The sequence below is a fragment of the Mirounga angustirostris genome, unplaced genomic scaffold (genome assembly GCF_029215605.1).
Source record: "Mirounga angustirostris isolate CCGP_5_RB_7025 unplaced genomic scaffold, mMirAng1.0.hap1 SCAF_10, whole genome shotgun sequence".
In the NCBI taxonomy this organism is placed as follows: Eukaryota; Metazoa; Chordata; class Mammalia; order Carnivora; family Phocidae; genus Mirounga; species Mirounga angustirostris.
The window spans coordinates 21,024,133-21,094,504 of NW_026991718.1; the positions used below are offsets into that span (position 1 = coordinate 21,024,133).

General features: G+C 54.6%; 1 protein-coding gene across 1 annotated transcript; it reads left to right on the plus strand.

Moving 5' to 3' along the window:
• Positions 1–18,228: 18,228 nt before the first annotated feature.
• Positions 18,229–56,503, plus strand: KCNK3 (potassium two pore domain channel subfamily K member 3). The gene is made up of 2 exons (XM_045883723.2): positions 18,229–18,658; positions 53,301–56,503. Exons 1-2 carry the CDS (start codon positions 18,376–18,378, stop codon positions 54,224–54,226), a joined length of 1,209 nt encoding a protein of 402 aa, XP_045739679.1. The 5' UTR covers positions 18,229–18,375; the 3' UTR covers positions 54,227–56,503.
• Positions 56,504–70,372: the final 13,869 nt, after the last annotated feature.

The window sequence follows — 70,372 nt, forward strand, 5'->3', positions numbered from 1 at the left end:
ACTTTCCCCTGAATGGTGTTAAACAGACATTGCCCCTTGGGGCTCAGGGCTCCTCTTTGCCTCTCCCAAGTCCATCACCCCCACCTCCTCTGCCCCCAGGCTTGGAGTGGAGGGAGTCCATTTCAATGTACTCACCCCAAGCCTGCCTCCCAGCGATCATCCTCGTAAATCTCGGTGGGCGCTGAGAGTTGGCAAAGTCATTGTCCTATAGCTGCAGACGACCATTGGCCGCCTTCCTCAGAGGGTGAGCCTAAGTGTCAGGGCAGCTTCTGAGAGTTGCCCCAGGGCCTGCTGATGAGAGGGGCCTTGGCCTCTCCCAAGGCAGATGTGGAACCCCTGAGACTGTGGGCCTCCACGCACGGGATGTGAAGGCTGGTGAGGAGGACCTGCTAGACCTCCCCGCGCACCCCCAGCCCCCTACGACACAGATGAGGACCCTGAGAGCCACAACAGTGACACAGCTACTCCCCGGTCCCAGAGATGGGTTCTGGGCCGCCCTGGGGCTGAACCTGAGCCTCATCTTTCTCCTGCAGCTCACCCTCCCATTCCTGAGCCCCTGCTCCGTCATGGAAACAGGACGCTCTCCTGAACCTGGGGGGAGGACCCCACATCTCTACCCACTTTCCCAGGATGGGTGATGGTAAGGGCCAGGGAGAACTCTGGCCAGGGCAGGAAAGTGCTGTCTAAACATGCAGTGGGGCCTGCGTGTCCGGCTCGGCTGGCTGTCACCCGGGCCAGGTGGGCCTCTGACACACAGCAGGAATTTTCCATTCGTGCATCCTCTGGCTGGTTGGGCTCCAAGGCATTTTTTAGCTTTTTTTTTTTTTCCCCCAGTTGTCTCCCCTGCCCCCTGCAATGCATCCTGGGGGGCAGAGCATGGGTTCCTAAATTTTCAGGGAGGCTTCAGGGAGTCCCACCTTCTGCCACCCGGGAGCCACCTGTTAATACTAAAATACAGAATTCTAAAATGTAAGAGCCAGAAAAATGCTTTTTAAAAAATCTACATAGTGCAGTTGAAGTTCAGAGAGAAAGGTGGCATGCCCGAGTCCACGCCACAAGTGAGTGGCACAAGCAAGATCAAACACAGTTCTGTCTGTCCCTAACACTGCCATATCTTCCACTGTGCCGGCTGCCCAAGGTTAAGAGCCAAGGTCGCTGAGAAACACCATAAGCCACATGAGGGAGTTCCAAAGATGAAGCTGCAAGCAGGAGCTGAGCCACCCATGTGGGGAAACTGCCAGATCACACCTGCCCTCGCTCCTCTTCCTGGCCTAGCAACAGTTCCAGTAGCTCCTCTCAAAGGCAAGGCCAGTGGGTGGTGGTTGCACCCTTCAGGGGTCCACGACCCCCTCATCCTGCATCACAGAGGAGGGGATGTTTCCTGGGTTGGGGTGAGCTTGACCCTGTGTCCAGGGCAGTCATTGGGCAGTAATAAGGGCCCTGGCCTGGTAAACATGTGTGAGGTACAGAGAGCACCCACGTGTTGGAGCTTGAATCCTGTGGGATCTTTGTCAAACTGTGCAGGGGGCTGCCGTGGGCTGCCAGAGTCAGGACGTTTGTCCCCAAGGCAAGGTCCCTGGCGGTTAGAGTAATACTTATGCCTGCAGGCCAGGTTCATAGCCAAGGGGAAAAGACTGACTTACAAGTTGAATGGCATTCTGCAGGCTCTTCCCTTGGACCCTGGGAATGTTCCCCAGAGGCACAACTAGCACCCCAGAGTGGGGGTCTTCACAGGGCAGGAACTCCGGAGCCCCCAGCCTTGTTCAGGGAGGTGGAAGTTGGGGAGGTAATGGCAGGGAGACCTCTTTGCACATTAAACCATTTGGCCTAGGCAACCTCAACCTCCAAGATATTTCTAGAATGAGGTCCCCAGTGACCAGCCCAGCATTTCTCAGAGTAAGTTCTGTGAAATAAGAATCAAAGGGTGCTAGAGAAAAAAAATTTTCCATGGTCAATAAGGTTAAATCAATCCTGGTTCCTCAAACGTATTACAGATTTCCCACGGATCTCCTGGAGCAGTGGTTCTCAGCCAGGGGCAAAGCCACCCCCCAGGGGACATTTGGCAACGTATTCAGACATTTTTAGTTGTCACAACTGGAGGACTGCTATTGGCATCTGATCAGTAGAGTCCTGGATGCTGCTAACCATCCTGCTGTGCACAGGACAGCCCTGCCACGCGGAATCATCTGGTCCAAAATGTCAACAGTGCCGAGATGGAAAACTCGGACCTGGAGCACTGCAGACTCCCAAGGGAAGTGTCCAGGGTCTGCAGTGAAGAGAACAGTTGTCATTCTTTGGGGTGCTCAGGATCTGCTCTCCCTTCCTGTGTGTGAGGATTTCCTCCATGCTGGGAGGCAGCAGCTGCCTCCCAGGACAGAGGCTGAAAGTGGCCAGTTCACATTGTCCCACCTGTCCTGAGGCAGGGTGCAGGCACGGGACCTCACTCCAGCATCAGGCTGCACCTCCCCAGGCTTTGAACCCCAAGCTTGTGGCACAAAGCAGCAGGAATGCTGCGGAACCCACCGTGGAGGGAAAGATGACACCATGGCGGTGACCGTCCACTCTTTCCAGAAGCTATCCTGATGGCCGTTCTAGGGGCAGCGTTCAGTGTGGGTCGAGCCGGCGGCACAAGCCAACATGTCTGTGCCCGGTGGCGGCCGCAGTGAGGACTTCCTGGGGCCAGTCCTACACTATGCCTTTGGTCATTGTTCCTGGCTGCTTTGCCTCTGACCTTGGTTTTCTGGCCCTACAGGAGATTCTGTGAGTTACTCAAGATCCTTAGAATAAACTCCTTTTAAGCTTCCGTTAGCAGAATTAGCTCCTGATGCTTGCAAACAAGAACTGAGTGATGCTCGTTCCCCAAATATATTTGAGCACAAGATTCTTTCTTTTGTAGAACATCTCAAGGAACCTTTGTGCCATGAGCCTACCTTGAAGAATACGGACCAAAAATGAGAAAGAGGGGTTCCTCTAACCTCTGCTCCAGCCAGAACCAGACTGTGGCCCACCTGTACCCAAGGCCATTGGGGACTCTCAGCACCTCTCCCACAGTCCTCGCTGAGTCAGGGCTAGCCCACAGCTGCGCTCCTCCCCAGGGCCCGGAATCACCGCTGTTGGCTGAAGCTCCAAGAGCAGAACATAATCAAGGTGTGAAAATGATCGGGCTTGTCAGAAGGTGGAAGGAACTGAAAGGTGGATGTGAAGCTTGATCTGGCTGATGATGTTGGCAGGTCAGAGAGAAGTTTAAAAAGAAACTTGAGGAGGCGCGCCTGGCTGGCTCAGTCGGTTAAGCATCTGCGTTCGGCTGGGGTCATGGTCCCGGGGTCCTGGGATCAAGCCCCGCATTCTGCTCCCTGCTCCGCGGGAAGCCTGCTTCTCCCTCTCCCACTCCCCATGCTTGTGTTCCCTCTCTCTCTCTCAAATAAATAAATAAATAAATAAAATCTTTTAAAAAATAAAAGAAAAAGAAACTTGAGGGAAAAGAAGGAATCTGTAGGGACAGCCAGCTATTTACCCGGAGAAGACTGAAGCTATTTTAGGGAATTCTATGCCCCGATTTCATGGAAGGTGCAGAGCCCAGTTTCAGGTGTGTTTAAAGAGAGCAATTTTAGATGCCACTCATTCATGTACTCGAGAGTACATATTGAGCACCAGACATTGGGCAGGTGCTGGGGAGACAGTGTTGAACCAAACAGACACACCGGCCTGTCCCTGCCCTCCTGGAGCTTACGGTCCAGTGCGGGAGGGAGGCAGACATCCAATGCTGGAGGCACAACTGGTCTTGTTGTTGGGATGGTGCTTCACGATCAGGGAGGAGAGGGGAGCCAGAGGACCAGAGCAGGAGGACCTAACCTCTCTGGGGTCAAGGAGGACTTCCCTGGGGAAGCAGGTGTGTGCCAGCTAGAGACAGGGGAGAGCCCGGGCACGGGTAGGGTTCACGCGGGGGCAGAGACTGAAGGAACATGGTAGGTTTGGGGACCTGAAAGAAGGATCCCAAAGCCCTGAGGGCCAGGGCAAGTGGACCTCGCTCAAAGCCAGGCTGGAGAGGTGGGGCGGGGGTGGATCCACAAGAGCCCTCAGGCCACAGTGAGGTCCAGGTCTTCATCCTGAAAGCCCTGAGAACCACTGGGGGATTCAGATTGGATCCATGTGACACAGGCTGCAGAGAACCTGAAACTAGAAAAAACGATGTGGCTTCTTCTGTGGGTGAGGCAGATGAAGGGACCTTGGCCCCAGATGGGGCTGGGCATCCAGGTGAACTAAAAAGAGGGAGCAGAAGGGGGAAATGGGCTTTGAGAAGCACCGACCCCAGGCTGGGTGTTTTCCCATGTGACTTTGCATTTACAGCAGAGCTGAAAGAATCATAAAAGTAATCCTGGCCCCGCACAGATCCAGAATGCCTGCCTCCCCGTCCACTCCCTCCCAGTCCTTGCTGTCCAGGCCTGAAGGCAGTCAGAGAAGTTCTAGAAGACACCAGCAGGGCCCTTGAGAAGTGGGGGTAGGGGAGGGAGAAGGAAATAAGCAAGGGGGGCCAGCCCACAGCGCCTGAGCAAGCAGCTCCGGAGAGTGGGCTGGGAAGAAACCTTCCAAAACTGGCTGGTCCAACCACCGCCTTTACAGATGGGGAAATGGAGGTTCAAGGCTGGAGGGCAGAGCTGGAAATAAAACTCAGGTCTTAGGCTCCTCTTCCAATGTTCTTTCTCCTGCCCCAGGTGTGAGGGGTGTGTGTGTGTGTGTGTGTGTGTGTGTGTGGCCAGGACAAGGCCATCCCTCTCTCCATCCTGCCATAATCCAGGCTGGCCATGAGGTTGGCATGAATTAAGATGTTTATAGAAATGCAAAAAAAAAAAAAACGCTTAAGAAAGAAGTTAATCTCTATATGGGGGTGTCCAGTTTCAGAAGGTTAATATCTTGATTTTTTTCTAAATCCCCTTTCTGTTTTTTCAAAGAGGATTTGGTGTTCTCAGTCCCAGCTGGGAGCTTAAGAAAACAGAACAGTGTTTCTCTGCCTGCTCTCTTTCTTACAGCTCCAGACCTCTCTTGCTGGACCTGGGGACAGGGACGTTGGATCCTAGCTTTGGTGCAAGCCAGTTCTGTGCCTCAGTTTCCCTCTGTGTACAGAGGAACAGAGCCTTCCCTTTCTGCATCCCTCTCTCAATTCTTGGGGAGCAAGTTGGTCCAGCCAGAAAGCAAAAAGGCTCAGCTACAGGAGCTGAGAAGTGGCACGCACAGTTAACGGAGTTCAGGGGACCTGGCCTGGCAGCTGAAGGGAACCACAGGTCCCAAGGAAGGCTCTGGAAGTGTGTGCAGAGAGAGGAGGAAGTTACATAGACCGCAGCATGTTGTGGGGAATACCCAGGATCCTACCTCCACATTTACTGTCTGGTGGACCATGGAGCCATCCTTCCTCCTTGGAAAAATGGAGATGATAGTGGGACCATACAAACTGCATCTGTGCGCTTAAAACAGAGTTTGGGGGCAAACCAGAGAGCTATTTCTGGGGTCACCACTGGCGGGTGGACAGAGGCCTTGGTATGGCCATTTGTATCCCCCCAATCAAGCCCTTGGAGGTCAGCCACCTTTTGGAGTCCCAGCCCACCAGATACCCAAAGCTTCCTGGCCCAAAATTCCCAGAAGACCCTCTTCTGAAGAATGCTGGGCCCCACAGGGCAGTGGGAGGTGAGCTGGAGCCCCACCCAGGGCTAATTGGATTCTCAACAAATTTGACTACAATAAGAAAGCACGTCCCAGTTTCTCCAGATTCCAAAGGTCAACACAACTACCTCTGCTCAAGTCTGGTGCCCTGGCCACTGCCTGGGGCCCTATCATCTCGGTGCTAGGCAGAGATTTTTCTTATTAGAAAACTCAGCAATGGGAGTCCAACTCAATCAAGACCAAGCACTGTCATCAGATGGCATGCCCTTGACCCTTTCCCACTCTCGGCCCGTTTCCTCATCTCTTAAGTGACAGTTGAGACCAGATCACCTCCCTGTACCCACCACCCCACATACGCACACACATAAGAGCCCTGTGGTGCTTATTTCAAGAATCTACATTTCCACTGAGTCTCTGCTGAGTGTCTGCTTGCCTCTAACCAGCTCAGTCTTTCCATGGCCCCCGCCTGTCAGACCCAGCAAGCCCCCTTCCTCAGCCAGGTCGCCTGAGCCCCGCGGCTGGCTTCCTCCCTGGCCTATGCGTCAGGGATGGTTTTCCCCAGCCCTTACCCAGGCAAGAGGGTAAGAGGGAAGGGAAGAAAGTACTTTCCACATGCCAGTCCCGACTTCAGGACTGGCGATCCTGTAGCTCACCTAATCCTTGCAACCCATCTTCAAAAGGGAGGTTCACAGCTGGGCAGGGCTAAGACCCACCCAGGGATGCCAACCCTCGCTTTTTCCTCGGCCTCACAGCGGACCTCCTTAGATCTTCTTTGGAAATGGGGCAGGGTTCTCTGTTCTCTGTCCTGACTCAATTCATCAAGCCTTTATTAATAGACCAGAAGGTTTGCTTGGCAAGGTATTAGGGGACAGAAAGGGTCCATGGAGCCTATAGGATAATTCTATTCTGGCCTCCAGGCTGGGGCTCGGTCCCTCCCCCAGGACAGTGTCAGGCCATCATCAGACACCCCTGGGCCTCTGGCAGCCATTTTCCCATTTGTCCTTTTGGATCCAGCAAGTTACAGCTCATTCCTTGGGCCACATTGTTCTTTAACGACATCACTTTTTCCATCTCGCTGACGGCTCCGTGCCCTTCCGCCTGAGCGCTGCCTCCCAGCTGATCTCCATCTCCCGGAGGTGCTGCGGATTCCACGGATCGCTGGACTGCACCATCTCCGGGCCACCTGAGATCTGCACAGTGCAGAGACCAGGTACTCACCTGTGCCTCCCCAGGTTTAAGCACTAAGACAAACCCTCAACCAGGTGGTTGAATGGTCCCTTCCCCTTCGTATTGCTTGGTCCCCTGGACACACTGCCCTTCTCCTAGGCACCCAGCTCAAAGCCTCAAAGGCATCCTTCAATTTGTGCACTGCTTAGAGACCCGTCTGAGTTCCTGCCTAGGCTAGATGCCTGGGCACTGCGTGCGCTAGGGCCATGGGCAACTGGCCTCCTCCCTCACCTCCACCTTGGATGGGTCATGGAGTCCAGTTTGTTCCTGACAGCCCTGTCTCCCAGCCAGCCCCTCTGCAAGCCAGAGTCACGTGGCCTCCCCCACAGTTTTGCCCTGTGTCCTACTGAGAGTCAAGCATCTGTCCCTCCTGGGGCAAACCGAGGTCCTGGGTCCTGGACCCTTCTAAGGCCATCCTCTCTGAGATACCTATTCATTCACACAGCTAGTATTTTTTTTAGCTCTAACTATGTGCCAGGCCCAGTGTTGATAGCTCCTTCTGTTCTTTTCCCCTATTGCTGCCTAGCTCTGCCCTCAATCATTTTCTCGAGAGGAAATGTGGCAGAAAAGTGAAAGCATAGACTCTGGAGTCAAACTGACCTGGGCTTGAATGTTGTACCTGTCGTCTCTTTACCTATAAGAGCTTAGACAAACTGCTTCGCTATGAGCCTCAGTTTCCTCATCTGTAAAATGGGGATGCTGCCATTCCAAGGACTTTGGGGAGCACTAAAGTGCAATCATATATGTCCCTGGGAAAATGTGCCTTTCTGGCAGAAAGGCAAGAAAGAGCCGGGAGCATTTGGAGGAATTGTGAATAATATGGGATGGCTGGTGGCAAGAACCCTAAGTGAAGCAAAGGGGATGAGGCCAGAGAGGTTGGATGGGCAGATTGTGGCAGCCACATGGAGGAATACAGGCTTCGCTCAGAGGGCCAAGGCCTCCTGGGTGAACAGCCCCGCCTTCGCACCTGTCATGTCGCTAAACCTCCTCCATGCATCAGTGCCGGTTCTCAGGCTGGCGCTCCAGGCTTTCCAACAAGCTCTGGGTCCAGCCTCCCCTCCCACCACTCCTGGAATAACATGGGGAGGAAAGTAGCTTCTTCCTTTTGGCCTCTCTCCTGGAAAATGATTTGTGTGGGGTGCTGAGGAGCAGGGCGATCCAAGCTTTCTGGGTGCTCCTGCCCCCCTCCATAGCCTACCCCCGTCCCCTTCCCTGCCAGGCTAATCCAGGGGAATCAGCTCTCCTCAACCCGGGCATCTGAATCAAGGTTGCTTCTCCTCCCCCCAACAGATGCTCAAAGGCTGTGCATGGCCAAGCGAGGCCCCTGATTGCCAATCAGCACCGGGGGCTCCTCCTTGAGGACAGACCAAGGCTTTGGTCTAATTACCTGGGCACCAGCCATCGGAGATCACCAAGGCTGGGGAAAGCTGGGCGTCAGGTGGCCCTCACAGTCTGCTCGGGCAAGGCCATCCTGCTCTCAGAGCTACAATCATGAAAATCAAACCGAGAGAAGGGCTGGAGAGGGAGAGCTGGGTCCCTGCTATTCATAATAACATTCTCATCTTTTTTCTTTTTTTATTGAGATATAATTGACATATAACATCGTATTAGTTTAGGTGTACAATATAATGATTTAACATATGTACACATTATGAAATGACGACCACAATAAGTTTAGTTGACACCCATCCCCACACATAGTTACAGGTTTTTTTCCTGTTATGAGAACTTTGAAGATCTACTCTCTTGGCAACTTTCAAACATACAATTCAGCATTGTCAACTGTAGCCACCATGTTGTACAATACATCCAGGACTCATTTATCTTATAATTGGAAGTTGGTACATTTGACCACTTTCACGCATTTCACCCACGCGTCACCCTCTGGCAACCATCAATCTGTTCTCCGTACCTATGAGTTCAGTTTTTTTCAGATTTCACATATAAGTGAGATCACAGAGTATTTGTCTTTCTCTGACTCATTTCAGCTAGCATAATGCCCTCAAGTTCCATCCTTACTGTCACCAATGGCAGGATTTCTTTCTTTTTTATGTCTGAATAATATTGCATTATATATATTTTTTCTTTATCCATTTATCCATCAATGGACACATAGGTTGTTTCCATGTCTTGGATATTATAAATAATGCTGCAATGAACATGGGGGTGTAGATATCTTTTTGAGGTAGTGATTTTACTTCCTTCAGGTAAATACCCAGATGTGGACTTGCTGGATAATATGGTAGTTCTGTGTTTAATGTTTTGGGGGAAACTCCATACAGTTTTCCATATGGATGCCGGATTTACATTCCCACTACCAGTGCACAAGGGCTCCCTTTTCTCCTCATCCTCACCAACACTTGTTATCTCTTGTCTTTTTGAGAATAACCATTTGAACAGGTATGAGGTGCAATCTCATTGTGGTCTTGATTTGCATTTCCCAGGTGATGAGTGAAGTTGAGCATCTTTTTGTGTACCCATTGGCCATTTATGTCTTCTTTGGGAGAATGTCTATTCAGAATTCTGCCCCTTTTTTAATTGGATCGTTTGAGTTTTTTCTATCAAGTTGTAGGAGTTATTTACATGCTTCCCATACGAATCTCTTATCAGATACATGATTTGCAAATGTTTTCTCCCATTCCGTAACCTGCCTTTCATTTTGTGGATGGTTTCCTTTGCCGTGCAGAAGCTTTTTAGTTTACATTCTCACCTTTTAATTGAATTAATTAGTCTTAGTTTTGCATTCATCATCTCACTTGGAGTCCCCCAACCACCATGTGAGGGAGGCGATGTGGAGACTGCTCTCCTCATTTTCCCGTGGTGTAGGGAGGAAGCTGAGGTTCACAGAGAGGCCACAGCTCGCTCAGCCCCACAGCTGGTCACTGCCATGGTTTCCTGCCTTCCATGCCCTGCGTGAGACTGCCCTGCTGATGCATTTGGGTCCCACCAGTAGCTTGGTGCCAACCGAGAATCCCAGAATTTCAGCGCTGGAAGGGACTGATGTTTAAAAACTCTCCTCTAGGAGACAAATCATAAGAAACTCTTAATCTCAGGAAACAAACTGAGGGTTGCTGGTGTGGAGGGGGATGTGAGGGATGGGGTGGCTGGGTGATGGATTTGGGGGAGGGTATTGCTGTGGTGAGCACTGTGAATTGTGTAAGACTGATGAATCACAGACCTGTACCCCTGAAACAAATAATACATTATATGTTAATTAAAAAAAAAAAAGACATGCACTCAGGGTCGAGATATAAAAGAATTAATAATTTTTACTCTTTCATCAAGGATCTTCTTAAGTGAAATTGGCTTTTTTTTTTTACTGTGAGTAAAAAATATGGTTATGAGTCCAAAAAAAAAAATCTCTCCTCTGCATCCTGCCAGTGTCCAGAAATCTTTGACAAAGTTCTTCCTTTGGGAAGGGAGCCAGCACAGATAGAAGGGGGCACTGCCATGGCCCGGGGTCTCACCTGTCTCCCTCATGTCCAGAGATCTCCTCTCCCATTTTCTCCCTCTCTAGCATGACCTAACTTCCTCTAAGAATCTGGGACTCAGAAGCCACTAAATTGTGGTTAAAAAAAAATTAATAATAATAATCATGGCTGGGTTTTTGGAAACACACATTTCATTACATTTCTAGAAGAGGAAAGAATATCAAGAGGGCATCATCATTTTAAAAAACGTTATTTCAGTTACTTTTAAAAACATAGTCTGAGTAATTCGGCCCTGCAATATATATTTCCATTTTGGACTAGAAACCAAACCACATGGACTAGATAGACCGCATTTCTGTTTTGTTCTGTTATTTTTTTTTTTCATTAAACCACTTTATTGAGGGATGATTGACATAAAAACAGCTCTATCTATTTAATGTATACAACTTGACGATTCAGAGATCAGTACACATCTGTGAAGCTATCACCACAGTCTATGCCATAAACACATTCAGCACCTCCAAAAATCTCCTTCTGCTCTCTTTACTTATTATGATTCTTGTTATTTTTTATAAGAGCACTTAACATAAGATCTTCCCTCTTAGGAAATTTTTAAGTATACAGCACAATATTGAGATGGACTACCGTTTTAAACTCAGAATGAATCCTCTCTAATTTATCTTACTCACTTGACAGGCAGGGAAACTGAGGCTCAGGTCAGAGAAGCGCTCTCCCCAGTGAAATACGGCTCCTTAAGCAGAGCCAAGTCTCGGTCTAGGTCTTTGAGTCCCCGTTCTGGGTCACCTCCATAGTGCTGCAGCCCCTGTGGCCCAAGATCTGGCCCCCTGGGGAAGGGGCCAGGGCACCACTTTCTGAGCAGCCCCTGGCCTCAGACCAGCCGGCTGAGGCCTGAGCCTCAGGCTGCTTTGATGTTCCTACTCACGCATGTGTCTGGCTCAAACGGCTGTCCCTTTGGACTTCTGCAAGGGGCTGATTAGATGTAATTGCTTTGCCTAGAGCGAGCTATCTGCTTAATAGAATCAGCTCTCAGTAATTAGCCTGCCAAAGGCCCATTTCCCTTGCTGGAGTCCTAGGGCTTCTAGGCCCTTCCTCCAACCTGTGAGTGTTGGGCCTCTGCAGGCAGATGTGGGGTATCAGTCTGTGGGGCTTTGGTCAGGTTGGGGTGGCTGGGAGAAAGCAGGGCTGCGGAGGTTTAGCAAGGACTCCAGGTGCAGCCCTCCCTGGGGCCAGGGAACTGCAGCATTTCAAGGTTGGAGGGATAAAGCACCTGGCACAGAGGGACTGCTCCTTACATGCTGAACTGAGTCCAACTGAACTTCAAAAGGTGTCTAGTCCAGCCCCAAACTCAGTAGATTCAGCAACCAAGTCAAAAGGCATTTCTTGCAGACCTACGATGTAGCAGGCACTGTACTAGCCCCTTGGATCCTTCTAAAACAGCCTCAACCCAAAGGACCAATCAGGCTGTACTTGCATCTTCCACGGACCGGGAACTCATTACCTCATGGGCAGCCCATTCCTTCTTCCGAGGTGTAGAGAAAGTTCTACCTATTTTGAGCGGAAAGCTCTTCCACTGTAGTATCTCCCCACAGATCACTGGCCCCTCCTAGGCCACCCAGAGCAAAGCTAATCCTTCCTCCATGGGACAGCTCCCATGCCCCCTGCACCTTTTCTCCAAGGTGAACATCCCAAGTTCCTTGGGTTGTGCCAGGTCCATCGTGCTAATGAGGCCCCTCATTAATCTCAGGAATCATGGATGGGCCTGAAACCTGCTTTGGTTTGTCAATTCTTCTCTCCCAGCATGGTCGGGAGCCCAGCAACTGGGACCCCGGGGGTCAGCACTCCTCTCCCAGCAGAAAGAACTGCAGCCCTAACCAGAACAGGACACTACCCAAGGCGTGCCGTGGTGGTGGCGACCCAGCCCCTCCACTGACCGATAGACACCTAAAACCTGCTCGGTTTTAGGTCAAGTCAAGTCAAGTCACCTCTCTTGCCCCCTCCCCACCCCCAACACACACATGCGCACACACGCTGCTCTGGGTGCTTACAGGCGCCACTCAATACTCACTGGCTGATTAATCATTACAAGTGCTATTATAATTATTGCGTTGGGTCCTGAGAACAGGCTGCCTCTGCTTGTTTCTCAGAAGCTATAAACCTGCAAAGAAGGGTTTCAAGATTTGTGAGGATGTTGACTAGATCTCCAGACTCGCTTTTCCCCTCAGCAGCATTGTGTTTGCTGGGAAACAGGCCGTGGCTGCCCCAAGTCTCTGTAGAGGCGCGAAGACTTCATTCTTGCTGTGGGATGGAAGCAAGTTGAAGGAACTTCTCTTGCGGCCAAAGGCTCCAAGTAAGCAGAGCCGGGCTTGAGTCCCAGCTCCAGCCCAGCGAACTGTGCTGGCTCCCTGCGCCAGGCCTGCTTCCTCATCAGACTGCAGGCTCTAGGGTTTCCTCTAGCTTGAACTCTTCTGGAGCCTTGGCCAAACACAGAGGACAACGTGAGTGCAGGGAAAAGAGGGGCCAGGAGATGGAAGGGGAAGACCAGGACTGAAGCTAAGAGTCTTAGACTCACAGCCTCCCCTCACCCCACACACTTACACACGGACACATGGACACACACGTGCCCCAGGCTGAAGAACAGTGGCTGGTTTTCTTCCAGATCTCTCTCATCGCCTGCTGGCCTGGCTGAGACCCCAGTAGTGGGGGCTCTGCTCACTGCCCCTACCCCAAGTGTGGGAGAGGGGGAGGTGTTAAAGGGAGAAGGGAAAGGGAGAGAAAGGGGAAATTAGTAGAAAATTAAGACGCATACAAATGGCAAAAACAGAAACATGAATCACACCAGAGTCAGTAAGGGCCAAGCAGGCAATCCCGTGCATCGCTGGGGAGAGTGAAAACCAAGACAGCGGAACCGAGGACAGTCCAGCAGTGTTGAGGGACCCTTCTGAGTATGTGCCCCAGTGAAAGTGCCCGGCAGGTCCTCGAAGATGCTCATGTCAAGGTGATATTCGGACGCCGAGATGGAGGCCACCAAGGAGGTTGTCCCTAGGGGAAGGGATTCGTCAAATGTGGAGATGCAGACTTTGCAGCAGGCTCTCTGTGAACGAATGAAGCCAGCCTGACCCCCACAGCAAGTGCTTGGTTCTCACTCACACTAGTGAGAGACCCAAGTCTGTATCCAGAGCTGCTCACCCAGCTCCTCTGGGGCAGGACTAAGGACAGAGCCAGGTGTCCACCCCCTAGCGTGGCGCTTTCTCCCAACAGCTCCCAGAGCCTCTCCTTTGTGAACAGCTGCCTTTCGTGTTTGGTTTGGGCTTGAGATGTTAAACAAATAGTGTCTCTTGACAAATGCAAGCCGGCTGCACTGGGACTGGTTATGCTTTGTAAATCCAGGCTAATCCTCCATGTCTTTCCCTCAGGGATACACCAAGAAACACCTCAGTCATACCCAAAGCACCCCGAATCCACTCAACCAGCCATGGGCCATCAGAGGCCAGGATCCCTGGTGCCGATCTCCACCAACCAAAGCCTGCTGCAGCTTCTGGGCCTACCAGGCCCCCCATTCTCAGGCCTCCTCCTCGGTGGATATTAAGATGGTTCTGGGTACTCCTTCCTACAGCAAACCAAGGACCGTATTCCAAGATGAGTAAGGCCTTACCCCTGCCCTGCAGGAGCTTATGGTCTGGTCTAGACAAGATGAACCAGAATGTCATGTGAGGCTCCAGTCCAACCAGTAATGGGACTTTTTGAGATAGGCAACCCTTTCATCCTGTAGAAAAGGAAGCTGAGGCACAGAGAGGCAATGTGACACTCTCTCAAGTCCACCAACTAGTTGGTAGTTGGTGGCAGCTGGGACCAAGCTCTGGGTGTCTAGACTCCAACTTCAGTGCCCTCTCCACATGCTTCCTTGGGCCTTAGGACGCTCACATGTGTCTTTACCCTCTTTCCTCAGCCCGGCAGGGCTTGCTTCAGCTTTAGAAGTGTCTGTTGACAAAGAGTCACAGAAGCAAATTGCCTGGTGTTTCTTCCTACAGACACTGCTCTCTATACTCCTGTCCCCACTGACGCTGCTGGTCTCTAACCCAACACGTATAGGATGCTTTTAGGACTTCGCTGTGTACCAAATACACAACAAACATGTGGAATAACTCTGATGTGCAAAGCACTGAGCTCCCCACTGTGGGGAGGCGTAGCATAAGAAGGGTCTCCGCCCTGGAGGAGATAATGAGCCAGTGGGGAAGACAGATATTAAAAAACTGACCAACCTACTAGGTAGGAGGAATATCTACTGAATTGAAGCATAGGCAAGGTGCTATGGAAGCACAAAGGAGCTAGTGGTTCTGACTGGAGGTAATGGGGAATGGTTCATGGGGGGAGTGGCCCTTGAGTTGGGTCTTGAAGCCTGAACAGGAGTTCAATAGATAAACAATGGAAGAGTCAAGGAAGTACCAGCATCCCAGCTGATGGGAGCCACATGAGTCAGAAGTAACACAGGAAAGTACTTAGATGTATCCAGAGCTTAGAGAGGAATGACATGGAAAACAAAGCTGGAAAACATGTGTATAAAGTTTAGTACATAATAATATGCAGCAACTAATGGTACATTCTGTCCCATTTATCCTAACTCTGATTGTGCACTCTTCCTCACAAACTAAAGTCTTAGAAGTAGTGACTAAATCCTCTTTGCACCTGATTCTTGGAAGAACTAAAGAAGCAGAAGCAGGCCAAGAAGGTCATGGGATGTTATAAATGAAGGGAGCATAGACATGTCCTGGTCCAAACCACTCCATTTATGGATGTGCAAACCAAGGCCCAGAGAGAAGGAGTGACTGGCCCTGAGTCCCACAAGAAGCAAGTGGAAGAGACAGGACCCCAGCCCAGGCACCCCAACTCTCCATCCCATGTTCTCTATACTGGATCAGATTTCAGAAAATGATCACACAGGAGGCCGGCCAGTATCATGATTTGAGGAATGTAAAACAATTCTTTCGAACTGGCCCAAGGCATTCTCCACTGGAATCACCGATAGATCGAAAAAATAGAACACAGAGAAGTCATAACTGAGCGGATTTTAGCATTTATAAATACATGATTGATAGAGGTGCTTTCTGACATGTGGCCCTTGGCAGAGGATGAAGCAGCCCCACGAGGGGTGGGGCCATACAGGCAGGTCCCAGGAGTCCTGGACAGAAGGTGAGATAGGCTTCTAGATCTTTGGTGCTATCCCATGCAGGTCAAGGGTGAGCTGATGGGACTCCTGCCTGCAGGACCAGGGCCTACTCAGAAACCTAGACTGGCACTGGCCTGGCTCCCCCCAACCAGTTCCCCCTCCTGAAGAGAAGAAAGGGAGAAGGGACAGGAGGGTGCAACCTAAACTGACCTCCTGGGCTCCAAGGACACTGGGGATGTGCTGCCCCCCCCCTGCCAGCAGGTGTCCTGATCCCACACATATAGGGGCTACAGGAGAAACCCCAGCCATGGGATATAAGTTTTGGCCCCCCTTCGCTCCCTGTGTGACCTTGAGCAACCCCCTTCCTACTCTCTGGGCCTCAGTTTCCTCCTCTGCAACATGAGAGGATCAGGTTAGCTGGTCTTTAAAGGTCCTTCTAGTTCTGAAGTGCTGTGAGAACAAGCTTCATCATAATTAATAATAAATGCCCTGCCCCTAAAGAGAGCTTTTTCCCTTTTCCAAAGCTCTTTCACTCATAATATCACCTTTCATCTGCACAACAGTCTGGACTGGCAGCCAGAAGTGAGCAGACCCTGGACACACAGCCTTTCACACTGAAAACCAGGCCTCTTGAGCCTTGCTTATTTAGACGGGCTTTGGGGGAAGTGGCTTCTGGGGCAGTTGTGGCCAGGAGGACAGAACCTAACTTGTGCCCTCATCCCGAGGAAGCCAGGAAAGGCGGTGCTTGTCTTCCAGGGAGCCAGAAGATGCCAGGGGTGGGGGGGCTGCAGTAGGTTGAGTTCATGGCCAAGGGTGCAGAAAGTTTGTGTCGGATCAAAGACTCTAGTGTAATTAGCTATTCCATTTACAGGTGAAAAAAACTGAGGCTCCAGGGGTCAGTATGGAGAAGAGAATGGGTTGGGAAGGCAGACTGAAGGCTTCCAGATGAATGACCTTGGACAGTTCTCTGCACTGTCTTTTGCCTCAGTCTCTCCATCTCTAAAATGGACATAACCATACCTACCTTTCAGGGTTGTGGTAAGACTAGAGATAATAAATGTAACCTGCCTAGCCTGACACACAGCAGATGACTGATACATACTCTCTGAATGAATGGTTGAAAGAAGCAGTGGGTTGGTAACATTCCTCAGAGAGGCACTGAAATGCCCAGCAGTGACAGGTCAGGCCAGGCTGTGGGCAGATGATTCTCCTGCTTCTGGATGGCTGCCTTCTCAACCTACCCTTAGTCAGGGCCTTGGGGCCTCTTCCCTGTCTCTCCTCGTGGCCCATGTCAGGGTCCCATGAAAGACTTTCTGACCCTCCTTGGCAGTGGGATTTGCATTCCGATCATTCTGCTCACTCGGCCCATCCAAGTCTGGAGTTGTTTGAAGCTAAGCAAGGCCTGCGGGATCATCTGCCATGGCACCTCATCGAGGAGATAAGGAAGTGAGACTCTGAGAGGGGCAGTGACAACTCATCTGAGGTCCCACGGCCTGCCCCTCCTCACCGCCACTGCCACCATGTTGACAAAAGAAGACACTGAGCCACAGAGGGGCCTCCTGTTTCCCCCAGTCTGTCAGCAAGCCTCCTGGTCTGGGCCACACCTGCCCTTTTTCAGCTAGCTAGATCCCTGTTCTGTTGGGATGCCCCCTGTTGATGTCCGACACTATCTCTGACAGCCCACCCCAAGCCCAGCCTGGCCCACTGGTGCAGGACTGGGGCTATGGATGTCAAGACAACGCAACAGCCCCAGGGCAGCAGAGGAGAGCCTGGGATTCAACACTACTGGCTTAGGCTCAGCCTGTGCTTTCTCAGCCAGTTCCAGGAGCATCGCTGACCTGGGAAGGGTCACATTTCATGAGAGCAGGGCTTTCCCTTGGGTGTTGGTCTCAGGGTGCCCAGGTCCACAGCTGTGCCCTGCTGTTTCTAAGACAGCCAGCAAGCAGCCTGGTGTGCTGGTGTGCGGTGGGGGGTGGGGGGTGTGGCCTGGGTGGAGGGAAGCACGGCTGAATCCCAGTGCTGGCCCTAGTTCACCGTGTGCCCTTGCATGTCACTTGACCTCTCTGTGCCTCAGTTTCCCCATGGACGTAATAAAGGGCAGGACAGCAAGACCCAAGGTTCCTTCCAACTAAAGCATGCTGTAATTTCGGTGGAGATCGGGGGAGGCGGGGCGGGGGGGGGGGGAGGCGGGAGGCGGCTCGCTCTGCCTCTTCCTTTTCCCTCCCTTGCTTTTCTTTTTCCGTCCTCAGTTTATCTCCAGCTATCCAGGTCTCCCTGTCTCTGTCGCTCTTTCTGTTTCCATCTTTCGCTCTCTGCCTCTCTCGCTCTGTATTTTTCTGCCTGCCGCTTCTTTTTCTGTGCCTAGGAGTCTACCTCTGGCTTTATCTCCTTATCTGTCACACCCCCCTCTGCCTCTTTTTCTCTCTTTCTCTGTAGTTACAGGCGTTTCTCTGTCTAGTTATCTCTTTTCCTGGGTCTCTCTCCTTCGGTCCTGCCCGGTCTCTCCGCCGCTCTCCCGCTCGCTCCCCCTCCCCTCCCCCTCCGCCAGCCCCCCTCCTCCCTCCCTCGGCGCGTCTCCCCAGTCCTTATTTGGCTGGGCGGGAGGGCTGGCGGGAGGAGGAGGCCTGCGGGCGGGGGGCGGGGGGCGGGAGCGGGGCCGGGCGGAGGAGGGCGGTGGGTGGTGCTGAAGGGACAGCTCCGCGGCGGCGGCGGCGGCGGCGTTGGCGGCGGCGGCCCCGGGGCGCGGAGCGGGTGCCCGGCTTGGGGAGCCGCGAGCGCAGCCATGCCCCAGGCCGCCTCCGGGGCAGCAGCAGCGGCGGCCGGAGCAGGGGCGCGGGCCGGGGGCGCCGGGGGGCCGGCGGCGGCTCGGGTGGGACGATGAAGCGGCAGAACGTGCGCACGCTGGCGCTCATCGTGTGCACCTTCACCTACCTGCTGGTGGGCGCCGCGGTCTTCGACGCGCTCGAGTCGGAGCCCGAGATGATCGAGCGGCAGCGGCTGGAGCTGCGGCAGCAGGAGCTGCGGGCGCGCTACAACCTCAGCCAGGGCGGCTACGAGGAGCTCGAGCGCGTCGTGCTGCGCCTCAAGCCGCACAAGGCCGGCGTGCAGTGGCGCTTCGCCGGCTCCTTCTACTTCGCCATCACCGTCATCACCACCATCGGTAACTATTCGCCCGCGGGGGGCGGGGACCCGGGGGCTGGGCGCCGCGTCGCGGGGTAGTCCCGAGCCGGCCGGGGCTGGCGGGGCGGGGGGTAATCCCCCGCAGAGCGTCTAGGCGCCGAACCCCGCGCTGCCAGAAACCCGAGTTCAGCCTGGCTTGTCTGCTCCGCGGTGACAGGACTCGGGGGAGGCGTCGATTCCTGGCTCCGGACCTGACTCTCCGGCCGGGCCAGCCCTAACTTGTCCCTGCCAGGCTGCGCGAGGGCCTCAGGGGACTCTGAAGTGTGTGAGAGGGGCAGGAACGACCGGCGGAGGCTGGGGAGGAGGGGTGTGGCCGGGCCAGGCCCTGGAGCGGAGAGCTGAGTGTAGAGCGGCGGGGAGCGCGCAACTCCGGGTCCCTGGCAGATGGGCTTCCGCACCTTGGCGTGTCTACACCGGCTGGGGCTCCAGGGAGACGTGTGGATGCAGGTATTCTGGCACTCCGTGGCACTCCTGCCTACTCTGGGTGCCTAAAACACCCTCCAACTGCCTCTGTGAGTGCCGCTTGGAGTGTGTGTGTGTGTGCGTGTGCGTGCGTGTGTGTGTGTGCGCGCGCTCGCGTGCGTGCGTGTGTGTGTGTGTGTGTGTGTGTGTCCTGCTCCCAGAGTTTGGGCACAGCCAGCCAGTGCCTTTAATTTTCTTAGGGCAGCAGATTTGGTGCTGGAAGCCAGATGCAGCTCTGTCTTCCTTCTCTGTTGTCCCGGGGAAACAGTCAACCCGCAGGAATGGCCTCAGTTCCCTTCTCCACACAGCGGTGCGGCAGGCCACACACACACCCAGACTCTCTCACAACATAGGCACAGGCACACATACATACAGGTACATACACAAGCACACACAGGGCAGACACAGGCACGCACACACAAAGCACACAAATGGAGGTCCGGGAAAGGAATCTCCAGTGCTATTTGGAAGTGTCCAAATAGGAGTAAACACTTCACCGGCTCCCAAGACTCATTCCAGCCCTGCTCCATCACTTTTCCCACTACGTGACCTTGGGTAAGTCCCTTCCTCTGTCTGGGTCTCAGGCTCACCTCCAGACCATGAGGGGTTGGCTAAAATGATCTCAAGCCTTCCGCCCAGTGCTGGCACGCTCCTAGCCCACCTTCCCCCAAAGCCCATTGGGATGCCTCCAGGCTTCCATCTTTCCCATGCCTTCTCCTCTCTCTGGTCCCCCTCCTTGCCTTGGCTGAGCTCCCAGGGGCTTGTTGCCACTTGGCATAGCCCATGACAAGATGGCAGTGTTTTCCTAGGAGTCCACAGGAGTTGAGGGGGTAAAAAGCAGGACTGGACTCTGTTCCTGCAATCTATCCACTGCAGGACTTTGTCCCAAGGCTCCACTCCTCTCTGGGGTCCATGGGGATCTCTCTATGTAGTCTCTGGATTCCCCTCTTAGAAGAGGAAGAAAAGGGCCCCAGGAGTAGACGTGGCTCAAATGGGGGCACCTCTGGGTCCTGCTGACCCTGTGAGTTTAGGGCAGAATAGTCAGACTCAGACCTGCCCAGAAAGGAGCCTCCCTTCCCCCACTTCCCTGCCATGTGCCAGGGTTTCAGGAGCACTGAACAATGAGTTAGGCTTTCCCCCTTCCTCTTCCCACAAGTGGTGCCTTTGATTGTGTGTCCTCTTTCTCAGTCCCATGGTCCCTAGCTCCACAGTAACTTCCCAACTGACCTTGCCTCCAGCCTCATTCCCCCATGGAATGAGCTCCCCCTAGACAATGCTGCCAGAAAGAATCTCCCCAACGTGCAGCTCTGACCATACCACTACCCTCTCAGAAGCCTTCAGTGGCTTCCAGCTGCCCGTGGAATCTGGTCCATGCTCCTTATTCCAAATTCGAAGGACCTTCGTACCTGGCTCTAACTCTGGCTCCAACTTCATTTCTGTTCTTACAGACATGATCCCTCCACTGCAGTCAGACTGTCTCCTGAGAACACCTTCAGTGTGCCTATGGGGCACACCTTTTTCTCTGTCTTCTCTTTGTCTTGTCCAAGCTAACCTTCCAGGTCCAGCTCCAATCCCACTTCTTCCTTGAAGTCTCCCAGACCATCCCAGGCCCCCACTGTATTCAACTGCAGGACTCACTGTCAGGACAACCTGGATGACACAGTGTAGGCTCTCTTGCATGGTTATTTACATTTTAGGGGATATGTTTTGTCTCTTTAACTGCACTGCAGTTAACCTCCGTGTGGGCAGGGCCCTGTGGTTCCCATCTCTGTTCTCCCAGCGCTGGCACACGAGCACTCAGAGAATGCTACTGATGGGCTGAAGGTGTGCAGAAATGAAAGGGCATCATCCTTCCCCTCCATCCCTGCCGTTTCCCAAAGTGCTTATAGTTCTTACCCAGACAGATGCTAAAAGCTGGGGGTAGAGGCAGACCGAGTGCCGTTCTGGTGATATTTATTGATACAGCACTGGGCAAGAGGAAAGACAGCATCAATGCACCACCCTAGTTGTGTGGGGGCCCCAGAAAGGCACTGCCCACTTCCTGCCCCACCCAACCCTCCCTGGCTTTTTGTCACCTCTCTCTCTGGCTACACCATCTGGCTGGAAACGGTCCACAGGGGCTCTGCTCTAAGACAAGCCTGTCTGGGCTGTGATCAGATGGCCAGAAGGGGCCCTGTATGAAACTGATGGTGACCCAAAACCCAGGGGCAACAACCTCTGTCCACCTGACCCCTCTGGGGACCCAAACAAGTCTCCTGAGGCACCGGGACTCACATTGGGATAGAAAAATGACAGAGCCCCCCATTTAGTGATCCCAATGCACACTCATCTCATCACTTGAGTCTCAGCGTTCGCCGCTCAGGGAAGTTGCCAGGGCAGGAATTATTAGCTCCATTGCACAGATGGAGGCATGGAGGGAAAGGAGGGGAAGGGACTCCCCCAAAGTCATGCAGCTGGTGAGCAGCAGAGTTAGAGCCTGAAGTCTTCTGACTCCAAGCCCAGTGCTCTTTCCCTGCCGGTCTCTTGGCTGCTTCTTCTGCCTCCATACGCTGTGAAGCCCAGAGCCAGCTGAAATTGGCATGGCCAGGACGTGCTCAGTGATGCCAGCTCGCAGGGCACTCTCAGGCAGCCCCGATTGGTTGAGGGTCGGCAGGGTCTAAGTTAGTCATTCACCTGGTTAGTCACAGTCTCCATGGGCTGCAAGGATTCCTCCAGCTCCCTCATCCCTGGCCTCCCAGCCAGGAAACCCTTCCTTTATTGTGCCCTAAGTTCATCAAACGCAAACGGAAGCTCTTTTCTGGGAAAGCTTAACCTCTCTGGCTGTTGAGTCATTAAACTCCTCCGGGGCCCCAGCCCCATCTATTCATAGCCCGGAGGCTGTCAGGGCTGGAAAGAGACTCAAGATCAGCTAGTGGCACCCCCTCCTCTTACAGATAAGGAACCAGAGAGGTGACAGGAGTCACCCAGCCAGGGGTTAGCCGAACCTGACTCCCGGGCCTCCGCTCCTTCCACTCGTTCAGGATGCCTTGTATTTGTTATTATTATTGACAGCAGGAACAGCAACAATAATACTAGCAGCCACCGTTTATTGTCTACTCTTTGTCAGGCTCCATACGCTCTCATTCGATTCTCTCTCCAACCCCCCCAGAGGGGCATTATGACTCCCATTTTTCAGCGGAGGAACCTAAGGCTCTGCGTGTAGATGACTCATCCGTGGCCCTTGTGACTTGAAAGTATGGCACCTGCCCAGATTCAGCTGAGCCTCTTTGACTCCCATGCCCTGGCTTTCCTGCCAGTTCTTTCTCCACTTCAAGAACTCAGCCCAGACCCTTGTATCTTGAGGGCAATGAGGAGCCAAGGCTTGTCTTTTCCCCTGGAAGCCCTTCCCAGCAGAGCGCCTCTTCCTCCAGCACCCTGCAGCCGGCCTGCTGCTCCCCCCACTCCGGTCCCTGGTCAACCCAGGCCACATGGCAGAGCTGTGCCCAGCACCAGGCCCTCTCTGAGACCACCACGGACTCACAGGTGCTGTTCTCCCATGGGGGGCCCCCCGTAATCCTCGGGGCTCTAAGGCAACAAGAGGCCAGGTGATTGATTAGCTGAAGGAGTTGGGGCAGAAAACCTTCTGTTCTGCTCTCTCCTCAGCTTCCGGCCTGTTCTCAGCTGAGCACAGGCTCCCATCACCCACCACGTGGCCTGGGAGTCCTTAGATTGTGAAATCAAGCAGGCAGCTCATGAAGGAACTTGTACTTTCTGCACCTTTCCGAGAAGGAGGAAAGTACAGAAGTGACCTGCCACCCAATACATCCTAGAGTCCTCAAATAAGAGTGAAAGGAGACATCAGCAATCAGCCAAACAGCCAGAGAGGTGAGTGACTTGCCCAAAGTCACACAGCAAGTTGCAAGCACTTAGAACTGAGGCCTTTTGATCCCCCACTGGAGTTCTCTCCATCACCCTAGCCTGTTCCCCTCACCACCCACCATCTCTCTTAGCACTGAGACCTCCGGTTGCTTTTCACTCCACTGTTCCCTGTCCTCTGTTGACTTGCTGGGTTAGGGTGGAGGGGCAGCCCAGCCTGGAATAGTCCTACTGCCCACTCTCGGTCAGCATTTCCTTCCTCCCTGCCCACAGGCCACCCCTCTGCTTTGACGGCACAAGCCTTCTCTGTGGTGGTCTAGGAAGGTGGGCTCTGGCTTAGAAGCCAGAGTGCCTGGGTTCCTCTCTCAACCCGCCTCTCCACTTACCTCCCCCAGCCCCACACCACGAGTTATATGATCTTGGACAAGTTACTTAGTCTCTCTGAGCTTGTTTGGCCATTTGCAAAATGGGGAGGATAATATTTGCCACCCAGGATGAAATGGATAATATAAAGGAAGTACCTGGTACAGTTGGTGCTTAATAAGCAATATCTGCAATGATCAGTGGAATTAACATTATTGTTCATTACTATTACTCCCCCCCACAGAAGGGAACTGCTCGGTTTCCCAAGGATTACCAAGACCACAGCTACCTCTGCTCCCTCTTAACGGGTGGCGGACAGTGGGGTTGGGGGCCAGAGGCTGCCACACCCTTCCCTGTATTCTCTTAATCCCATTCCCCCAACCCTTTCCAGATCTTACCCATGCCTGGAGTCTGCCTGACATCCAGGCTCAGGGACAGTGCTCCCTCCCCTGAGCAGGCAGACCCTGCAGAAAACCAGTCAAGGACGGTGAAGTTCACAGTGGTAGGAGAACCTACCCTGGATTGGAGCAAGGAGGCAAGAGTTCCAGCTACACTTAGCTCAGTTGCTGGTCCTCTCTGACCCTCAGTTTCCTCATCTACAAAGAGGATGCTTTTGATCAGAGGTCCTTCTGACCATCATGCCTCCTACCTGCATGTCCAGTTCCCACACATCACGGTTGGGGGCTGGAGACATGGAGGGAGTGGGGGCGAGAACAGGACCAGAAATAGAAGACACACGCCTGGCCAGAGTGGGTACAGAACAAACACAATAAGTATTTTCGAAGAAAACATAAACAAGCACAGATGAGTGTAGTGCAAATCACCACTATAAACAGCTTTCAGCTGGCAGCACAAACGGTGAATCTGTGAGTTGATTTTGTAATAAAAAAAATAATGTAAAAGTGATTTCCCTGCAGTCAGCCAGCAGCAAGGGAAGAGACCCAGCTCTGACGGAGATCATTATCAGAGACCCAGATGGGCACGCCCTCACGCCCCATCCCTGCCTCGGACGCAGGGAGCTGACGTGTGTCTGTTACACGTCCGCCCCCAGGTGTGTGGGGTGCTCCTCGCAGCCTGCACTCTCACCGCTGCCCTGGGACGGAGAAGGCAGGCCTTCTCATTCTGTTCCGGTCAAGGAAAGGGAAGCTCAAAGAAGTTCAAGTCACAAGGGCCACCCAGGGCTGTAGGGAGTATCTTTTCACAGAGCCATGCAGCTCGTCCCCTTCCCCCCACCCCAAGGAGCCCCTGCCATCCCTTCTATATATGAATGTCACAAATGATGCTGGATGGGGTACCAGCGTCCACGCAGGACACTCAGCTGTGGCGTCAGCATCAGGATCTCGCGCCCTCAAGAGTATTTTGCCCAAAGAGAAATCAGAATTTTAGCTCCGACCCTCTCATTTTACAGGGTGGAAGGGAAAATTCAGATCGGAGAAAGGGCATGGTCAAGGCTACACTTCACAGTTCGTCTCAGAGCTGGCATTGAAGCCCTGTTTACTGACACCTCCCTTGGTGTTCTAGCCACCCCCCACCCCCCCAGCCCCCCCACCCCCCCCGCCGCAGGCTCTTAAAGAAGAGAGCAAGCTGCAAGCTGCAAGCTGCCAGCCACCTGCTCTGCTAGCCCTGGGTCTCCTCCTGACCCACCTGTTAGCCTCTGGTCGGCACAGAGCCACCTGACAAATGCCTTTCGAGGCCCTTGTTGCTGTGGGGAGAGCAGTCAAGGGTCCCAGTGATGCCTCTGCCTCCCGGCTTGTCCACACTTCCTCGTTGTCTAGAAACTGCCCCGACTAAGGCAGTTCCCAGGCAGCTCCTGGGGACCCACCCCTCTGCCTCCCCTGGAACCACCCCACCCCAGGCTACAGCCACAAGTCACACCTTCACCTTCCTGCTTTCCAGAGCTGGCCTCAGCTGCCACCTAGAGCAATCTGCTCCAGTCCTCCTGGTCCTGTGGCCTCCTGGGACCCCTGCCAGGCTGGGGCCCAGCTCCCGCCCTCCACCTCCACAAAAGCAGGCTCTCACTGCTCCCGCTCCCCGCTCCTGCCTCCAGTGACACACAGGACCCCTTTGTGAGGGGGCACGTGGCTGCCTGGAACTCAAAGCAGGAGCCTGGCCTAGGAGCTAGAAACAGAGTTCTTTCTCTCCCCTTTGACAAATCCTTCTAGCTGTCTCTCTCACTTCTGCTGCCCCTGAACTTGGGGGAGGAACAGACACTTCCCTGGCGTGCGTCAGTCTTCCCACCTGTACAGAGGAGATGTTCCGAAGGGGACCTGAAGAAGTCCTGCTCAGCAATGCAGATACATTAATGCTTTGCAAACACTGCTGTGCAGGGAAAGACCTGGTTGATCTGGTTTCAATGCAGATTCTGAATCAGGAGATCTGGGGCTGGGCCTGGGATTCTGCAGTTCTAGCAAGCCCCCAGGGGACACTGATGCTATTGACTCGTAGTCCACACTTTTGAGGAGTGAGGATCTAAACAGCCTGGAGACCTGATTTTGGGAAATAGACTTGAGGTGTGGACTGTGGTTTTAAGAACAAGAATGGGTAGAGCTGGAAAAATCCCTAGGAATCTGGTTGTGGAATATGAGAGCCAATGGCCTCAGAGCTGGTGGATCCCAACTTGGAGGCTGGAGAGGGGCTGTGGCTGGCCCCACAGGAACTGGCCCTGGAGGCTAGAGGAGGTCACAGGCTGTGCAATCACGGGGGGGGGGGGGGAGGGGGAGGGGAGGAGAGGAGTGAAGAAGGGCTTGCCCCATGGAGAAGTCTGCAAACGGGTATCTGCTGTCCTCAACGGCTCTCCATTCCTCCCACATCTGCCAGGGAAGCTCCTCAGATCCATGGAGAAGGGGTGCCCCAGAGATTAAATGTCCAAGTGGGAAACTGGCTCCTCCCTCATGGCAACTACCCAAAATCCCAAGGGGCAGTGCAGCCTCCAGTCACCATTAGAAGAGGTTGGGGCTCATTTCTTCTTTCAAGAAGAGCCCCCAGCTTCCCGTGGGCTGGGATCCAGACAGCAAAGGCCCAGGGAGGTCTCCAGGCCCGTGGTCCTATGACTACTAGATACATTCACCCTGTTGTCAGCAATGGTGTGGAATGCAGCTGACAGGTGGAAGGCCAGACTTTAAGAGGGACATCAACAACCTGGGGAACAGTCAGAGGAGGGGAGCAGCGTGTCAAATGAAGGACACTTGGCAAGGACAGGTGTGGAGAGCACGCATGGTGCCTTCAAGTATCTGCTGGGCTATTGCAAGATAAAAGAACCAACCTTGGGCTGATTGGGCCCAAGGGGTTAAACCAGCACCAGTGGGTGGAGTCCATAGAAAGACTCAATCAAGTCCAATATAAGGAGAACTTGTTAGAGTTGAAGCTGACCAAAGATGGACTGTGCTGCCTTTAGAGGTGGTGAGCTCCCCATCACAAGAAGCATACAAGAAGACACGGGATGGGCAAGATGCAGAAGATACCTGTATCCATTGGGGTTCAATCAGAGAAGCAGAACCTGTAGGAGATTTATATTAAGAGACGCATTACAAGGACTTGGCTTATGTGAAGTAGTGGCTGCTAGACAAGTCTAAGATCCATAGAGTAGACCATCAGGAAGCTGAAGTCTTTCTAGTATGGGCTGAAGCTGCTGTCCCCAGGCAGAATTTCTTCTTCAGGGAATCTTCAGTTTGGCTCTTAAGGCCTTTCAAATGATTGAATCAGGCCCACTCAGATTATCTAAGATAATGTGAAATAATCTCCCTTACTTAAAGTCAACTGATTATGGACTTTAATTACTTCTACAAAATGCTTCACAGCAACCCCTAGATAAGTGTTTGATCAATAACTAAGGGCTTTAACCTAGCCAAGCTGACACATCATAAAGATCATCACATTACCCATATATCAGACTGGGAGCTACATTAAAGGGCTTCTAAGATTCTTCCCAACCCTGAAATGCTTTGATTTCTTGATCTTGAAGGCGGCAGTCTCGAGAGTCCAAGGATCCAAAGAGGGACCCCAGCCCCTCAAAAATCATTGAGATCTCCTGAGTACTAGGCATTATACTTGGCACGGAAAGACTAGAAAATGAAGACCCAGCTTCTTCCCCACGGAGCCTCTGGTCCAGTGGAATCCTGGAACCACAAGCTGAATGTTATATATACTAAATCCTAGTAGACTGACTCAAAGTAGGGATCTGAGAAGGTTTCCTGGAGCAGGTAGCCCTTGAGGGAGCTTGAATGAGGAGTGAGGACTCTAGTAGGTGATGATGGGCAGTGAGAACTTTCTAGATGAGGGAACAGCATGGGGCAGGCTGAGGGGCATGAGTGCGCCCCCAGGAAAGAGGCAGGGGCAGGGGCGGACCATAGAGGGGCAGACTTCTGGACTCTGGTGGGTGGACCTGATTGCACAGCCTCTGCAAGAGGGAAGTGCCGCCCCCAACCTGCACTCTCCTGCCTGGATCCTGACCCATGGGTGCCCCCATGACCCCAGTTAAACCACTGGGTGCCCCTATGACCCTGATTGAACCAGTGGATCACCTCAGTTGAATAGCAGGTGCCTCCATGACCTTGGTTGAACCCTTGGGTGCCCTCATAACCCCAGCTGAACCAGTAGGTGCCCCCAGGATTCCATGATGAACCTGAATCCTTCCTTCACCCTTGCTCTGGTCACCCAGCAGACCTCAGCCCCCATGGGGTGCTTTCCCTCCCGCCCGCCCTCCCACACTTCCTTTTCTGGGCCAGAAGGCCACTCTGGAGCCCAGACTGAACCCAGGTTCATGGATGGTGTGCAGGAATCCCGGGGCAGTGCTGAGCTGAATGAGGCGATACTGCCACACGACACTGTGTGGATATTTTCTGCACGGACAACCCCAGACCCCAGCTCTCAGACCCCTTCATCTCTGCTGGAGCCTTCACAGCTGGGCATGGACTCAGTGTCCCTCTTCAGGAATGTGTAGGGCCTCCTGACCACAGCTCCAATGCAGAAATAACCATCTCAGAACCATCCAGAGAGGCAGGTTCCAGCCCGCCAGCCACAGGACTGTCTGGGGGGCTCTCTGCAGAGAGCAGTAGAGCAGGCCAGAAAGAACGACGCCAGGCTCTCAGACAGGAAGCGGCCCTCTCCTCCAGGACGGCCCCAGGCCTCCTGCTAGCACAGAGGAGCTCCCGGGGACCTTGGGGCCAGGCGGTTGCAGGCAGGAGCAAGCCCCAGATTGATGCACCAGAGGGGTCTGCCCTGGGCTGTTGGTCCAGATCTTAGACGTGAGGTGGAGCAGCTACTCCCCACAGGGCCGGCCTCAGTTTCCACGGTTGGAGCCGTAGCTGCCATTCGCTGGGAGGTTTCTCTGGGCGGAGCCTGTTACACACATCACCTCATTCAGTCCTCAAGGCCACGGGGGCGCTGTTGCAATCCCCACGTTAAAGACAAGGACCCGAGGCTCAGAGGGGTTAGGGAACGCACGCAAAGGCCAACTGCTGGCAAGCGGCAGAACAGGGAAGTGTAAAGCACGCACAGCCCTTGGCTTATAAAGCACTTGGGCACTTGGTCGTACGGTACCTCTTCTGAGGCTCCTGGCGACCCAGAGGGGTAGGTATCATTACTCCTACTTTGCCAATGAAGAAACCAGAGAGCATCAGGTCACTTCCCGCGATCCTGAGGCATGATGTGGGGGCAGGAGTCAACCCAGGACCCTCCAAACCTAAACCACTCCCTCCCCACCCCCACACCGAACACGGGTGCCCTCGCCTCCTAGACAGTTATTCCCATGGCATGGATGCGGGGGCGGTGCAGAAGTGCGAGTCAGCCTATGGAGGACAGAAGGGGCAGTATTGGGGGAAGGCAGTTGTCACGGGGTGGTCTTAGTTTCATGCATCTATCGATGCCATCTTCCTGAAAAGGAGGGGAACCCAAGCCTAAAAATGAGAACAGAGTGACGGTTCTTAGGAGTGGCCAGTGAGTGAGAGAGGGAGTTTTGTCAGGGGCGACTTGGCCAAGTTAACTGCTCCCCCCTGAGCACCAAGTAGGACTCTTGTCCCAGGACCAGCCATTGCTTGGAGCCAGAACGATGGGAGTCAGGGCCTGGCCGTCGGACTTCATTCATTAGGCCCGAACTAAGCCCAGAGCCTATAAGTTTTAAACAGCCCCTGGTGAAGGGGATCTGCAGCCAGGTTTGGGAAGCACAGGGGAGGAGAGCACTGGTTGGAATCGAATTCTGTACTTCAGAGGCTGGGCCGCTTGCCAGCCAGGGGCTAGCATTTTCTTTCTGGGTTTCCTTGGTACTTAGGAAACATTCAAGGGGCAGCTAAGGAAAAATCTTTGGAGTTCACAAGCCAAAGCTCCTGGGGTGAGCCAGGTGGCAGAAACAGCAGGAGTCAGTGGGTGGCCCCAGGAGAAAGGGCCAGTGCCACCATCCCCCAGGTAAAGGGGACTGAGAGTCTCAGTGGGGTCCTAGGGACAGGTTCCACCTTCAGAGCGTTAGCTCTCAGGCTGCTCTTGACCCCAGGGAAGGGGGTCAGCCCCAGCGAGACCCCTCAGCCATGTGAGCATCACTCACCTGGGAACAAACTGGGGGCCTTTGGTCCGGCTGAGCCAGGTGACCCCCTCTTCAGTATGACCCTGCATCATGGATTTTCCACGGGGAGGGTTAGACAGGATAAGACCCTCTGGGGCGGCTCCTGGTCTTTCATCCACCTCCAAGCGGGGCCAGAGAGAGAGAAACTTGGACCCAAATTCAGTGGCAGCCCTCCCCTTGGGTGTCATGCCCAGCTCAGCACTCCAGAGTTGGAAGCACTCATCTTCCCTGGCACCAAAGAGGCCCTGAGGTCCCCTGTCTGTCCCTCAGGGTCAACCACCCGATTCACGGAGGTGGGCTGTGTGTCCTTTCTCAGAGCCCTGACTAATGACTTAGCTTACTGCAGCTGAGCTAAGGAAAGTGGGACCCATGATCCCCTCCACTGTTTCTCAGCTCCTATCTGCCTGGGTGACCCACAGCCAGGTCCCAACCCCCACTCCCCGGCCTTATCTGCGAGGGATTGGGCTGGTGTGTCTGAGCCCCTTACAGCTCTGACGGTCTCTGTTGGACCTACTCTTGGCCTCTACTCCCAGCCCCTCCTAAGAAGCACACTACCCGGGATTATAGCCTTGTCCCCATTTCACCCCATGCTGGCTGAGCCCTGGAGGGACTTCCTCTGTGTCCAGTCCCAAGAATAGAGCTCTGTACCGGACCTCCAAGTCACCCCTTCTAGAAAGAGAGCATTTCTGACTGTGGCCAAGGCCCCGCTTATCAGCAAGCGCAAGTCCACTGCCCCAGCCCCTGGGACAGCTGGAATGCAGGAGCCTCCCACCAGAAAGGGCGGTACCCCCGGCTGGCAGCTACCGCAGTAGTCCTGGGTGGTGTGCGGGAGGCAGCCGTGGTCTGAGAGCAGGCTGAGCCCAGCCCGTGCTGTCTGACGGGGGGTGGCCTGGAGAGACGCTGCAGACACTCTTCTTCCCAGGATGCCTCTGGACCTGAGCCAGCCCAGGGTGAGTACACGGGTGGCCAGTCCTGCCATCCCGGCCCGAGGCTAGCTCAGAGGCCCCCAGGGCCCTGGGAGCTAAAGTCCTGCTCATGGACCAACTTTCAACATCCTGCCTAGACCAGTGACCTGTTCGATCTCTGAGGGACTGGGGTTAGCCCCTGGGTCCCCACCATGGCTTAGTATCTCAAAATGTATGTGGGACATCACATGACTACCTGTTGCAGAGCATACACAGACCAACCGAAGGTCGTGGCAAGCATCTTCCTCAGCCTTGGCCAGAAAATGGTGAGATCGGGGTGCTGACACTGGCCTGCTCGTGCAGAACCAGGGCTCAGCTTGGCACTGGATGGCATCGCAGGCATCCCCGGGGTCCTTTGGATTCTTTGAGAATCGCTGATTTGGGGCAACACTTCCTTCTTCCAGATGAGGAGACTGAGACCCAGAGCCAGGGGCAGGGGGAGATGGAGAGTGACCTGCCCCAGCCACCAGCAGTTCATTAATAGAACCAGTCCTCAGACCCAGCCTCCTGGCCCTTCCCACTCCCTCGATAACCACACGGTCATCCCTCCATTCCCTTCATTTTTCTGAGCATCTTCCGTGAGTCAGGCACCATTCCAGGTCCCAAAGCCTCAGCTCTGTCCTCACGGTGTCTACATTTCAGAGGAAGTAAGTAGTCAATAAACTGAGTTATATGATCACAAATAAACATCATCTCAGTGGTAAGGAGTACCAGGAGACCATAAAGCAAGAGGATGTGGTGGGGCGCCTGGGTGGCTCAGTCGGGTAAGCATCTGACTTTTGATTTCAGCTCAGGTCATGATCTCAGGGTGGTGGGAAGGAGCCCTGCTCATTGCTCGGCAGGGAGTCTGCTTGACATTCTCTCTCTCCCTCTGCCCTCCCCCCACTCATTCTCTCTCTTTAAAATAAAATAAATACATCTTTTTAAATAAAAAAAAAAACCCAAGAGGATGTAGTAGGGAGAGGGATGGGCAGTCCTTACAGGGAGGGGTCTATATGATGTAAAAATCACTGAAGAGCCTGGGAGAGGGGAGGGACAGCAAATGCAAAGCCCCCAGGTGGGCCAGAGTTTGGCATGTTTGAGGAACAGGAGCGGAAAGGGTGGTGAGCTGCAGGCGCACCAAGCCTAGAGGCAGAAGCTTGGAAGGGCTGGAGCTTGCAGGGCCATGGAGGCCATGGTCAAGAGCTTGGGTTTTACTCAAAGTGTAATGGAAGTCACTGGAAGGTTTTAAGCAGGGTCCTTACGTGATATGACTGAAGTTTTTACCAGATCACTGTGGCTGCTCTATGGAGGTCAGGCGGCTGTAGTTCAAGAGGAAAGCTGGGAGGCCTACCAAGGGTGGGTTGGACCCAGGTGGAGTGGATGTGGTGGGCAGGCGCGGATGGAAGGCGTGCGTCAGGGCCGAGGGGCCAGACCTGATGCTGGACAGGATGCGTGTGTTGGGGGGAGAGGAGGGAGGGAGAGGGCTGTGGGCATCGGGGCAAGAGGATAGTCAAGGACACTCTTTGACTTGAGCGACTGGATGGAGGGTAATTGTTGTCTGAGACAGAAAAGAAAACATGCAGAGAGTAACAGGTTTGGTAAAGACATGAGAGCTGAGACTTCTGTTTTAGACACACAGGTTAATTCTGAGGTGCTTAGTACAAGTCCCTGAGGTTCAGATAGACAGACAAGCCTGGAGCTCCAGGGAGAGGTCAAAGCTGGGATACACATTTGGGAGTTATCAGATGGAAAGAATATTTAAAGTCCTGTGGCTAAATGAGATCAGCTGGGAAGAGGGGAGAGCAGGGGAGAAGAGCAGGGGCCAGCACGCAGCACCCCCTCCACCTTCCACCAACACGGGGAGGGAGGGAGCAGGAACAGGGGCCTGCCAGACCCTGAAGAGGAGCCTGGAGAGTGTTTCAGGAGAGAGGGAGCCATCAGCTGCCAGTTACTGCTGGGAAATCAAGTCAGATGACCACAGGGAAACAACCAGTGCGTTTGGCAGCCTGGTGGCCCTGGGAGTCACTGACTATGGAAACCCAGGGCCGCGGGCCACGGCTTGTTCCAGGAGCGGGAGAAGGGGGTAAGAGCGATTTTTCTATCTGTGGAGCCAGAGGTGGAACGGAGGGACCAGAGTCCAAGAGAGACCGTGGAGAGAACACACAACATCGCACCTGCCCATCCCCAGGCCTCTTCGTAAATGCTTCACAAGGCCTCCTGCCGAGGCCCATGAGTGGTTATCATTATGTCCATCATGCAAATGAGGTCCGAGTTCCAGCACGGTTATGAGTTATCAGCTTAGGGCGCCCAGCTAGGGACCTGAGTCCAGGTCTGTCTGACCCCACAGCCCCCTGTTGTGCAGTAGCCCCCAGCCAACTCCCAGCTCGGCCCGTCTCCCCTTGCTGCTGCTTCCCCCCTCCCCATCCATCCTCATCCTTTGATCATTTCTGTCAGCTTCCAGGAGTCTTGGCCTCTGCCTCCCTCCTTGGGGTAAGCCTGCCTTTTCTCTTTGATCCTGCAAGTCTGTCCTCAGCTGGGCCCCATGTCCCCTCCCCACCCCAACCCCATCACAGCAGGATGTCCTCACACCCTCTGCCAAAGTAGGGGGGGGATGTGCAAGACTTTCTGAGGGCCTTGGGGGAGCCTCAGTCTGCGAGACGAGACGGGAGTGAGGTTCCTGCCTCCCCAGCTGCTTCTCTCCGGGGAAGAGCCCCCAGGCCGGGCCAGGCTGCAGTCCAGCCTCCACTTGGCACGGAGGGTCCAGAGGCAGGAACTCACGGGCCAGAGATGCTCGTGGAGGCAGCCAGGAGTGGGCAGTCTGAAGGGCCATGCATCTGTACCCCGCTGAGTCAGGGGGGCCCCAAAGTTCTTCTCAAGAGAATGGTCCACATGAGAAGTGGTGATCAGGAGTTCTAAATAGGGAGGCGTAACTGGCAAAACGAGCTACCTGGCCGCCACCACCACCCGTGGGCACTTCCGAGAAGAGCGGGGGCAGGACCCCAAAGTCCCTTTTGGAACAGGCTGATTTCCAGGGGAAAGTCATGAGGCAACCCCAGAGCTAAGCAGGGTCAAGAGAAGCCCTATCAGGACGTGGGGCACATGGCTCTTTCTGCCCAGCCTGGGTGCCTTCCTCCTTCCCCGGCCTCTGTCTCCCAATGGAGGTAAAGGGAGCCCTCCAGGGTGCCCAGAGCCAGCTCCAGCTTCTACCCTCAGATTCAGAGGCCCTGCCTGCCCCTGGCTGTGCTGTCACCTGACCCCGGACTGGAAGAGATGAGATGAGCAGAGGGGACCCAACACACGGGCAGCAGGGGGCCCACACTCCCCGAAGTCCTGACAGGGGGCTGCAGTAGTAATTAGCTCCTCACACATCCCCGGCGTTATTTTTAAGCCTCGTTCTTCCCTGGTTTATTTTTAAAGTAATACTGGCACGTGGCTGGCCAGCTGCCCTTCCCAGATGCCCATGCCAATTTGGGCCAGGAAAGGAGCAGGGCAAGATGCAGCCCTCCTCAAGGGCCCCCCACCAGGTGCCAGAGTTCGCCAGCTCCTCACTGGAGGGCAAGGAAGTTCTTGCTGCTCTGAAAGCCGGGGCCCAGCCTGGGGCGAGCAGGTGGGTGGGCAGCGGGCGACCCTGCCAGGAAGTCCCACATCTCCGTCTTGCCTCTGATGCACACGCTGCATGACTTTGATCAAGTCACCTCACCTGCCCAAGCCTCAGCTTCCTCAGGAGGGAGATCCCCATACCTGCCTTCCTGACTGTCGAACTGCAGATCGCACAAGCAGGAGGGAATCCTGGGCTTAACTCCCCATTCAAACATGCCTCCCCCCCGACTGTCCCGCTGAACTCTCTGGAAGCCCTGCCTTTCTCCGTGGGCGAGGGACTCCGGTCTGCCAGAGTCTCCTTAGTGGCCTTCATCTCTTACCCACGTGCCCTAAGACCAGCCTTCCACATTTACAGCCTGGCCGAGCTCTACTCCAGGCTGCCCGAGGCTGCCTGGGGTGCGGGGCAGCTGTGAGGCTGCTGGTGGCCATCGAAAGCTTCTGCTTGGGGCGCCTGGGTGGCTCAGTTGGTTAAGCGACTGCCTTCGGCTCAGGTCATGATCCTGGAGTCCCGGGATCGAGTCCCGCATCGGGCTCCCTGCTCGGCGGGGAGTCTGCTTCTCCCTCTGACCCTCCCCCCTCTCATGTGCTCTCTGTCTTTCTCATTCTGTCTCAGATAAATAAATAAAATCTTTAAAAAAAAAAAAAAAAGCTTCTGCTTGGCATGGCCGTGGGGAAGGCAGAGCCACCTCCCCCCCCAGCACCTACCCCCACCCACTTCCTCCCTGGCAGCCTTCCAGAGAGCTCAGCTATAGACAAGCACTGCCAAGGGTTAGCTCCAAAACGCTTTCCTCAGCTATAGAGTAGTAGTTAAGGCCGGAGAGGTATGACATATGGTAGAGGACATTGAAAGGCAGGTTGAAAGTTTGGGCTTCTTTCCCTGTAAGCAATGGGGGGTCATGGAAGCTTTTTTGAGCAAAAGAGTGACATTTTGAGCAGAGAGCAGAGTGGAGCATAATTGGGAAGTTGGTGTGGGGAAGGCTAGCGGAAGGGATTGGAAGCTGCCGGGGAGGTCAGGAACCACTGGCCAAGCCCGGAATGGAAAGGGTGAGGGCCTAGACCACAGCGGAACAGAAGGAAAGGACAGGGCTAAGAAGGAGGAATGGCTGGGGCCAGGTGTGGGGGAAAAGAGGAAGGAAAGGCAAGGTGTTCAGTCCGGCTGACTGAGGCATGAGGACATTGACAGGAATCAGGCAGTACACAGAGCGTCAACATGGGGGAGAACGGTGCCTTCCGGTGGCCACACCGGACCTGGGTGTCTTAGTTCAGCCAGGTGGAATGTGGGGTGGAGCCGGAGGCGAGTTCTTGGTGGCCTTCCCTGGGGGCCAGTATCAGAGCAGCTCAGGCAGAGTCCTGGCCCACTCTTAGAGTCAGGGTGCATCAGGTGCAACTGCAAAGGACCAGCAGAAGCAGGAGTGGGGAGTGTCCAGAAAGAAGTCAGAGGAAGAGTGGCCATCAGGGCTGAGTGTGGCCAGAATACGAAGAGCAAATAAGGATGCCAACATCCAAGACCACCATGTGTGGTTGTCCAGGTTGTGCACTGTCCCAAAGAATCCAGCTGATGGGTTGGGAAGCCGAAGTTCAGCCTCCTCACCAAGCTCTGCACTCCCAGAGGCTGCATCAACCCAGAGGGGCCCATTTTTTTCTAATCTGTCCTGGAGTTCCATAGCTAGCGCAGCCCTTCCTCACTGGCTCTGGTACTCAGGACGTTCCTGAGGTTTTCAGCCAGCGTAGTCTTGGTGAAGTGAGGGTAGCCTGAGGGGTGAGAGGGAAGCAATTCTCTGGGGGAGTGGAGAGTAAGACGGAGGAAAGAGCATGGTGGGCCTGTCTCCCTCCCTTCTCTTTTTGAAAAACCTTGAGGCCAATAGTGAGACACCAGCAGACGAGAGTTCGAAAATACCGCCAAATGGGGGCAGGGGAGGGGGGTGGGGGAAGCGTGTGCCTCCAGAAGCAGAGCCAGGAGGAAGAGCCCAGGGCTGGGGCAGAGTGCAGTTAGGGGGTCAGCCTTGGGAAGGGGGGTCTCTCCTCCTCTGAATGGGAGAAGCGGGAAGGGAGCAAGGCCCACAAAAAGAACAGGAGAAGCAGTATAAGGAGGGTCTCACTCAGCCATGTTCTAGCTGTATGACCTCGAGCAAGTCACTTCACCTCGCTGTGGCTCAGCTCCTGCATCTTTAAATGGGGATAATAATAGCACGTACCAAATAGGGTTGTCTGAGGATTAAAAGAGGAGCATGTATTTGCTCGCCTAGAACAATGTGGCACGTAGTAAGCACTATATAAAAGTCGGCTAGTATTGTTTTGAATCCGGGAGGAGGGAGCAGGGACAGAGGCATTTATCATTTGAATAAAGTCAAGTGCAGAGAAAGCTAGCTCACCCAGACTTCACATTGGGGTGGGGTGGGCTGGGGAGGGGAGGCACGGCGGAACTGTAAGCCGCAGCTAGGGAGACCGCCCGGGTGCTGGGGACACTGCCCAGCGTGGAGCTCTTGGCTCCATAAAAAGCACACTCAGGACACCAGTGCATAAATAGGCAGCCTCTTTAGGCCACAGGAGCCTTGAAGTCACTCTCCTATTATACCCGACTCTGCGCTGGGAACAGCAGTGAAGATGGAGGGCCTGGAAGGTGGCAGAGTGGCAGAGACCATTGAAAAGGCTGGGCAATCAGAGGGCAGAAGAGAGATGGCAAGCCCAGGGGGAGTCAGGCAGAGGGAGGCAGGCTGGGGGCTGAGCATCTGCCCCTGTGTCTCTGTGTGAAGGGCAGTGTCCCCAAGGATGGGGACAGCTACCTGCTGTCTCCAATGAGGACAACAGGCTGAAAGGGAAGGGCCTGAGCCTTGGTCATTTCATTCCGCCTAAGGAGTATTTCTGACAGGGCGTAGGGTTTGGTGAAATGTGTTTCCATGGAGAGTGATGGAATCTTAGCCTCCGAGAAGTCTGTCTCTGTGGGGGAGGGGCTGGATTTGGGGACTTCTTTAAATCCTAATGACTTGAAGGAACAGCAGGGCCCAGAGGCCAGGTCCTGTGAGGGGTTCCCTCTCCCTTTATTGAGGGGCAGACTCTCCTGCTTCCCTGTCCGCCCGGGACCCCATCTGGTTCTTGCATTCTCTGCCCCGGATGGTGGACGGAATGGTGCCAGCAGGCTACTGCGGGGACCTGCGGGGTGTTGGAGTGGGCGGGTATGCGCATATGTTTGTGGGTGCACACATGCACACATGCTTGTGTGCACACATGATTAGTGGGGGTGGGGACACCACATCTGCAGGCGGGCTCAGGCGAAGAGAAGGTCCCAGCAGCTGGCTCCAGGCTGAAGTCCGTGTTGCCTGGAGTCCTGCTCCTGGCACTATGCCAACCTGCACCATCTGAGCTCCTGAGCCCTGGGGAGAGTGTTGAGCCTAAGAAAAGCCTCCTCCACATCTCCTGGCATCTGTTCCCAAATTCCCTGCCAGCCCAGAGCTGTGTGGGCCACTATCCATGACCAGAAAGGAGAGTGTGCAAGCAGGTGGTAGAGACAGGGCCTACAGGGGCCACGCGCACTCCAAGACCTCCCCACCAAAACCGACTCAGTCACTGAGACCGGCTTCCTACATCTGCTGGGAATCCACTGGCAACACTGGGCAAGGTGGGCCAGCGGAGAGAGACCCAACTCCACGCAAAAACCTACCACCTGGCAGAGTGGCGAGGGCAGAAGAAGGTGCCATTCTTCCAGCTGGGGGACAGAGGGAGGTGGGCCCAAAGAGGCGGAGTCGTCCTTGGGGGGCAGGAGAGATGAGGGAGGGAATTCCAGGCAACATGAGGAAGCTTCGGAGGTGGGGTGAGGGAAAGATGTGGGAAACCCTGGCAAGAGAGGGGACCAGAAGTACTGGAGTGAGAAGAGAGCAGGCCAGGTAGAGGGTAAGGTTGTGGCCCGACAATCTGTGTGCTGGGCCAGGACACCCCAGACTGTGTTGTGTACATTTGGGGAACTAAGGAAGGCTTCTGGGTGGTGGGTGGCAGCTCAGAGCTGTGCTTTAAAAAGTAATAGCATTAATAACAGCTCCTACTTCCTGAGACTCTCCACGCACGAGGCCTTGTACTAGGCACTTTCCACACTGTATTTCTCAACCCCAGGCCCCCCAGCTACCTAGCAAGACAGGGGATCAGAGGGGCAGTGTGAGCTGTGGGAGAGGCAGCAGGCCTGGAATCAGGGGACCTGGCTCTCTGGGGCTATAACCTTGGGGGAGACACCCACTTGCCCAGGCTTCACTGTCCCCGGCTGTTGAATGCAGACCACCCCTGCCCAGTGGGCCACACAGGAATGTTCCTCAACACTGTAGAGCGCTGTGCCCAGGTGGGTCTCCTGAAACCCAGCCAGGGCCCTTCTGCTGTGCCGTCACCTCGCAAGGAGCAAACCCTGTTCAGGGCTTGGGAGCCTAGCCCCTCCATGAACAGGGGCTGGAGCTTAGCGAGGCACAGGGCCCCTTTGCACCAGTGCGAATAAAAGGGGACAGCGGCACTTAGCCAGTGGGAGGGCCAGTGATCAGAAGCCCAGGCCTCTCCCTCCCGCTCTCTCGGGCGACACCGCCTGTCTCTGCTGTGCCCAGTCACTCTGGCTTCTCTTCCCCTGCAACTCTAACTCCAGTGTGACTTCGGCTCACAGTGGTCCCACCTAGGACCCAGCTCTTTATAATCCTGCAGCTCAGCCCCCAAAAGCCGACCAGCCCTTCAGCCCGGAATCCCAGTCCCTGGGAGAGGTGACCTGATTGGCGCAGCTGATAGCTTCGGTCCTCTTGGATCAGGGGCCACCACGAGTCCAACCCACTGTGGCCTAGGCCAAGCTCACATGGTAGAAAGGGGCTGCCTAGGCCCTCAACTAAGGTTGTCCCAGGAAAGGGGCAGGCACTCCAGCCACATCCACCAAAGACAGCCTCCCTCAGGGCCCTGTCCCTTTGCCCTGCTGCTGCCCCCTCCTCACCTCCTGCTCCGTCCGGCTCAGGGCCATACTGAAGCATCCCAGCAGTCTGCAAAGAGACCTCCAGAGGGCTGCTCCCTGGGACAGAAAGGACCAGCCTTTGGAAGGACACTATTTCCCTCCTCACATGGTTTGAACAGCCACTGTCCTGCCCTGAAGGGCTCACAGTGATCTTAGGATGATGGCCCCTTGGACACATTTTCCACACTCTCTCAACAAACTGCATGGTCCCAGGGACCCCTGACAGGGCCTGGACTCTGAAGGCCAAAAGATCTATGCTGAATCCTAGCTTTGCCAACTTTTATCGGTATGACTTTAGGCCCGGGCTCTTTAGCCTCCCTGAGGCTCGGTTTCCTCATCAAATGGAGCTAATGATGCCTACCTGGAAGGTCATGGCGAGGACTGGAGAAAATTAATGCAAAGGCACTGGGGTACCTGATACTGTCACCCTTAGCAGGAGGGGCGCTAAGGGCAGACAAAGCCCAGGCTCTGCTCTGGCCTGGGAATGCCCACCCCCTTGCTCTCCCCCGTCTTCCTCTCGGACTCTATCCTCTCCCTGTTCCCACCTGCTGCCCCACAGCCAGCCGCACAGAGGGGGGGGCCGGGAGGCAAGTCTCCACCCAGGGAGCCAACCGCCTCATAGAAACCTGGTCCAGTGTCCAGCGCCCCCCAGGCTGGCCAGCCCCCTCCCTGCTTCCTGCATAGACTTGACTAACTGAAGCTTTGCTCACAAAGACACCACTGTGCATCAGGAGGTGGGTAAATATGCCAGTGTCCACCAGGAGAGGCAAGTGAGTGGCAGAGACGGATGCTGTGCAGAGAGCTGAGAGAAAGGGATGCTCTTGGGCCAGAGCTGGAGGAAGTCTCCTCAGAAGGCCCCAGGGAGGGAGAAGGCGGGGCGGGGGGGCGGGGGGGGGACACAGCAGCCAACTTCGCATCAGCATAGGGGAGGCGGGGAATGTTGAAGAAGGAAGGAACGTCTTCACAATAATTCTGTAAATCTAGAATTGTTCTAAAATTAAAAGTTTACTTAAATAAAATAGTAAATGGTAGAAGCAGGAGGAGGAGGAGAAGAGGAAGAAGACAGAAGTGGGGGAGGAGGAGGACGTGGAGGAGGAGGAAGGGGGCAGTATGGGCTCTGACAGTGACCTTGGCCAGGTTTCTAGCGACGAGGAGGGTGGAGCAGGCCGCACGCCAGCCAGGTGTTCACGCCCGCCTGGGACGATGCTCCCAGGTATCCAGGGACATCTCCAGATGCTTTAAGGAACAGAACATGCCACATTCCCAGCCACAGGAGCGTTGGCAAGCTTGCTACGCCTTCCACCTCCCTTCTGGTTTCTGGGTGCCCACTGTCCCCCGTCACAGAATGGTACCTCTGGCATAGACTCAGCGCAGCCTGGGGAAGGTCTTTACTTAAGGGACGGTCTCCTCTCAGCTGCCCCCAGCTTGCTTCTGTTCCCAGAGGGCATGACCAAGCCATCCTCATCCCTGCGTCCTCTCCCAGCGCAGAGCAGAGTGCCTGGTGCCGAGGAGGAGGTTTGCTCTATTGATTGATTAAGACAAGCTAAGAGGGAAAGAAGCCATCTTGGCCTCGCTGATATTCCAGCTGATATTCTTGAGACCAGCCCGGTGCTGCAAACTTCCTGGGTCCCCTGCTGCCCACTCAGCCACTGCAGGGGCTCTGCCCCCCCTCTTCCAGGACAGGCTCGGAGCGCCCCACTGCCTCTTGCCATCTGGCTCTGGCCGGGGAGCGTGTCCTCTGCGGCATGCCGAGGTCCACCTTCCTGGGGGAAGGGCCTGGATGGGAAGGAGGAGGAATGGTAGCTGGAGAGGGCACCTGCTTTGACTCCGGTCCAGAGGGCCTGGAGACCACCAAGACATGGAAGGAAGAGAGCAGGAAGGCCTGTCTGCCATATACCTGTGTGGCCTTGTCCAAGTCACCCAGCCACTCGGCTCAGTCTCCTCAGCAGGAAAACCCAGGCACCTGCCTTCCAGAATGCAGCATCTAATCAACTAACATCGGCCAGGCTGCACAAGGCGGCAGGCCTGAATGTGCACCCTGACTCGGCCACTCATCAGCTGTGTGGTCTTAAATGAGTTCCGCGAACTTCCTGTGCCTCCATTTTCTCACCTGTAAAATGGAGGTAATACAGCTCTCAATAAGCTGTTGTGAAGATTAAACGATATGTGGAAAGCCCTTAGTACAGTGCCCGGCACACAAATGCTCAGTAAATGCGAGCTTTGTTATTTGCTACTGTTCCTACAACCGCTACAACATTCCTACCAGCCCCCCCACCAGTATTCTCAGCTACTGCATGCCAGGCACTGAGCTCCCAAGAAGTATGAGACACCATCACTGTCCTCAGAGTCCAGGGGGAGCTTGAGAGTACAAAACGAGAAAAGGAGAAGGGGGAGGAGAGAAAAAGGAAAAGAGAAGGAAGACAGAACAGAGAAGCAGCCAAAAAAGCAAAAAGAAGCAAAGAAGCGAGGCCCCAGGAGACTGGTCTCCAGGGCTGGATGCGGGTGCGGTGAGGGGTCCCTCAAGGGTTCGGCAGTCAGTAGGGGGAACCTGGGGACCAAAAAGACTCCCTGGATGCCCTGGCCCATCTTGGCCCTGGGACACCCAGATGGGACACGTGGCCGTCTCCTCCCTGACTCCATGTGGCCTCCTGTGCCAGGAGACTGGATGTGGGTGGGGTGTGGGGTACGATTTAGTACCCAAAGACATGATTCTGGCTGTCCCTCTGCCTCAGCTGGGAGGCGTTATTTAGAGCACTGCTGAGCTCCAGCCCCCTCCCAGGACAGCGCAGGGGTCCTCACGGGATCCCCAGCATCTACTCAGGGCCAGCAGGGGCAGCTCCGCAGACATGCGGCCCCAGCAGTTGTGCATCTCATATGCGCCCAAAGGCTCAGGGCCATTGTTCTGGGGACGCAACAGTGCTTTCTCCACTGTTTGTGGGGCAAGGTACGTGGCCCCTCTAGAGGTCCAGAATCCTAGAATGTCACAGGGCCTCAAGAACATCTCCAGCCTTGTTGCTTCCCATAGGAGGGCCTCCAGGCTAAGAAAAGGGCAGCGTCTTTCCCGTGATCACCCAGTGGCACAGCTAGAACCAGAGTCCAGATCTTCCGACTCTCATTCCCATGGAAGAGCCCAGGGACAGACAGCCTGGGGCAGTGGAAAGAGAACCGCCTTTGAACAGAAAATATTCTTATTCTAGAACTTAAGAGCACTGCACGTATTAAGGACTCACAAAGTCTGCTGGTTGGATGGATGAATGTTTGAGGCATGGCGAGTGATGAATGAAGAGCTCCAGGAGTACTGATGTGTTTAGGTGGGTAGGATCAGGGAAGGTGTCACTGAGGGGATGACTTTTGAGATGGGCTTTGATGGAAGAGAAGAAGCCCATCAGGATGGAGAAAAGCATGAGCAGTGTCCACCAATGTGGAAATGCATCTGTGGCCTCCAAAGGGCTGTGGACACCAATTTCACATGCAGGTTTGGGCTCCAGACCGTGCTTGAAACTCAACTCTCTCCTCCAGGCCTCTGCACGGTGTGTGGGACAGGGGGAGCTAGCAATTTATGAAATCCTTAAATACAACTTGGTCAGAGAAGAAATACCCTCCTAATCTAACATTCCATTTGACAGGTAAGAAAACTGAGGCTCAGGACGCTGGCATGCCTTCACAAAGGCCCTACAGCAGACTCAGCAAACTAGGGCCTATAAACCAAATTTGGCCCACCGCCTATTTTTATAAATAAAGTTTTATTGGAACACAGGCACACCCATTCATTTACATATTGTCTTTGGCTGCTGCCTTGATATGGCAGAGCTGAGTAGTTGCAAGAGGCCATATGGACTAGGAAATCTAAAATATTTACTATCTGGCCCTTTATAGAAGAAAGTTTGCCAACTCCCATCCTACAGTAAGGTGGTGGCAAGAGTTGGGATGGGAGCCAGGCCTCTGACTCCTTGTTGGGTGCTCTTTAATTCCGTGCACCTTGCCCCTCGGGGCCCATGGTTCCCCCCCTGTCACACTGCCTGCAGGGTGAGATTTCAGGCGGCCAGGCTCTGGACAAGCTCAACTCCAGGACACATGGTGCAGCCAACAGGGAACATCTGGGCTGGCCACAGTTACTTCCATGACACAACAGGGTTTCTTGTTGGAAGCAGTTCAGCCCCTTTTGGGGGAGTCTGACAAGGAGATGCCAACATGCGCCTGCTTCTCCTCCATGGGCAAAACAGAAAGAGCCAGAGAGTGTTAAGTGTAGGACTCAGGCCAGCCAGATGCCAGAGTTAAGGACACAGCCTTTCAAGAAGCACACAGAGGAGGACTGGCATCTCCAGCCATCTGCTGAGATGGCCAAGTCCACTTTATTGCGCTGTAGAATTACTTTCTCCGTGCCAGACTGTCCCTGGTGGATTCGTTTAATTAAAACCCCAGCAGATCCAATCTGTTAGAAGTTCTGAGTTCACACATGTCCTGGCCAATTGGTCATAAGGATGCAGACAGGCCACAGGCCTGGGCCACGGCCACCTGGTACAGTGACTGGCCTATAATAGAGCCCAGAAGCCCCGGGTCAGCGCACTTCCGAGGACAAGCGGGGTTGCTGCCCTGTTGTGTGGCCCTGCCCGCTGCAGGCCTCAGGCTCTCTTCATCCTCCCTGTCTCCACCTCCTTCACCTCTCAGGCTCATTGGTGATGCCTCCCTTCCTTAACAGCGTCATTCAACAGAGAGTCATTAAATGCCAGCTACGTGCCAAGCACTTTTCTGGGTGCAGGGAAAATAGTTGTAACAAAAGAGACCAAAATCCCTGCCCTCACCAAGCTTACAGTTGAAACCCACAAATGCAAGAGCATCCCATACACTGTGTATCTACTCTCTCCTCCCTCCCCTCTTCCATCCCTCCCCTCTTCTCTCCCCTCCTGAACTCAGTTTAGGCCTGAGCACTTGACAAGAGGACCATGCATGCACAGGCCTCCTAATGAAACCTCCTGCCCCCCCATCTCCCACTGCCACCCCCTGAACCGGGATGCAAGGAAAATCCATCTCGACCCTTCTTTGACATGTCCCTCCCCTACCCAGGAGCCCTCAGTGGCTCCTCACTGCCTTCAAGTTAAGATTTGAACGCCTGCACCTACCCTTCAAAGCACTTCACATTTTAGCCCTTGCTCTTCCTCCCAACCTACGCTGCTCAAGTGAACTTTTCTGCTCCGAGAACTCCAGAGTTTTTGTTGGTGTTAGATTTATAATATTCATTGGTATCTACTTATAAAAGTAATAGATTTTTGTAGAAAATATACAATATATAAGAGCAAATTAAAATTAATTATGAGCCCATGATTCAAAGATAAACTCTATGAGCTTTTTAGTATATTTCTTTCCAGCTTCTCTTTCTATGTGCGTGTAAATACATTTGTTATATTTATATATTTAGTATGGCATCCCATTACACATAGTGTTGTATCCTGCCATTTTTATTTAACATTCTATGGTGGTTTTCTAGGTAATTAAGAGACTCCTGAAGAGTATATTGAGTGGCCGCACAATATTCCACCACATAAATATACCTTAATATGTTTAACCAAACCCTATTGGTGAACATTTGGACTGTTTACAATTTTTCACAATGAAAATGCTGCTATAAACATCCTTGTTCATAAATCTTTGTCCCAATCTCTGGTTATTTTCCCAGCAGAGTTCCTAGAAGTGGCATTGCAGGGTCACTGGGCAGACACATTTCTAAGGTTCTTGATGCGTATCATGAAGCTGCCTTCCTGAGAGTTTGTCGGTCCCCCTTCCCCCACTTTGTGAGAATGCCCACTAGCCTCAGACAGATACATTTTCTCTGCCCCTACTGTACCACGTGTCTTCCTGCATTGTGTCTTTGCTTCAGCAGCTCCCCTCTGTCAGAACCCTGCATTTCCCATCCATCCTTCAGAACTCAGGGCAAAGGCCGCCTCTTCCAGGAAGCCCCTCCTGATAGCCCAACCCAAGTTCTCCACCTCTAGCCCTCCTTCAGCCCCTGTCTTAAATTCTCCCTAAGATAATTCCCTCTGAGGCCATGCATTTGAACAATGTATATAACAATACACATTATTGTCCTCTTCTCTGTACAAGACATTGAAGTTTCCAAAGTATTCCACTGAGATGTTTCATCTGATTCACTTCAGATACAAAGCGTTTTGAGGTCAAGGACCATGGTTTGATCATCTGGGTCTACTTACCCTGGCCCCATTGGGCCCCACTGCCAATCTCAGATCTAGCCCAACCTCAAGCCAGGCCCCGATTTAATGGAGTTTGACAACAGCCTTCGTTATTCCTTGGTCCACTGGAACAGATTTTAGGATGTTCTCTGCAGTGAGGACTGACTGGGACAGAGGCCCTGGATGCCAGTCCTGGCTCTGTTAGTGACTCGATGTCCCGGTCCCTGTCCCTCTCTGGGCCTCAGTCTACTCATCTATAAAATGAGTGGGTTGAACTACAGAGTCTCTCACCCTCTGGGACTGATTGGCCCTGCGGCCCCAAGCACCCAGAGCAGCCCTGGGGTGCCTCTGAGAGCCCCTTGCAAAGCCAGCCTCTGGGATAGGCCGGAGGGAGCTGGCCAGGGAGGCAGGCCTGGCTCCAGGCCAGGCTGTGTCTGCAAACACTGACCTTGGCTGCCGCAGGGATTTTCCATGACACCAGCACCCTCCCCCTTAGCTCCCCCTAATCCCACGTGCGCTGGGGAGGGTGGGGGATGGGAGTGGAAGGGGCTGTACTACTCCAGAGGACCCTGAATCATAGCAGTGGGGCTCCTGTGGATGGGATAGAGCTAAAAGGGAGAGAGGAGAGAGCAGTGGGCTTCCATGTGCCAAGTGTGGTGGGAAAGCAGGGGTAGGGAGAGCACCTGCCAGTGGGGAATGGGGAGAAGAGCTGAAAGAGGAGCTGGGAAGATGGGAAAGAGGCCTTGGAAAGGGGCAGGAGGGAGGGAGGGAGGCTGCTGTGCTGCAGAGCTGTCCTTCCTGGGAGCTCTAGCCTGGAGGGGATGAACTCCAGACAGAGTTCTGCACACTGGGCCCTCCCCCACAACCCAGGTCCATGAGGCCCTGGTGGTTTCCCAGGCCTCGCTCAGGCCTTGGCCAGGCCTAGGGCAGGGGTATTCCTTCTGGAGCCCTGAAGCTGACCTCATTTTGCAAGGGCCTGGGGCCACAAGAAGGACAGGAGGTATGAGTCACTAAAGACCTTCCTGCCAGGGCCACCTCCCCTCCCCCTGCTGGGTGTCTGAGGGGAGGTTCCTCTCCCCAGCTCTGCACCCCAGACTTCGAAGCTCTCTGGGTTGAACGGCATTTTCCGAGCAGCGGTTCCCACCAGGCCTTGCGCTAGACACTGAGGGGACTTGCTGGCCCCCTGGGAGCCCAGAGCCCTGAAGAACTCCTCTTTAGACCTGAGAGCAGAAAGGCGGGCACTGTAGCCAGGCAGGGGGAGCAGAGCCTCGAGTACTAGGGAAGATCCCAGAGGGTTCTGGGAAAGGCGTTGTCAGAGCTGGACGGTGCGGCTGGAGGAGAAGGCCTGCATTCTCCTCCCTGTCTCCGCCCAGCCCGGCAGCCTCCTCCCTCCTTCCAAGGGCCTGGGCACTCCTGCCAGCTTCCTTCCGCCTCATCTCCTTTAACACACCAATTAGACTCCTGCGGAGCCTCCTGTCCCACTTCCTGGCTCCACACGGCTGCCATCTCCAGACCCAGGGGGCGGCTCCCTGTTGGCGCCTCAGGCCCCTGAGGAGGCAGTGTGCTCAGTGGGCCTTTCTGAGGGGACCGAAGGGCTCAGGCCTGACTGCCCTCTGCAGGCCCCGGAGGAGGGCCCGGCTACCCTCTGGGGACACCTGTGTCTTACAGCTGGTCCCCTGGAGCTGCCTGTGTCTCCCTCAAGCCCCCACTTCTCTCCGGCTGCCCCCACCAAGCCTGGGGCAGCCCCAAGGGCAGGCCCCCTCCCCGTGTCCACCTCTGCACCAGCCCGGCTTGGCCCAGAGTTCACAGCCTTTGGGCGCCTCAGGCCACAGGTCTGATCCATCTTCTCTCAGGGCAAACATTAGCCTGGCTGGTGCCATATTTACATTAGATAACTAGGTCTACAGGGAACCAGGAAACAGGATGCAGCCAGGCACTGCCAAGGGCTGCGTGTTTCTAATCTACAGAAGGGCCGGGCCAACCAGAGACGGGCCATCTGAGACGCTCAAAGTCAGAGACCTAGAGAGAAGACCTTAGAGTTCTTAATGCTACAGACGACCCTTTCCCAAACTGCTCCAGAACACTGGTCCGACAACACGCACTGTAAGGAAAGCGCTCTAAGGCCAAATAAGCGGGAACACTTAGCACATTCCCCCAACTTGACCCGCTTCACACCTTAGCCCGTGTGGGGAGCTGATAAAATCTACACTGAAATCCAGTGATGACAAGTCCTGTTAAATTCAGCATTCATCTCATTTAATCGAACCAAGCAACCCTCTTCGCATCCAACAGTTATGAGCAGTCCTGGAACTGGTGTTCCAGGAAGTTAACTTGGGGAAACACGAATCAAACTGCTGGTGCCAAAAGGAACTTTAAAGACAATCTAACCTTGATGTTCCCCCCAAATATTCATACTCATAATTAATATTCATTGATGCCAATGCCCCAAGCATCCTAAGTCTGCCAAAGCCTCAAAATGCCCACAGCAACTCTATGAGGTCCGTGGATCATGGGTCCCATCTTACAGATGAGGAAACCGAGGTCCCTGAAGATGAGTTCCTCGCAGGCTGTGGGCAGTCATGGGCACCACCAACCTGCCAAGATCCCCTGTAGAAAATAGAAATAACCTATTTTCAGTATTTCAAAAGCATAACGGTAACTTAATTCAGTCTCTAGAATCAGTTAGCCCATACTAATCAGAAGTTCTGATTGGCAGGGCTGCTCTTAATTCATTTTGATGAGGGGAAAGAATGAATTCTTGCTTTCACAACGATCTATCCAGTGCCTGTTCTGTTCTATGCAGCAGTTCCCCGCACTGATCAACACCTTGTATTTCATAAATAACGTCTTTCAAAATTTAGACTCTACTAATGGGTGGGTTAATAGAAAAAAAGTCATTAAGAGGTATCCATAGCAGGGAAGATAATGGAAACCTTTTATCTTGCCCTATCCCACAAGTCATAGAGGAGGAAGATCGAGGCCCAGGGAGGGAAAAGGACTTGCTCAAGACACAAAAGTGGTTATGGCCAGAGCCAAGCCAGACCGCCAGATCTCCTGCCTCCATAGCCCCATGCTTTTTTCTCCACCCAAGGCTGTGGCCAGAGTTCTGGCTTTGTAGCCAACCAAGCCAGGGGTAGGAGGTCAGGCACTCAGACTGGGGGAACACATGAAGGCAGTGGGGAACAGGCAGCTGAGCCCAGTCCAGCCAAGGCCATCACCAAGGGTTCAGATTGGCTATTTGTGCTTTGACTAGAAGGATATAGGCCACCGAGAGAGAAAATCCAGTAAGGAGCAGGGGTTGGGGGGGAGCCACTAGATGCCCTAACCCTCTGCATCTGCCTGGAAGACAGCTTTGGCCAGTTTCTGAGCTCCTTGGTGATATCAGGAGGAAAACAGAAAAACTGAGGCCCAGGGCTTCCTGTCCCACCTCTCATTTTTCCTGTTGCCCCAAATATCCATAATTAATATTTATGTCTGACCACACAATTAATTGATATGGCCAGCCACCTGGCTTCCTCAGGTGAATTCCATGCCTCTGGCCAGGTTCCAGGGCCATCTCTTAGCTGAGCTGCTCGCAAGTGGGTGCTGCTGGGCCCTTGTTGAATGAACAAGTCAACCTTGGTCACACTGAGCCACAGGGCAGAGGACAGAGCATTGAGTGTGGAGTATAGTCCTGGCTCTGCCATTCACTGGCTGTGTGACCTCGAGCAGCTCACTTTCCTTCTCTGGACCTCTATCTCCTCATCTGTACAACAGAAGGACTGGATCATAGGATCACGAAGCACTTTCCTGACTCTGAGAACTCGTACGTCTGGTGGATTCAGGAAGGGAGGCTGGGAGATGAGGGGCGGTGACAGCCCCAGCCAGGGCTCTGAGAGGCAGTGGCTAGAGTCTCATGGTCAGGCCATGAGTTCTGGCTGGTCAGTCCATCAGGTCCTGGGAGGGAGGGTCCTCGGACCAGAGCGCCAGCTTCCGTGTGTGTCAGTGACACACAAGGACAGATGGAGCCCCTCGCCCAAAGACTCGCAGAGCTGGACAGCAAGGAGAAGGTGGGGACTACCTTTTGCCCCCTCTCTCGTAAACCCACGCCCGGTGTGGGCAAGGCCCAGGCAGGCGGCGGGCCTTCTGGACGGCAGACAGGCCTTGCCAAATTCCCAGTTACTTCCCAGAAGTTTCGGGGCCCCCCGGGACTGGCTCCACCCCAGCTGGCACACCTCCCAGCTGGGCGCCCACGTCAGCAGGTCCTCATAGCTCCCTTGCCCTTTCACCCAGTGACAAGAGAACAGATGAAGGGACAGGAGCATGCTGACCCGGGGCCAGGTACTTGCAGAAGCATCTGGTTCCCCGGGCATCGTGCTCCTGTTGCCACTTGTTCCACAGCCGGCTCAGGGCCGTGCCCAAGGATGAGACTCCAAGTGGAAGGCTCACCTCTCAGGGCCTCAGTTTCCCATCCTGGTCACTGTTCCCGGGTGATGAATTGGCTCGGAGGCATCGGCATGACAGATGAGTCAGAAAGTCCTAGAGGCCTTGGCCAACTCACAAGGCCTCTCCAGCCTTTTTCAGCTATAAAACAGAGATAGTCATAATAATGGCCTTGTGGAAGTTTTTCAGGATTAAAGTTTAAAATGTATCTGAAGGATAAGACCTTAAGCCTCAGCCTATGGGAGGGAGCGAGGGAGGGTGGGCCTAGGGTCGGGGGGAGCATCTGACCCCAAGGATGAGGCACATCCAGCCTGGGGCCACCCTGGACAGGACGGTGGACAGAGCGGGGCACAAGGCTCTGGCTTGATAAGAGCCTTTGGGTGAGCCCGGACGTGCCACCGCTTTGCACCTCAGCAGGGGGCAGGCAGGGGAAGGAGTTGTCCCTTCTGGCTGGGAGCTGGGAACACACAAGGGCACTCAGGATCGAAGCCCGCGAGGCAGGGAGGTCGCAGTGTGCCGACAGGCCCAGGGGAAGAAGGTGGCCTCGTGTCTGCGGGGACATGGGCAGTATTGAGACCAGAGAGGGCCTCTCCGCAGCTGGGGGACCTTGTGGGCAGCCACAGTGCTGCCAGGCCCGCAGACACTGGGTTTTCCTAAAGGCCCATGGGTCCCAGAGAAGTCGGAGCCTCTGAGTGAGCACAGGGCGAGGTGGTGGTGGCAGCGAGAGGGGGTCCTTCTCGCTGACCCCACAGAGGCTGCCTTACCCCCAGACCACACTCTCAGGAGGCCTTTTCCCTATGAGATTCCATCACCACTGCTTCATCACAAACGCCACAGGTTCTGAAGTACCTGTACTTCCAGTCTCTCCTTTCCCCCTGACGGCGCTCTGCCGGGCAACCAGGCCGGGTATTAACAGCTGTAGCTCAACCCACCCCCAGAGTGCGGACAAGGCAAAAGAGGTCCAGAGAGGGGAATGGATTTGCCCAAGGTCACACAGGCAGCATGTGGTCAAGCCGGCACTGGGCCCATGCTCCCCAATCCCTGTCCAGCCCCATCCACAGTGCCGCGCCCTCCCCCACCAATGCAGCGCCAGCCCCGGCCCCGGGGGACAGAGAAGGACAGGATGAGAAGCAGCTCTGGCTCGGGGCCTGCCCAGCTGTCGAGGTGAGTTGTGGTCTGGCTGCCGTGGCCGAGCTGGCGGGCACGATCTGTTCTCACCCTGCTGGGATGCGGACAGGCCAGGCCTGGCGGCTCAACAGCTCAGCTAGCCAGGCCCCTGGCACGGAGTGACACAGTCAACCAGCTCGGTGCCCTGGTGGGGAGCAGGGGAGTCCACAGCCTCACACAATTCAGGCAGCTGTCCCCAGGTCTGCCTGAGGTTTCAGATTCAAATGGCCTTGGGCTTCTAGAGATACCAGCTTGACTGGAACTGAGCTGCCCCCCAGCCTGGAAATGTGAGGGAAATCTGGCCCTTCATTCATTGCTTATCATCGTGAGCCAGTATTGACCATTTGATATGTACCAGACTCTAGGCTAAGTGCATCATACACATTATCTCATTCATTTCTCCCAAAAAGGCCTGGGAGACAGGTTCTACTTATTAGCCCCATTTTACACATGTGGAAACTAAGGCTCACAGAGGCTTTTAAAAACAAAACAAAACAAAAAACTGTCCACGGCAGAGTCAGGATGGGAATTCAGATCAGACATCAAAGCACATGGTACCCTACCTTGCCATCCACATGTTTTGGGCCTACTCCACGGGCATGGCTGGCAATGTGGAGGGGAAGCTTGCGAGGAGCATGACAAGGTAGAGCAGTGCCCACCCCGCTACCCCCAGCGTTTACAGTGTTTAGCTGTACATATGTAGTTGGGGAACCGAGGGGACAGAGCAGGGATGGTGGTAAAATTGGCCCTGGAGTTCAAAGCTAAACATTCTCAGTGCCACTCAAAGCAGAGAAGATCACTTCCAGTGAGGAATCCTGGACAACTGCATGGAAGAAGCAGCATCTGGTTACATTTTTGATAAGGCTTAGAGAGGAGGAAAAATTGGAAATCCTGCCAACCAGCATTATTTTGTTATAATAATCCTATTAATAAAAGTAATAAATATCGTAACAGCCCAGTGAAAAAAGCAGGTCCAGGACCAGCAGACCTCATTTTACAAATGAGGAAACATGCTCAGATAGGGTGAGTAATTTGCCCAAGGTCACACAGCCACTAGTGACAGGGCCAGAACTTGTGCTTAGGGCTTCTGAGTTCCCATCCAGGGTCTTTTCCCCTTCAGGTCTCCAGGCACAACTCCTGACTTAAGGCCATTTGATGGTTGGCTCAGAGGGAGGCTTTGCCTCTGCATGGCTCCTGGCTCAGTGAGGGCTGGGGGCAGTGTGAAGGAGAGAGGGGTTGGGTTTGTCTGGCTGGTGACAGTAATACCTGGAAGGACAGGCAGGGTCCCTGCTTTAACAAGGGCAATGCCACCTCTCCATGAGGACAGACCCTACTTCAGGGCCAGGCACAGAGAATGACCCCAGGGCTCCAGACTGGTGGCCGATGAAGATCCTGGAGCATCATTCATCCAGCTAACAGAGAGGCAATGTCCCCTTTCTCCCCTGACACTGGTCGGCCAGCTGCCTCAGGGAAACTGGTGGGCCCTGGTTGCCAACTACCTCTCATAAGCTTTGGCTGGCAGCAGGGAAATCATCAAGGAGCCATCCATGCCTCAGTTTCCCTCCCTCCACACTGAATCATGGGATGTGCAACCTCCACCCATTACAGTCAAGGAAACTGAGGCCCAGAGAGGACGAGGAACAGGTCCAAAGCCCACAGACACTGCGCTAGAAGCCAGGTCTCCCAAATGACCTGCCAGCACCCTTCACCCTATCCCTGCTGCCTCCCTCAATTCTATGTGTCAGCTCCCACTCTGGATTTAGAAAAGTGAGGTCTTTGAAACCAGACTGTAGTTCAGACGCAGGCTGCTCTACTTCCAAAGGGTGGGACCTTGGAAAAGTCACTTAACCCTCCCTGTTTCCTCCTTCCTTCCTACCTACCCTACGGACTCAACCAAGAGCATCAACAAGGAACTGGCACAGTGTACGGGGTCAAGGATGCGCCCATAAGTGCGTGTTGTCCTCTCTTCTGCTGGAAGGAGAAGCCCGAATCTGCAAAGTCGGGGAGGTGGAGGGCAGAGGCCCCGGGGAAGGGGGCAGGGTTTCTGGAAGAGCAGCCCCACAGCGCAGTGCTTTCTCTCCTCTTCCCCCGCTCTCCCCCAGGCTACGGCCACGCGGCACCCAGCACGGATGGCGGCAAGGTGTTCTGCATGTTCTACGCGCTGCTGGGCATCCCGCTCACGCTCGTCATGTTCCAGAGCCTGGGCGAGCGCATCAACACCTTCGTGAAGTACCTGCTGCACCGCGCCAAGAGGGGCCTGGGCATGCGGCGCGCCGACGTGTCCATGGCCAACATGGTGCTCATCGGCTTCTTCTCGTGCATCAGCACGCTGTGCATCGGCGCCGCCGCCTTCTCCTACTACGAGCACTGGACCTTCTTCCAGGCCTACTACTACTGCTTCATCACGCTCACCACCATCGGCTTCGGCGACTACGTGGCGCTGCAGAAGGACCAGGCGCTGCAGACGCAGCCGCAGTACGTGGCCTTCAGCTTCGTGTACATCCTCACGGGCCTCACGGTCATCGGCGCCTTCCTCAACCTCGTGGTGCTGCGCTTCATGACCATGAACGCCGAGGACGAGAAGCGCGACGCCGAGCACCGCGCGCTGCTCACGCGCAACGGGCAGGCGGGCGGGGGCGGCGCGGGCGGCGCGGGCGGCGGCGCGGGCGGCAGCGCGCACACCACGGACACCGGCTCGTCCCCGGCGGCGGCGGGCGGCGGCGGCGGCTTCCGCAACGTCTACGCCGAGGTGCTGCACTTCCAGTCCATGTGCTCGTGCCTCTGGTACAAGAGCCGCGAGAAGCTGCAGTACTCCATCCCCATGATCATCCCGCGGGACCTCTCCACGTCCGACACGTGCGTCGAGCAGAGCCACTCGTCGCCGGGAGGGGGCGGCCGCTACAGCGACACGCCCTCGCACCGCTGCCTGTGCAGTGGGGCGCAGCGCTCCGCCATCAGCTCCGTGTCCACGGGCCTGCACAGCCTGTCCACCTTCCGCGGCCTCATGAAGCGCAGGAGCTCCGTGTGAACGCCCCCGCCGGGGCCTGGAGCGCCTGCGAGTGCAGGGGGGCCGGGGCGGGGGGGGCTCCTGCCGGGGTGGGGGGAGCAGTAGGGGTCGGCGAGAGGCCCCGTGGGGCTCCCCCCACATCCCTCACCACCTTCCCCCGGCCCCCCCATCTCCAACTGTGCCTGCTCGCGCACCAGCCGGCAGGAGCCCGGGCTCTGAGGATGTCTCAGGACATCGGCGCCCTGCAAATTCCGAGAAATGTGAAATTTGGGGGGTGGGGGTGGGGGAGGGAAGGCAGAAGCTGGGAGCCTCTCATCCCTCTGGAAATCTAAGGAGCTCCCCAGTTCTCAGAGGCCCTGCTGGTACCCAGACCACCCCCCCTCTACCCTCTCCTCCGTCCGGAGGGAACTTTGTGTTCCGTGTAAGTTTGCATCTCTATTTATACCTCTGTCCTGCCAGGTCTCCCACCTTCCCGAGGCTCCAAAAGCCAGGGTGTCTTTGTTCAGGTCACCCCCACTCAGCCCCACTCCCCTTCCTCATCCCCAGCTGTGTCTCCCAACCTCCTACTACCTTTTGTGTTGTTTTGCATGGCTTTGCAGTTATGGAGAAAGTGGAAACCCAGCAGTCCCCAGAGCTAGTCCCCAGAAGGCAGGCAGACTGAAGCAAGGACAGGCAGGCTGCGGGAGGGACAGGGAAGGGATGGGAAGACAGCGCCCCGCCCCAAGTCTGCAGGGTGGTCGATGGGAGTTCACTGGTCTCCAGCCACATCAGGGCGAGAGAAGTCCAGCCTCAGACACTGCCCTTAGAATCAAACAGAACACTTCATACTTGCCATCCCCGGCCGCTGCTGACAATGACCAACTCTTAAATCTGTGGAATGAGTTTCAGCCTCCCAAAACCCTGTCCTGACTACTCATTCATGTGATTCTCACAACGCCCCGGTTAGGTCACCAGGGCAGGAGTTCTCATCCCCATTTTACAGATGACATGGACACCCGGAACGGCGACGTGACTTGCCCAGGGTGACACAGATGGCAAAAGGCCCAGGGGGACAAGAACCCAGGCTGCTTGTGCTGAGCCTCAGCGCCCTTTCCTTCGGACTCCTCTGCCCACTGTTGAAAGCGAGGCTCCTGCCCTGCACGCCCAGGCGTTGTGTGAGCCCCCGGGGCTTAAACCAGAAGCAGACTCCAGGACGGAGCCGTGTCGGGGCTCAGCCTCTATGCCGCTTGGCCGGGAGGCAGGCCTTCTGCATGGGCCCCTGAGGCAGGGTAGGAGCCCTCAGTCCCCGGACTGCCTGCTTACAGACCGGGAAGCAGGGCTGAGGCTCATGGAAGAAAGGCCAGGAGCGGAGGCTCTAGGGGTGGGGGAATGGGGCAGAATGAGCTAGACAAGTGTCAGGCATGTCCTCCTGGGACATTATCCCTGGCTGCGCAGCCAGCCTTGGTGCCTGTGTCCCAGGTAGCTAGAGGTAAATTAACGCTGCAGCAAGGAACGCCCCTCCCAGGCAGAGAGTTTGGACCCGGTGGGCCCACCGCCCACCCCACCTGCAACCAGAAACCCAGGTGCGGAACAGCAGAGGGAGGTGAGGCCCTCGACTCCACGGTTGGGCCCACAGCTGGAGCTGGTCCCGGGTCTCAGGGCAGCCTCGAGGGGTGGGCAGGGGGCCCCTCCCCACCCAAAACTGCCCTCCCGCCTTGTGCCCCTGTCAGCTCTCTACCACTGCTGAGCAAGGTCAGCCAAAGATGGCTGGAGTGGGGGAGCCCCAGGGGGCTTGGCCTCGGCCACACCCCAGCCACGTGCTCCAGCCTCTGGGAACCGCTGAGAGAGAAGAAGTCTGGCCGGTGTGTGAGTCCTGTCTCAGTGTGGAGGAGAAGAGGGCCCGGGACCCAGGGGCGCCCTCTGTGTTATGTGTGGGGTGCTGGCTGCCTCTGTCCTGTGTGTGACCCTGCCCTCGAGGGGTCCTGTCCTGTCAGTCCCGAGGGAGCCACAACCAAAGTCGCAGGGAGATGGTGAGGAAGGAGGCCAGACGGTCCTCAGCAGAGCATGGCAGACTGCTCCGTCTCCAGCTGGGTCTTTCCGGGAACTGGAAGGCCGGCGTTGCCTCCCGCCCTCCCGCTGCAGGCAGCCTTTCTGCTTCCCCAATGCCTTATGCCTGGGCACACTGCCACAGAATATGCAATACATGTGGGTGACATGCCCCCATGCCCACACCCCACCCCGGGCAGCCCCTAGACCCCAAAGGCTACGGCTGCCACGGCCTCCCTTCCGCCCCTCTTGCCTATCTGTCTTCACACTGAGAATGGCGTCTAATAAATGCTGTCCATGGAGACCAGGCTCAGGCTCAGCTGCCTCTGTATCGTATACCCTTGGCACTGCCAAGGAGCGAGGTCCACAGACACACCGGGCTGACCAAACCCTTTGCTTCAGGGGCCTTAGGAAGAAACCCCGGGGCAACACTGGCATCCCTTTTGTAATTTCCTCCAAGATCCAGATTTTCTCAGTGTCATCCTGGAACGACTATGAGAGCAACAGAAGACCTTAGAAGAGAAATCACCTGGTCCAGTCCTCCCCTTGTACATGAGTACACTGAAGCCCAGAGAGGGCAAGTCACTTGCTGTGAGTCACACAGGAGTGAATGGCAGACCCAGGATTAGAACCAGAACTGAGAATTCCAAATCCAGTGTTCCCCCTCCTCACATGGCCTAGAGTCTGGCTGGATGCACCTCAGCTGACAGTGACCCCTCCCTATCTGCCAGAGTGGGGATCCACCCGTTCCCCCCGGGCTCAATGGTCTGATGGACACAAAAATGTCTTTTTCAAAGGAAGACACATCACAAGCTCCTGTCTTCCAGGTATATTTCTCTCTGGGTGTGGAGGGATAACTCGGTTGGGACTGGACCCCAGATCCCAGAACAGACCCGGGGAGCAGATGCACCCTCCCAGCCGGTGCCAGAGGCTTCCAGATGTCACTGAGGACATCGCACAGTAACACCTTGTCCACTGCAACCCCATTTCTATCTATCTGCCTGCCTTTCTGCCCACCTATCTTTCATGAAATAATACTTAACCCCTACTATAGCCAACACATTCTAATACTTTCTATTCTAGTTCATGTTATAAAATGCTGGTCACAACCCACTAAATTGATTTCTCTGTCCACTAATGGTTTGCTCCCTACAGGTCGAAATGCTCCAGGGAAATAAAGGGGGAGGGTTGGATAGGGGCAATTTTTTCAAGTCCCCCCATCTACCCACTTGGATCACTTGAAATATACAGGGAGAGACCTATTTATTGGGGGTTCAGAGTTCAAAGAAAGAGGTGGTGGTGCCTGCACCCCTCTCCCAGGAGGCAGGACCCAGCCAGTCTTCATGGGACAGCGCTCCTCACACCTGCAGGCTGTTCCTGGGATGAGCTCCTCATTGGCCCATGGCTCTGAGGGTGGCTATGGCAGAACTGGATGTTAGTTCCTGTTGGCTCACCCATACCTAAGACCACCTCATCCAAAGCCAGGCTTCCTGCCCGTGACCCAGCTGTCTCTGTCTTTCTTAACAAAGCTAAATGCAACAGTAGAAATGATGTCATTTCTGAGGTCAGCAGGGACCAGCGCAAGGTTGCTTTTACTTTCTTAAGCAGCTCTTGCAGGACATAAATATGCTGACAACTGCCCTCCTTTCTTCCTCGCGGGGGGCAAAATAATCAGAACTTGAAGGAATCCCCAAGGGGCTACATTCACCCCAGTCTTCTGAGGATCGTGATCAGAATGATGGCAGTGATGAAATGCACCGCAGCCCCCCGCCCCCAGCTCCTAAGGACTCAGAACTGTCTGGAGAACTACCATGGGCTCTTTATCTCCGCAGGATGCCATCCCCCCCTCCTCACTTTCACACAGCATTAGAGGCATCCTGCACTAAAAAATATATGTACAGCAAAACAAAAATAGAAAACCAGCACCGCAGAGTGGATGTGGGGTATAAATATATCAGAACCCCGCTGATGTGGTTACTCTGTGTAAGCTTCACATAGAGACAGAATCTTCCTGGGAGCCCAGAGAGAAAGAGGCATGCGATGACAGCTCTTCCCAAATGTGTCCTGTGGTATGCCTTGTGGGAAAGGGGTCCACGGGCAAACGAATCTGGGGAAACGCGGCACATATCACTCACTCATGGAGCTTCCTGAGCCATCTCGGCTTAGTAAAGGTTAGGAAAAGCCCTGCAGCAAACACAGCTGTTTACCTGTGCTTAACCTAGCCTTGCCCCAACTCGTTTGCAGCACCAGACCCTCTGCATGACATCTCCACACAGCCCGTGTTCCATAGAGCATGCTTTGGGACATGCCGATCGAGAGGCTGGTCCTTCCCCCACAGTAAATTCTAAAAGGAGTTTAGCTTATAAGTCCTTCTATAACTGAGGACCATGACCTTTGCAAAATACATATGTTATTCTCAATCATGTGTCCGCTCAAACCAAGGCTCAGAGCAGCTCACTTGCCAAGATCAAGCCGTGGATCCATGGCAGAGCTGGGATCTGAGCCCAGAACCGATGGCCCCCAAGCAATGTGCTCTCACCCACCTCACTGTGTGCTTTCACAGAGCTGTTCAGGACGCGTCGTTTCTCATTCAGAACCTTGGTGCGAGGGGATACTATGAATCTAAAAATGTCACCCTCCAAAGATGGCAGATGCCAATGGAGCTAAGAAATCCTGTCCCACCTGAGGTTCTGCCAACTCCCACCGAAGACCATTTAGCTCTTTCCACAGGCTCAGCATTAACCGCCCCCCCAAGCCCCCCAGCATCCCCACAACTAATCTCAGGAAGCCAGTGCCCGGGGAAGAATTCTGTAGGACAGACAACTGCCCATGTTGGCCATACCAGCCTCCCCACCCAGGGCACCTCTGGCCATCTCCACTGAGAAGCATGAAGTGGGGGCCCCCTCTGACTCCCAGAGCTGGGTTCCGGTTTGAAGGCTGAGAGACGCCATTTCCCTGGGAGCCCCGGAAGGAGCAGTCTACAGAGGACGCAGTCCCCTCCCCTTGCCCAGGTGACAGTGATGCTGGAATGCAGCCTTGGGCACTGCCACCACCTTTGGAAGATTGCAAAGACACACACACACACACACACTCCCTGAGATCCTTGGCCCAGCTCCTCTTTTTCAGAGGAAGAGATTTTGGCTCACAGAGAGGAAGTGAGATGCTCAAGGTCGTGAGGCAAGATAACGACGTAGCCAGGATTAGTATCCAAGGAGGCTCACTTTCCACTCCCCTACACACACACACACACACACACACATACACGCACACACAGTAGGGGCCCAGATGAAAGCTGCTAATCTCTGAGGTTGAGTCATTCTGATGCTGGAAATTTCCCACTTGTACATCTGGACAAACATCAGGAGACCCCTGTCCCTCAGTCTCCCAGTGGCAGGGGAGGGCTTTCTGTGTGTGGTGCCACCCCCTTAGGCCAGGGGCTGTGACAGAATTGACCTTAATGATTTTCTCTGGCCATGAACCCCCAAGAACCCACGTGACAGCATTTTCTATTGACAAAGCTCTCTCACTTCGTTCTTTCATCTGATCGTTGGAAAACTCTGTGATTTAGGTGAGGGTTAACATCCCCATTTTACAGCTGTCAGAACTGAAGCTAGAAAGAGGTCCTGAAAGCTGGGACTGTTTCACGGTGACCTCCGTATCTGAGAGCCACGCCAACCACTGGGGCATTTCCTTGGCCACAGACGTGCCGGGCCAGGGCTGGTGCTCAGTCCCAGCTGCGCATCCCACACCGCTTGCCATGCTGTTCCCATGGGTCAGGGAGCCCCCAGATGGACATGGCTCACAGAACCCACTAGCAGAAGGAGACAAGGGGTCATGAACACTTTCCCCACTTCACCATGTGTCCTGGGCAAACTCTGCCCAGAGCCCTAGACTTGGGACGAAGGGAAGCAGAATGTCCAGTCAACAACCCCTGCCCTTCAGATGGAAGGTCCAAAGGTTCCTGGGGAAAAGTGGTGCCTTCGACCCAGGCCAAATCCCCCAAACAACACTCTTCCACAGCTCTTGTTCCCTAAAGAGGGAGCACAGGACCGGGTCAACCCCAGCTACAGAATATTCTGGTCTGACTATCTGCTCAGAGTGGCAGGAAGAAGGCCCGCATCCCTGGGCTTGCTTTGGATCCATCGTCGGGGTTGGAGAGGCGCTATCCTTCCAGAGTGCACAGGTCCGCCTGGGGAGACCACAGGCCCTGCTGGGGCAGAAGGTCTGGCCTGGGCGTTCGTGTGCTCTGTCCTTGCCTTTGTGGTAAAAACTCTCTTTCTGCCTCATCCAGGGCAGAAAAAGGACACTTTTGGCTAGCGGGGGTATTTACAGCTGGTATCCCTGCCAGCTTCTCTCCAAAGGTAAAGGAGACACCAGAGAATTAAGGGTCCATTCATTCTCGAGCATTTACTATGTGCCACAGCTTTACAGATCTTACAACCACCCTGTGAGGCAGGTAGATGAAAAAGGCGAGACTCGGAGAGGTTAAGTGATTTAGCCAAGGTTACACAGCTAGTAAGTGGCAAAGCCCATCCAGGACCTTCTGACTCTTAAACTCAGGCCCTTTCTCCTGCACCTCCGTGCCTAAATGGCATATAATCCAGCCTCCCTCCCAAAGCAAGAATCACCTCAATGGCTTCCCAGCAGGTCATACAGCCTCCATTTACAGGACCCTCACCCTCTGAGGCAGCCCCGTCATTCATTGAACAGCGGCTCTAATGACCATAAATGTCTTCCTTCTATTGAGACAAGAACTGCTTCTGGGTCTGGCTGTGCCCTCCGGAACCACATGAAGTAATTCTCTCTGTTGTGTGCATCTTGCTAAAGGATTCAGGATGGCTCCCCACATGGAAAGGTGCCCCTCCCTTCTCCGGGTTAAACGCCCTCTTCTTTCAACCCTACTTCCCAAGACAGTGCAACTAGACCCCACCCACTCACCCATCCAACTCCCTGCTCTGTAAGAGCTTCAGCTTACTTCTTCCCCTAGGGCTTGGCGTACTATCTGTGGTCCAGCCAGCACAGAGACACAGCGACCATTCCCTCCCTTGCTCTGGATGCTATTCTCTTATTAATGCAGCCTGAGAGTGTGTCTGACTTACAGGCTCACGCAGAGCTTGCAGTCCACCAAACCTGCCCTGGAGTTTGTTGTGTGAAGCACTGTGGCAGACACAGTTGGTTACCGAATCAAAAATCATCCCTGAGCCCTTCTGCCTTGGTGGCAGAGGACTGACATTCCTCAGGTGCTCACTCTCTCCCAATTTCAAGAGACTAAGCCAGTCATGGTGACCTCCACATCTTTCCAAAGATCGGATTAGGTATGAGTGTGTTCCATTTGGTTAATGGGCTCTTCAGGGAAGTCTGCTGGGGTAGAAGGGCTTTCCTCCTCCTAAAAGAAATCACTGTGGAGCAAATGCCAGTCTACTTTGACTGGACATTGTCAGGTCTATGAGTGATGCCTGGAACAGTGGCAGCTGTCTTGTGACCACGAGAAAAGACGTCGTGGACACAGTGAAGATGGCAGAAGGAAGAGATGAAGAGCTTACTTGTCACCGTGACATCAAGCAATCCCTGGGGCCCCTGACATCAGTACCTCTTGTCACAGAAGGTGGGAGGTGGTGCTGCTGGAGCGAGCTTTTCCATGGCTCCCAGGCTCCTCTGACAGGATTATTGCACAGTGTGAACCTGGTAGGCCACAAGGAAGAAATGGCTTTGTTTTCCCTCCCTTCATGGCCCTTAGCAACACTAGGTTGAGGCCCCCATTCCTGTCTCTTAAATAACAGCTGGGGCCAGTCCCAAAGCTTCGTGGTCCCTCTTGGTCTAAGGAAGTCCAGTCTGTCTAGTTCGGTTGAAAACTTTTAATCTCAAGTCCATTTTATTTTTTATTTTTTATTTTTTTAAAGATTTCATTTATTTATTTGAGAGAGAGAATGAGAGAGAGAGAGCACATGAGAGGGGGGAGGGTCAGAGGGAGAAGCAGACTCCCTGCCAAGCAGGGAGCCCGATGCAGGACTCGAGCCCCGGACTCCAGGATCATGACCTGAGCCGAAGGCCGTCGCTTAACCAACTGAGCCACCCAGGCACCCCTCAAGTCCATTTTAATGCTAATATTCTCCCTGCTCCAGAGGGACTTCGAGAGGTGGGTAGTCCTGCTCTTCTCCCCCACCCCCTATTTCTAGCTATTCCACAGTCGGGCTGCCGAAGAGGGTTGAAAAGAGGAGCAAAGACCTCTCTGTGCCTTGGCTCCAAGTGCCGGCTCTCCAGGGCCCTGTGTGGGGTTTTTGGAAGCTGTACAGGAGACTCTTCACTGCCCTGAACCCCAGAGGGGCAACCCAGTGCCCCCACAGCTCCAGCCCTTGGTGGGGAAGGTCCACTCACAGCTTACTCTGGCCCCACAGCTAGTGCTCTTGGAAAGCTGTAAAAATGCAAAGGTGGCCCCACCATCTTCCAGTGTCTACTTGACCCACAGGACACTCACACATCCTGACCATGCCAGGTGGCGAGAGTGCAGACAGCCGCCAGCGAGCCCCGCCACTGCCCCCCAGTATACTTTACCCTTGTTCAAACAGGTAGAGGGTGGAGCAGCACCCTCGTTTCTGAAGTAGACACCCAACCTGGGAAGCAGATGCCATCTTCCCGTGTCGTGGAATTTGTAGGAAGGATTCCCGGGAGCCCACTGCCCCACTTGGCCAGGTTGAGGGACGGGACACAGCGTTCTTCCCCCAAGCTTGACCGGGCATTCTGGTAGCAAATTCCAGGTAAGAGAAAAAGTCAGTGCCTGTGACGTACCTTGCGAGGCAGTCCTCTCCTGCGCAAAGCTGAGCGGTTGCTCTTTTTAACGTCAGTGCACGATCTCACTGACTTAGCACTCCTAGATCGTATCTGGTTTGTCCCGGGCTTTTGATGGCATTCCAGGTGTTGAAGCCAGGCTCCACTATAAAATCTATACCCACCCTCTGCCAGCTCCATGTCACCCACAGATTTGATAATCCAGCCTCTGGTGCCATTATTCAAGCCTCTGATGAAAATATCAAAGAGGACAGGACAAAATAGAGGACCTTAATTCAGGGTGACATTTATTATGGCATGTTCTTGGGGAACTGTTACTGGCTCCAGCCACTTACCCCTTCCTTTTATTTGTGCTCTAAGATCGTCTGTTTAATCAAAGCTCACAGGTCGCTGGGCTCCAGTCACATTAGCACAGTTCTTGAGTCCCCAGATGTCATTGACCTGGGCTGGGGATTTGAACTTGCTGGAAATAGCGGGTGCCTCCTCACCTGGTTCAGCCTTCACCCCCTTCCCCCCACCACCTTTTTTGGGGCTTCTTCCTTCCGCGCCACTCAACCAAGTCTACCCCCAGCCCCAGCTCCTGAGCTGAGCACTGCCCTTCCTGCCCGCTTCCCAGCTCAGACTCAGCCCCTCTCTCGGGCGATGCGTCTGACCCTGAGGGGAGGCCAGTCACTGGGGCCATCAGGCTCCCTGAGAGTTGAGATCCGCCACAGGAAACTGCCAGATTTCCAGGGCCCTTAGGTCAGTTGGGGCTGAGGTGGGTGGAGCAAAGACTATTTACTAAGCGTGTGTCAGGAGCTGGGCTAGGTGCGTTACCAGAGCTGCATCACAACCCAGGGGGAAGGAGACATAACCGTCTCCATCACGGGGGTGAGGAGAGGAGGCAAGGGCGGTCACATCACTTGCCTAAGGTCACTCAACCAAGCAGGAAGTTGCAGAACCAGGGTTTGACCCCAAGACTGTGTCCCCACCTTCCACGCCCAGCCACCACACCCCCTGGCTAGTTGTGCCGCTTTGTTTTGTCACCTTCCCGCTGTTCCCCTCCCAGGCGACTGGGCACCCAGTTGCTGCTTCAGCAGCCCCTGGGAGGCAGAGTAAGCCTGAGCACAGCCCTTCCTGGCCCCGGGAGGAAGCAGCTGGTTGTGGGGGTGACATCAGGCTGCAGGGAATCCACTCCGTTGTTCCCAAGACCTGAGCGGTTTGGGATTAATCTTCCAGATTTGGCACCACACGCTCGACATGAATCTGCTGCCACCCCACCCCCTCCAGCCCATCATGTGAACAGATGGGCAGACCCCTCCCTGGGGTCTAAGTAGGGCACTGCTGAGGCTGCTGGGAGCAGGGAGGGAGGCCAGTCAGCCGGGGAGAGAGAACAGCGACAGACCCAGCTCCACCCCACCCTGTCCACCCTCTCCCCAGGAGCGGATAGAATCAGGGGATAACCTGAAACTTTGTGCCTCTGACTAATGAAACGGGGTCTCCCAGGCCCCCAGCAGCCTGGGGGTAAATGGAAAGTCCCCCAAATCCATGAAACAGCATTCCTTTGGCAGTTACTTAGCTTTTTAATCACCCTCTTGGCTCCTTCCAGGAGTCCTGAGGGGTCTCAGGCCACCTAAGCCACTGGTGGAGTGGTCACCATCTACCTCCTCAGCTCCTGGGCCAACCCCCACACCAGGGCAACAGACCAAGCGTCATGAGGCCCAGTCATCCTGACACCTGCCTTTGGGACTGAAGCCGCTCAAGGTGGGGACCAGGGGTGGCTGTTCTGTTTCTACAACAGTGGCCTCAGAGGCAGGCCATCCTGCTGCTCAGGCCACAGGGTCCACCCCAATAAGGAGAGTCCCCACCCGCACCCCCCATGTGGTGCCACACCGTGTTCTAGAAGAAACTTCAGAGCATGTTGTCTGATGCTCTGACATTTCGTGGTGGGCCTAGTGACCATCCCTTCAGGTTTTTACTCCTAGCCCCCTCCTATGACTCAGCCCCTTCTCCTGAGGTCACGAGGCCTGGGCTGAACACATGAGAACTTTAATGCCACACTCCCTTGGTATTTCCCTTATAGGTTAACTGCTTCCCTCCAAATGAAGATGGCCAAGAAGCACCTCGAATCCTAATGCCAAGTGACCCTTCAGGCTCCTCATTGCGGCAGGCTGCACTCCTAGATGAGTCCAACTTTGGCCCTGTGCGAACCCCCATGCTTTGCTCCAATGCTAGGACCTGGGCCCCAGGGACAAACCTGGACAAGGCCCATTCCCACCCCCACCCCCCAACTAGAAGTGTGGTCCCATGGCCAACCGAGCTTTGCAGAAAGAGCTGAAGGTCAGGGTGAAGGGTTGCTTCAGGGTGAAGGTGAAGGTGAAGTTGAGCACCAGCTGAAACAGAGGGGGCTCCGAGGCTGGGGAGGAAGTGGGTGAGGGGTTGAGCTGGTCCTGACCGAGCCTCGAAGGAAGGCTGGGATGTAGCAAGTGGCAACAGCACTTCAGAGATAGGAGCTCAATCTGGGCTCAGACAAGGCATGCTCTCAGAAGGATCCAGAACGAGGGGAAGAGCCCCGGGCTGCCTTGGGAAGGGAAGGGAGTGGTGCTGAGGAGAGTAGCTCTGTATCCGTCTCCTTCACGGTTACCTCTCTAAAGCCTCACAGGCATCAGAAGATGGTGTGCAAGTGTGGAAGGGAGGGAAGGAAGAAAGGGAGGAGGAGAATGGAAGACCTTGGAGGCTTCCACCAAGCTAGGAGGGGTGGCTATATTAGCCCATAGGCAACAGGGAACCAGGGGAAGTTTCAGAACAGGGCAACAATGCATGTCATTTAGAGTTTCCAGAAAATAAACCTGGCAGCAAAGTGCAGGCTGATGGATGCACCTGCTCCCTGGAAGGGTGGGGGCTCCCTCTCCATACAACCTAGACAGAGGAACGGGGGGGAGCACACAGCAGTCCCCCTCTCCAAGAGCTGGGAGGGCCTGGGATGCCCAGCTGCTGCTTCCAGGGCCAAGAACAAGCTACTCTCCCCCGCAACAGCCCCCACCCCCATCCGCCAGGGAAGCCAAGGAGGGCCTGCAGCAAAGCCCAGGGGGAGAAGATTTTTAAAACCCTGTGATGGGCTCTCCCTGGCTCTCCCTGGCCTCATGCTTCGCAGGAGCTTCCAGGCCACAAATCAGACCCCTGGAGACAGCAGCAGCCCCAGAGCCCTGCCTTGAGGACAGGGAGGAGGACCAGAAGCCTCCAGGAGTAAGCTGAGGGTAGGAGTGGAGGGTGCCACACATCCACCTGGCTCCTCCACCACCAGCAGCTGAGGAAACTGAGGAAAGCCAAGTCCCTCCCCCTGGACTCCACCTCCCTCAGGACCAGCTTTGGGCTGGGAGTGGGGATGAGCAATTGAATAGGGTCTCCAGGTGCTGGGCCCAGTGCTCTGCCTGGACCATCCATACTGCTGTCATAGTACTCCCACTCGGAGCATCAAAAATGAATATCAGGGGCGCCTAGGTGGCTCAGTCAGTTGAGCAGCCTCCTCCCGATTTTGGCTGGAGTCATGATCTCAGGACCTGGGAGCAAGCCCCGCATCAGGCTCTGCACTCATCGGGGAGCCTGCTTCAGGATTTTCTCTCTCCCTCTGCCCCTCCCCGCCCCCGCATGCTTGTGCTCTCTCTCTCTCTCTCTAAAATAAATAAATAAATCTTTAAAAAAAAAAAAAAAGAACATCAGCTGCCTTCACTCCATCCTGCCCTGAGGTGTTAAAATGGACACTGTAATCCACCAAACCCGGCCCTCCACATTACAGTTAACCCCTTCATCTGCTCCCTGAATGTGTGAAGCAATTAAAATCGTGCCCACCCTGCAGATGAAGGCTCCACGCTGCACCTAGACCAGGGGGCTTGTCCAAAATCCCAGAGCTAAAACAGCTGGGAAGTGGGAGCTTTCGCTTCCAAGCCCAGAAACAGTGAGGCCCGGATGGACCTTCATGGGGAAACTTACAGACAGCTCCGGTTCGGAACAAGCCCCCACGGGGGCCACCTGATTCTGCCCCTCCATTTATGAATCAGGAGACTCCACGTAGAAAGCTGAAATAATGTGTCCAGGGTCATACAAAGGAAATGGCAGAGCCAGGCTCTAGCCGAAAGGCCTCTGGTTGTGGAGAGCACTTGTCCCCTTCCTTGCTGTCAGTTCACGGTCAAAAATCTGACCCTTGCCTCCAGACAATGCCCCATGTCACTGAGGCTGCACTGAACACTGTCCCCAGCAGGGCTGTGAATTCCTGCCCGGGGCTCGCCTTTCTCTGCCCCCGTTAGCATAGCATGGGACTAATCATTGCACAGATTTGGCCAGAGTTGGAAGGAATCCCAAAGGCATCTCAACCTGCCTCATTTCACTCATCAGGAAACTGAGGCTCCAACCAAGGAGGTGGTCATTGAGTCTGCACCTTCAGCCGCTCTGAACTGAGAGACTAGGCGTCAGGGAGAAGCCCGACCAGGCTGGCCCAGGGGGGTCTTGGCAAGGGAAGGGTGTGTATGGGCAGAGTTCTGTGGGGCACGGGCTTAGCGCACCCCATCCCCTGTTCCCATAGCACAGGCAGACACTCTGAAGCCTGCCCCAGGGACCCGGATGTCAGCACCATGCAAGGCAGGAGTCACTCTCCCCATTTTTCAGATGAGGCCAAGACTCAGGGAGGTTGAATGACTTGCCCAAGGTCACACAGGTGGGAAGGAGCAGAGCTGGAGCGAAGATACAGTGCTATTCCCCCTCTACTTCATTCCCCTCAGCCTGGGCTACTGGGCCGCTCTTTGCTTTGGGCTGGAATGGCCTACTTCATCTGCTCAGCCAGCATCCCTGAGATTGGGCCTCTGTGGTCCTTCAGCTGGCTCTCCCCAGCCTGTGCTTCTGGGATTATTCTGTGCTGTCCCCCAGCCCCTGCCCCAGGGCCCCTCACACAAGATTCTTCTCATTAGACTATGCTGAGGCAGCCCCAGGCCTGCCAGGACCAACTCACCAGACCCACCCCTTGAGAATCTTCCGGTAATCGACCTGGGAAACTACATTCTAACAGGAACATTGTGTTAGCACTCTTCTGAAGAAAGAGAAAAAAGGCTGGGATCTGCCGCTCTGCTCCGTGGGTCTCTCTCCATTGGAGAAGGAAAACCAGTTTCTACTCTACCCTCTGAGGACTAAAGTAAGCAAGGAGGCCCTTTTGATGGAATTGAAAAGGAGCCCCTTCTGGGAGGGACAACCTCATGGGGTAAGCAAAGAGTCCCTTTGGTGTGGCCAAAATGATGCCCCTTCCTCAGGCACGCAGCGTGGGGAGATGCTGCGCAGGACAGGGAGTCATGAGGTACTGATGCCCCTCCCACATGGTTACTTTTCAGTCAGGAGAAGTCATCCCCTGACACATCCTCCCGCCTGCCCCCTCCCTGCTAAAGCCTATCTCTGCTGCAGAGAAAAGGTCAGTTTCCCCAGAGTCGCTAAAAATTACACATGAACGGCCCTACTGATGTCCAGCAGTTTCCAATGCTGGCTTTGGCCAAAAACTTCTTAAAAAGGTCATCCTCCCTTCTTATTCCATAGCGTTTACATTTTATAACATTTAAACAGAACTGCTTTTAAGCAGAGATATGCAGTCCTTTCCTCCCATGTCCCCATAAAAAGTAAAATCTGGGAAACGTCTACATTGGATGCCTAGGGAATGCCTGCTGAGCCCAGCAATGATTAGTTCCTCCTGCAAAATCGTTCTGGAAGACTGCTGCCTCCAACCTGTGTACTCCTTCCTCTGAGAAGCCCTCAAGCCTCTCATCTGGGCTCTGGGATATGGACGTCAGTCCCTAGGAGAAAGTGTCCCCTGTAGAAGCAGCTTTATCCACATGACAGCTACATTCACTGCCCCCTCCGATGTGTCAAGGGCAGTGATTACTAAGAACTACACCTAGTATTTGATTTGCCAGATCAACCGTATAGAGTAACCATGATTATTACACTCATCTTACACATGGGAAACAGGCTTGGATGGGTCAACCGACTTGCCCACCCCTGATTCCACAGCTCATGCCCTTCAAGGCTCCCAGCCCCTACCAAGATGTCCCTGAACTGACAGTCTGAAACCTGGAGCGGGGCCTGGGGTCTTGCCACCCTCTTAAGCCAACCTCCCCCTCGCCCCCACCATCCTGGTTGAGGACCACTTGACTGTATCTTCCATCTGAGCCCGCAGTCCCTCTGTTTCATCATTCTGCATCTCTCTGAATCACTCACCCTTCAATTCTCAAGATGGGGAATGCTTTTGGACGTGAAAATTCCCTCAGGTGACTGGAGTGTTCTTAAAAGCTGGGTGGGCCTCAGCTGCAGCATCTCTCAGCAGCAGGGGCAGCACGCCACCTAGTGGCTGTGAGGTGAACCTCGTAGTGGCCCACCTGCGAGAGCAGAGCTTGGGTGGGATCTGGGAGGCCCTTAGGTTGACAGGTGGTCCAGCTGAGGTTCAGAGAGGGGAAGTGACCAGCCGAAAGGCACACAGCAAGTTAGAATCCAGTCTCTCCAGGACCTTAACCCAGCTCTTGGGTAGCAGGACTGTGCTTCCCAACTTCCCTGGTGTTCTGGGGAAGCTGAGCGTCTGGATGCAGCTCGAAATCCTAGTAGTCGTGAGTGTGAAGGAAGGGTCCCATTCTCAGGGTGTACCATCTTCCCAGTACTGCATCCTTGTATTCCGTTTATCACTTTTGAATACATAAAGGTACATGCATAAAATCCAGAAGGTACCAAAAGGGCATGTGGTGAAAGGTGAGTCTTTCACCCCAGCCCCCCACCACACAGTTCCCAGCCACAGAGGCATCCAATGTTACCGATTTCTACACATCTGTCTAGAAATTGTATCTTTACAAGGGTGTATTTTTTTTTAATTTTTTACTTTTTACACAAATGGTAGCATTTCCTACCCAGGGCACTTAACAAAGCATCTCGGAGTTCACTGAACATTGGCACATAGAGAGCATCCTCAATCCTGTGGAAAACTTCTCTGCATTCCCTGTGGGGGGTGTATGAAGGGATCATCATGAATTTAACTACTTTCTTTTTGATGGACATTTCGGTGGTTCCACTCCACTGCTATAACACACACACTGGACAACCTTTAGACTAAATTCCTTGAAGTAGCATGGCTGGGAGTATTGGTTATGACTCATTTTGTGTCTCATACACCGGAAAACCCAACCTAACAAGAGTTTAAATACTGAAGGCCTCTCACATAAAACAAGTCTAAAAGCAGATGGTCCAGAGGCCCATGGCAGCCCCATGGAGGGGCAAAAGGTGTGCCTGTGAAAATTTGATAGACATCACCAAATTGCCTTCCTCAGAGGCTCTATGTCTTTATTTCCACCATCAGTG

Excerpts from the sequence above, each read along its gene's own strand:
- KCNK3 (XM_045883723.2), top strand. The coding sequence starts at position 18,376 with ATGAAGCGGCAGAACGTGCGCACGCTGGCGCTCATCGTGTGCACCTTC. Across the intron at positions 18,659-53,300 it reads CACCGTCATCACCACCATCG|GCTACGGCCACGCGGCACCC; the intron begins GTAACTATTCGC and ends GCTCTCCCCCAG.